The sequence below is a fragment of the Salmo salar genome, chromosome 27, assembly GCF_965601325.2.
Source record: "Salmo salar chromosome 27, fSalSal1, whole genome shotgun sequence".
Taxonomy (NCBI): domain Eukaryota; kingdom Metazoa; phylum Chordata; class Actinopteri; order Salmoniformes; family Salmonidae; genus Salmo; species Salmo salar.
In genome coordinates, this window is record NC_138317.1 from 43,648,598 (window position 1) to 43,720,000 (window position 71,403).

Consider the following 71,403-nt stretch of genomic DNA (forward strand, 5'->3'; position numbering starts at 1 on the left):
ATCATACCACAGCCTGATACTGATCATACCACAGCCTGATCATACCACAGCCTGATACTGATCATACCACAGCCTGATACTGATCATACCACAGCCTGATACTGATCATACCACAGCCTGATACTGATCATACCACAGCCTGATACTGATCATACCACAGCCTGATACTGATCATACCACAGCCTGATACTGATCATACCACAGCCTGATACTGATCATACCACAGCCTGATACTGATCATACCACAGCCTGATACTGATCATACCACAGCCTGATACTGATCATACCACAGCCTGATACTGATCATACCACAACCTGATACTGATCATACCACAGCCTGATACTGATCATACCACAGCCTGATACTGATCATACCACAGCCTGATACTGATCATACCACAGCCTGATACTGGTCATACCACAGCCTGATACTGATCATACCACAGCCTGATACTGATCATACCACAGCCTGATACTGATCATACCACAGCCTGATACTGATCATACCACAGCCTGATACTGATCATACCACAGCCTGATACTGATCATACCACAGCCTGATACTGATCATACCACAGCCTGATACTGATCATACCACAGCCTGATACTGATCATACCACAGCCTGATACTGATCATACCACAGCCTGATACTGATCATACCACAGCCTGATACTGATCATACCACAGCCTGATACTGATCATACCACAGCCTGATACTGATCATACCACAGCCTGATACTGATCATACCACAGCCTGATACTGATCATACCACAGCCTGATACTGATCATACCACAGCCTGATACTGATCATACCACAGCCTGATACTGATCATACCACAGCCCGATACTGATCATACCACAGCCTGATCATACCACAGCCTGATACTGATCATACCACAGCCTGATACTGATCATACCACAGCCTGATACTGATCATACCACAGCCTGATACTGATCATACCACAGCCTGATACTGATCATACCACAGCCTGATACTGATCATACCACAGCCTGATACTGATCATACCACAGCCTGATACTGATCATACCACAGCCTGATACTGATCATACCACAGCCTGATACTGATCATACCACAGCCTGATACTGATCATACCACAGCCTGATACTGATCATACCACAGCCTGATACTGATCATACCACAGCCTGATACTGATCATACCACAGCCTGAACCTGATCATACCACAGCCTGATACTGATCATACCACAGCCTGATACTGATCATACCACAGCCTGATACTGATCATACCACAGCCTGATACTGATCATACCACAGCCTGATACTGATCATACCACAGCCTGATACTGATCATACCACAGCCTGATACTGATCATACCACAGCCTGATACTGATCATACCACAGCCTGATACTGATCATACCACAGCCTGATACTGATCATACCACAGCCTGATACTGATCATACCACAGCCTGATCATACCACAGCCTGATACTGATCATACCACAGCCTGATACTGATCATACCACAGCCTGATACTGATCATACCACAGCCTGATACTGATCATACCACAGCCTGATACTGATCATACCACAGCCTGATCATACCACAGCCTGATACTGATCATACCACAGCCTGATACTGATCATACCACAGCCTGATACTGATCATACCACAGCCTGATACTGATCATACCACAGCCTGATACTGATCATACCACAGCCTGATACTGATCATACCACAGCCTGATACTGATCATACCACAGCCCGATACTGATCATACCACAGCCTGAACTGATCATACCACAGCCTGATACTGATCATACCACAGCCTGATACTGATCATACCACAGCCTGATACTGATCATACCACAGCCTGATACTGATCATACCACAGCCTGATACTGATCATACCACAGCCTGATACTGATCATACCACAGCCTGATACTGATCATACCACAGCCTGATACTGATCATACCACAGCCTGATACTGATCATACCACAGCCTGATACTGATCATACCACAGCCTGATACTGATCATACCACAGCCTGATACTGATCATACCACAGCCTGATACTGATCATACCACAGCCTGATACTGATCATACCACAGCCTGATACTGATCATACCACAGCCTGATACTGATCATACCACAGCCTGATACTGATCATACCACAGCCTGATACTGATCATACCACAGCCTGATACTGATCATACCACAGCCTGATACTGATCATACCACAGCCTGATACTGATCATACCACAGCCTGATACTGATCATACCACAGCCTGATACTGATCATACCACAGCCTGATACTGATCATACCACAGCCCGATACTGATCATACCACAGCCTGATACTGATCATACCACAGCCTGATACTGATCATACCACAGCCTGATACTGATCATACCACAGCCTGATACTGATCATACCACAGCCTGATACTGATCATACCACAGCCTGATACTGATCATACCACAGCCTGATACTGATCATACCACAGCCTGATACTGATCATACCACAGCCTGATACTGATCATACCACAGCCTGATACTGATCATACCACAGCCTGATACTGATCATACCACAGCCTGATACTGATCATACCACAGCCTGATACTGATCATACCACAGCCTGATACTGATCATACCACAGCCTGATACTGATCATACCACAGCCTGATACTGATCATACCACAGCCTGATACTGATCATACCACAGCCTGATACTGATCATACCACAGCCTGATACTGATCATACCACAGCCTGATACTGATCATACCACAGCCTGATACTGATCATACCACAGCCTGATACTGATCATACCACAGCCTGATACTGATCATACCACAGCCTGATACTGATCATACCACAGCCTGATACTGATCATACCACAGCCTGATACTGATCATACCACAGCCTGATACTGATCATACCACAGCCTGATACTGATCATACCACAGCCTGATACTGATCATACCACAGCCTGATACTGATCATACCACAGCCTGATACTGATCATACCACAGCCTGATACTGATCATACCACAGCCTGATACTGATCATACCACAGCCTGATACTGATCATACCACAGCCTGATACTGATCATACCACAGCCTGATACTGATCATACCACAGCCTGATACTGATCATACCACAGCCTGATACTGATCATACCACAGCCTGATACTGATCATACCACAGCCTGATACTGATCATACCACAGCCTGATACTGATCATACCACAGCCTGATACTGATCATACCACAGCCTGATACTGATCATACCACAGCCTGATACTGATCATACCACAGCCTGATACTGATCATACCACAGCCCGATACTGATCATACCACAGCCTGATACTGATCATACCACAGCCTGATACTGATCATACCACAGCCTGATACTGATCATACCACAGCCTGATACTGATCATACCACAGCCTGATACTGATCATACCACAGCCTGATACTGATCATACCACAGCCTGATACTGATCATACCACAGCCTGATCATACCACAGCCTGATACTGATCATACCACAGCCTGATCATACCACAGCCTGATACTGATCATACCACAGCCTGATACTGATCATACCACAGCCTGATACTGATCATACCACAGCCTGATACTGATCATACCACAGCCTGATACTGATCATACCACAGCCTGATACTGATCATACCACAGCCTGATACTGATCATACCACAGCCTGATACTGATCATACCACAGCCTGATACTGATCATACCACAGCCTGATACTGATCATACCACAGCCTGATACTGATCATACCACAGCCTGATACTGATCATACCACAGCCTGATACTGATCATACCACAGCCTGATACTGATCATACCACAGCCTGATACTGATCATACCACAGCCTGATACTGATCATACCACAGCCTGATACTGATCATACCACAGCCTGATACTGATCATACCACAGCCTGATACTGATCATACCACAGCCTGATACTGATCATACCACAGCCTGATACTGATCATACCACAGCCTGATACTGATCATACCACAGCCTGATACTGATCATACCACAGCCTGATACTGATCATACCACAGCCTGATACTGATCATACCACAGCCTGATACTGATCATACCACAGCCTGATACTGATCATACCACAGCCTGATACTGATCATACCACAGCCTGATACTGATCATACCACAACCTGATACTGATCATACCACAGCCTGATCATACCACAGCCTGATACTGATCATACCACAGCCTGATACTGATCATACCACAGCCTGATACTGATCATACCACAGCCTGATACTGATCATACCACAGCCTGAACTGATCATACCACAGCCTGATACTGATCATACCACAGCCTGATACTGATCATACCACAGCCTGATACTGATCATACCACAGCCTGATACTGATCATACCACAGCCTGATACTGATCATACCACAGCCTGATACTGATCATACCACAGCCTGATACTGATCATACCACAGCCTGATACTGATCATACCACAGCCTGATACTGATCATACCACAGCCTGATACTGATCATACCACAGCCTGATACTGATCATACCACAGCCTGATACTGATCATACCACAGCCTGATACTGATCATACCACAGCCTGATACTGATCATACCACAGCCTGATCATACCACAGCCTGATACTGATCATACCACAGCCTGATACTGATCATACCACAGCCTGATACTGATCATACCACAGCCTGATACTGATCATACCACAGCCTGATACTGATCATACCACAGCCTGATACTGATCATACCACAGCCTGATACTGATCATACCACAGCCTGATACTGATCATACCACAGCCTGATACTGATCATACCACAGCCTGATACTGATCATACCACAGCCTGATACTGATCATACCACAGCCTGATACTGATCATACCACAGCCTGATACTGATCATACCACAGCCTGAACCTGATCATACCACAGCCTGATACTGATCATACCACAGCCTGATACTGATCATACCACAGCCTGATACTGGTCATACCACAGCCTGATACTGATCATACCACAGCCTGATACTGATCATACCACAGCCTGATACTGATCATACCACAGCCTGATACTGATCATACCACAGCCTGATACTGATCATACCACAGCCTGATACTGATCATACCACAGCCTGATACTGATCATACCACAGCCTGATACTGATCATACCACAGCCTGATACTGATCATACCACAGCCTGATACTGATCATACCACAGCCTGATACTGATCATACCACAGCCTGATACTGATCATACCACAGCCTGATACTGATCATACCACAGCCTGATACTGATCATACCACAGCCTGATACTGATCATACCACAGCCTGATACTGATCATACCACAGCCTGATACTGATCATACCACAGCCTGATACTGATCATACCACAGCCTGATACTGATCATACCACAGCCTGATACTGATCATACCACAGCCTGATACTGATCATACCACAGCCTGATACTGATCATACCACAGCCTGATACTGATCATACCACAGCCTGATACTGATCATACCACAGCCTGATACTGATCATACCACAGCCTGATACTGATCATACCACAGCCTGATACTGATCATACCACAGCCTGATACTGATCATACCACAGCCTGATACTGATCATACCACAGCCTGATACTGATCATACCACAGCCTGATACTGATCATACCACAGCCTGATACTGATCATACCACAGCCTGATACTGATCATACCACAGCCCGATACTGATCATACCACAGCCTGATACTGATCATACCACAGCCTGATACTGATCATACCACAGCCTGATACTGATCATACCACAGCCTGATACTGATCATACCACAGCCTGATACTGATCATACCACAGCCTGATACTGATCATACCACAGCCTGATACTGATCATACCACAACCTGATACTGATCATACCACAGCCTGATACTGATCATACCACAGCCTGATACTGATCATACCACAGCCTGATACTGATCATACCACAGCCCGATACTGATCATACCACAGCCCTATACTGATCATACCACAGCCTGATACTGATCATACCACAGCCTGATACTGATCATACCACAGCCTGATACTGATCATACCACAGCCTGATACTGATCATACCACAGCCTGATACTGATCATACCACAGCCTGATCATACCACAGCCTGATACTGATCATACCACAGCCTGATACTGATCATACCACAGCCTGATACTGATCATACCACAGCCTGATACTGATCATACCACAGCCTGATACTGATCATACCACAGCCTGATACTGATCATACCACAGCCTGATACTGATCATACCACAGCCTGATACTGATCATACCACAGCCTGATACTGATCATACCACAGCCTGATACTGATCATACCACAACCTGATACTGATCATACCACAGCCTGATACTGATCATACCACAACCTGATACTGATCATACCACAGCCTGATACTGGTCATACCACAGCCTGATACTGATCATACCACAGCCTGATACTGATCATACCACAGCCTGATACTGATCATACCACAGCCTGATACTGATCATACCACAGCCTGATACTGATCATACCACAGCCTGATACTGATCATACCACAGCCTGATACTGATCATACCACAGCCTGATACTGATCATACCACAGCCTGATACTGATCATACCACAGCCTGATACTGATCATACCACAGCCTGATACTGATCATACCACAGCCTGATACTGATCATACCACAGCCTGATACTGATCATACCACAGCCTGATACTGATCATACCACAGCCTGATACTGATCATACCACAGCCTGATACTGATCATACCACAGCCCGATACTGATCATACCACAGCCTGATACTGATCATACCACAGCCTGATACTGATCATACCACAGCCTGATACTGATCATACCACAGCCTGATACTGATCATACCACAGCCTGATACTGATCATACCACAGCCTGATACTGATCATACCACAGCCTGATACTGATCATACCACAGCCTGATACTGATCATACCACAGCCTGATACTGATCATACCACAGCCTGATACTGATCATACCACAGCCTGATACTGATCATACCACAGCCTGATACTGATCATACCACAGCCTGATACTGATCATACCACAGCCTGATACTGATCATACCACAGCCTGATACTGATCATACCACAGCCTGATACTGATCATACCACAGCCTGATACTGATCATACCACAGCCTGATACTGATCATACCACAGCCTGATACTGATCATACCACAGCCTGATACTGATCATACCACAGCCTGATACTGATCATACCACAGCCTGATCATACCACAGCCTGATACTGATCATACCACAGCCTGATACTGATCATACCACAGCCTGATACTGATCATACCACAGCCTGATACTGATCATACCACAGCCTGATACTGATCATACCACAGCCTGATACTGATCATACCACAGCCTGATACTGATCATACCACAGCCTGATACTGATCATACCACAGCCTGATACTGATCATACCACAGCCTGATACTGATCATACCACAGCCTGATACTGATCATACCACAGCCTGATACTGATCATACCACAGCCTGATACTGATCATACCACAGCCTGATACTGATCATACCACAGCCTGATACTGATCATACCACAGCCTGATACTGATCATACCACAGCCTGATACTGATCATACCACAGCCTGATACTGGTCATACCACAGCCTGATACTGATCATACCACAGCCTGATACTGATCATACCACAGCCTGATACTGATCATACCACAGCCTGATACTGATCATACCACAGCCTGATACTGATCATACCACAGCCTGATACTGATCATACCACAGCCTGATACTGATCATACCACAGCCTGATACTGATCATACCACAGCCTGATACTGATCATACCACAGCCTGATACTGATCATACCACAGCCTGATACTGATCATACCACAGCCTGATACTGATCATACCACAGCCTGATACTGATCATACCACAGCCTGATACTGATCATACCACAGCCTGATACTGATCATACCACAGCCTGATACTGATCATACCACAGCCTGATACTGATCATACCACAGCCTGATACTGATCATACCACAGCCTGATACTGATCATACCACAGCCTGATACTGATCATACCACAGCCTGATACTGATCATACCACAGCCTGATACTGATCATACCACAGCCTGATACTGATCATACCACAGCCTGATACTGATCATACCACAGCCTGATACTGATCATACCACAGCCTGATACTGGTCATACCACAGCCTGATACTGATCATACCACAGCCTGATACTGATCATACCACAGCCTGATACTGATCATACCACAGCCTGATACTGATCATACCACAGCCTGATACTGATCATACCACAGCCTGATACTGATCATACCACAGCCTGATACTGATCATACCACAGCATGATACTGATCATACCACAGCCTGATACTGATCATACCACAGCCTGATACTGATCATACCACAGCATGATACTGATCATACCACAGCCTGATACTGATCATACCACAGCCTGATACTGATCATACCACAGCCTGATACTGATCATACCACAGCCTGATACTGATCATACCACAGCCTGATACTGCTGTTGATTTGTGTGTAAAAAAACAATAACAACAAACACAGGACATGTTTTAATAACAGACCTTCCTGTCTTCACGATAACTGACCATCCAATGTTAAACCAAGGAGCTGAGTTACCTGGTTACCTGGCCAGTCCAATGTTAAACCAAGGAGCTGAGTGGTTACCTGGCCAATCCAATGTTAAACCAAGGAGATGAGTTACCTGGTTACCTGGCCAATCCAATGTTAAACCAAGGAGATGAGTTACCTGGTTACCTGGCCAGTCCAATGTTAAACCAAGGAGATGAGTTACCTGGTTACCTGGCCAGTCCAATGTTAAACCAAGGAGATGAGTTACCTGGTTACCTGGCCAATCCAATGTTAAACCAAGGAGATGAGTTACCTGGTTACCTGGCCAGTCCAATGTTAAACCAAGGAGATGAGTTACCTGGTTACCTGGCCAGTCCAATGTTAAACCAAGGAGATGAGTTACCTGGTTACCTGGCCAGTCCAATGTTAAACCAAGGAGATGAGTTACCTGGTTACCTGGCCAGTCCAATGTTAAACCAAGGAGATGAGTTACCTGGTTACCTGGCCAGTCCAATGTTAAACCAAGGAGCTGAGTTACCTGGTTACCTGGCTGACTGTGTGTGTAGAATCATCGGCATCATTCTAGCTTTGTGTTTTAAGACCAGTGGCAAATCATTTGTAAAGAATAGAGAAGAGTAAAGGCCCAAGGCAACTGCCCCCGAGGGTTACCCCCCCCCCCCCCCCCCCCACTACATATCTGATGTTAGAGAAGCTTCCATAGAAGAATACTCTGAGATCTACTGGATAAGTAACTCTCCAACCAACCATATGATAGCAGGTGATGTTAAACCATATATAGAAATCTTTCTGATTGAGAGGGGATCAAATACTTATTTCCCTCATTAAAATGCAAATCAATTTATACCATTTTTGACATGGGTTTTTCTGGATTTTTTTTGTTGTTATTCTGTCTCTCACTGTTCAAATAAACCTACCATTAAAATTATAGACTGATCCTTTCTTTGTCAGTGGGCAAACGTACAAAATCAGCAGGGGATCAAACACTTTTTTTCTCTGTGAACTCTCTACATACTTCAGTCAGTCTAATGACACCATTGTCAATGACTGCATGACTACTGTGTAGATAAGGCTGACAGAAAGAGGTGTAGGAGGATGTTGGAAGTTAAAAAGGGCTGTATAAATAACATTTGACGGATTGATGGAGGAGCATAACAGATCTTCCTTTTTGCTATTTTTCTACCAGTGGCTATTCTCTTCTATTTAAACTAGTAACTAACTTCTATTTAAACTAGTAACTAACTTCTATTTAAACTAGTAACTAACTTCTATTTAAACTAGTAACTAACTTCTATTTAAACTAGTAACTAACTTCTATTTAAACTAGTAACTAAGTTATTTAAACTAGTAACTAACTATTTAAACTAGTAACTAACTCTATTTAAACTAGTAACTAACTTCTATTTAAACTAGTAACTAACTTCTATTTAAACTAGTAACTAACTTATATATTTAAACTAGTAACTAACTATTTAAACTAGTAACTAACTATTTAAACCAGTAACTAACTCTATTTAAACTAGTAACTAACTTCTATTTAAACTAGTAACTAACTTCTATTTAAACTAGTAACTAATTATATTTAAACTAGTAACTAACTTCTATTTAAACTAGTAACTAACTTCTATTTAAACTAGTAACTAACTTCTATTTAAACTAGTAACTAATTATATTTAAACTAGTAACTAACTTCTATTTAAACTAGTGACTAACTTCTATTTAAACTAGTAACTAACTCTATTTAAACTAGTACCTAACTTATATTTAAACTAGTGACTAACTTCTATTTAAACTAGTAACTAACTTCAATTAAACTAGTAATTAACTTCAGTGTTTGACCGCTGTGCGGGTGATCAATCCTAAACCTGATCCCAGAACATTGGATTCACCTTTAGATCACATGACTACTTGTCTGTCAAACAAACTTCCTGAATATAACTCCCAACTCTCACTATCAGAGGGCACCCTGATTCTCTTAAAGGTATCCTAATCCAACAGTAAACTCCTATCCGTGTGGGTCTGGGGTGAGGGTCAGTCCATCTACGCGGGTGAATAGGAAATGAATTGGTAAGAACAATGGATTAAGATGTATCTAACTGGTTGTATTCATTGTGATTAAAGTAGACACAACCTAACCTGTTGGGTTTCTAGTCCTCGTGCTTTCTATTTTTCTTTCTTTCTTCTTCTCTCAGATATGTCGGCCCATATTGCACATCATCATCTGCACATCTATCACTCCAGTGTTAATTTGTTAAATTGTAATTACTTTGCCAATATTGGCCTATTTATTGCCTTACCTCCTTACTTCATTTGAAAACACTGTATATAGATTTTTCTATTGTGTTATTGACTGTACGTTTGTTTACTCCATGTGTAACTCTGTGTTGTTGTTTTTGTCGCACTGCTTTGCTTTATCTTGGCCAGGTCGCAATTGTAAATGAGAACTTGTTCTCAACTTGCCTACCTGGTTAAATAAAGTACTTGTTCTCAACTGGCCTACCTGGTTAAATAAAGGAATTGTTCTCAACTAGCCTACCTGGTTAATAAAGGAATTGTTCTCAACTAGCCTACCTGGTTAAATAAAGGAATTGTTCTCAACTAGCCTACCTGGTTAATAAAGGAATTGTTCTCAACTAGCCTACCTGGTTAAATAAAGGAATTGTTCTCAACTAGCCTACCTGGTTAATAAAGGAATTGTTCTCAACTAGCCTACCTGGTTAAATAAAGGAATTGTTCTCAACCAGCCTACCTGGTTAAATAAAGGACTTGTTCTAAGCTGGACTTCCTGGTTAAATAAAGGTGGAATAAAAATAAATAAATCCCGGAGCTACAGTCTGACTCTAGGCTCCGCCCACTGTGACGGGCAGCAAATAACGAAGAAGCTCATGTCCATCCTCAGACTCAAGTGCCACGCCCTCTTCCTGGCCTTTAAAGTGAGTCGACGGCTCTGCTATAGGCTATGACCCCCTGTCAATCAACTGTCTGTCCACTCTCTTCACGCCTACATGAAATGTGTGACCACAAACAGCCGCAGTAAACAAAGGAGAGGGACTTTAACCTCTCTGTCTGGAAGAAACCCAGATAGACACACCAGCAGATTTATGGTTAACTAGCTAACCACTAACATAGTTTACAGATGGTGTAATACCACGTAGCAGCTATGATATAGTAACGGTCGTTTCTCTATGGTTAATGTTTTCCTGGGTTTTATGAATGAATCTTTTGGGATTACATTTTTATCTCTAATGGAATCAATCATTTATTTATTTTTGTTCACCTTTATTCCAAGAGTGGACACATTCCATTTCTCTCATTAACCTTTTTACTTCTAATCACCCATACTTCCTGTGGTTTTGGGTGTTAGGTTCCATGCCTATGCCCAGAGTTTGCCCTTTGGTCAGAATGTGGGCTGAAACCACGTTTATTTCCTCAATCTGATCTGGGACATGTCAGAGCACATCAACCAGCTAGTCAGACTCTGAAACAAAGGCAAGCCTGAGTTTTTGTTACTACATAATATAGGACTCTCCATACTTCTGTCGTTTTAGCTTCCATCTCCCTTTCACCTCCTCCATCTCTTTATCCACTCAACGTCACTGTAGTCTTCATTAGCTAAATGTGCTGATGACTGTGCTGATAATTAAAGTATCATTCTCCCGGGTCCCCCTTGCCCAGGTCTGTCTTTAGGCTATGAAAGGCTCTCCACCGTGATTTCACAGTCTATGCAAACTGATCTACGGAGCTCCGTTTGCGTTGCGTTCCAAAATTTCAGCCGCGCAAATACGGATCCTTTGCGTAGAGCCTAACAGGTGTAGCCTCCAGTATGAGACAGTAGAACTAATGTACTGTTTTAATTAACTTCTCAATGCAATTCAAACACACAGTGGCTCAGTTGGTAGAACATGGTGTTTGCAACGCCAGGGTTGTGGGTTCGATTCCCACGGGGGACCAGTACGGGAATTTTTTTAATGAAATGTATGCATTCACTTACTGTAAGTCGCTCTGGATAAGATCGTCTGCTAAATGACTAAAATGTTTTTAAAAAATGCTTGCAAAAGTATTCATCCCCCTTGGTGTTTTTCCTATTTTGTTGCATTAAAACCTTTAATTTAAATGAATTTTAATTTGGATTTCATGTAATGGACATACACAAAATAGTCCAAATTGGTGAAGTGAAATGAAAAAAATTACTTGTTTCAAAAAATGTAAAATAATTAAAAATAGAAAAGGGGTGTGTGCATATGTATTCACCCCCTTTGCTATGAAGCCCTTAAAACCTTTTACAGCTAGGGGTTCCGCTAGCGCAACGTTTCGACAACATCCGCAAAAACATTTTGTTGTTTTAAATTTGAAATATTTAACTTTCATACATTCACAAGTGCAATACATCAATTTAAAGCTTAACTTCTTGTTAATCTAGCCACCGTGTCAGATTTCAAAAAGGCTTTACAGTGAAAGCAAACCATGCTATTATCTGAGGACAGCACCCTATCAAACAAACACATGACAATCATAATTCAACCTGCCAGGCGCGACACAAAACTCAGAAATAACGATGTAATTCATGCCTTACCTTTGAAGATCTTCTTCTGTTGGCACTCCAATATGTCCCATAAACATCATAAATGGTCCTTTTGTTCGATTAATTCCGTCGTTATATCCCCAAAATGTCCATTTATTTGGCGCGTTTGATTCAGAAAAACACCGGTTCCAACTCTCCCAACATGACTACAAATTATCTAATTGTCACGTTCCTCGTATTCTCCCTCATCGGAAGATATGTCGAAATCACTCGATGACCAATACGCAGCGGGTTGACTGTTCCACATCATATTTATTATAGATGGAAATGACAAAACAAAATAAACACGCAAAGGAGAAAGGTGACAGTTTCACAGGTGAAACAAAACACAGTGCAAAATACAATTACCCACCAACACACAGACAAACACACCCTACTAATATAGGACTCCCAATCAAAGGCAACTCAACACACCTGCCTTCAATTGAGAGTCCAGCACCCAACCTACCCATAGAAAACCTAACCTAGAACCTAAACCAACACTCACAACCCCACTATACCATAACCAAACATAACTCTGCCACATCCTGACCAAATATAATACAAAAATACCTAAGTATATGGTCAGGACGTGACATTACCCCCCCCCCCCCCCCTAAAGGTGCATACACTGAATGCACCAAACCAACAGAAAAAAAACAAAAAAAAAACAACACATAAGTATATGGTCAGGACGTGACACTAATAAGTTACCTGTAAACTTGGTCCAAACATTTCAAACAACTTTCCTAATAAAACTTTAGGTATTTTTTAACGTAAATAATCAATAAAATTTAAGACCGGATAAACTGTGTTCAATACCGGACGAAAACAAAGTGGAGCGAGCTTTCAGGTTGCGCGCCCCAACCACAACAGTACACTAGACTCGACCCTCGTTCTGAACAGCCGTACTTCTTCATTACTCAAAAGAAAAACATCAACCAATTTCTAAAGACTGTTGACATCCAGTGGAAGCGATAGGAACTGCAAGCAATTTCCTTAGAAATCTATATCCACATAGAAAACCCATTGAAAACACTGTCACCTCAACAACAAAATAATTCCTGGATGGTTTGTCCTCGGGGTTTCGCCTGCCAAATAAGTTCTGTTATACTCACAGACATTATTTTAACAGTTTTAGAAACTTTAGAGTGTTTTCTATCCAAACATCCAATTATACAGTGAGGGAAAAAAGTATTTGATCCCCTGCTGATTTTGCCCACTGACAAAGAAAGGATCAGTCTATAATTTTAATGGTAGGTTTATTTGAACAGTGAGAGACAGAATAACAACAACAAAAATCCAGAAAAACGCATGTCAAAAATGTTATAAATTGATTTGCATTTTAATGAGGGAAATAAGTATTTATTTCAAATATATTTTTCCCTCACTGTATGCATATCCTAGCTTCTGGGCCTGAGTAGCAGGCAGTTTACTTTGGGCACGCTTTTCATCCAAAATTCCGAATTGCTGCCCCCTATCCTAAAAAAGTTAAATAAGATCTGGTGCAACCAATTACCTTCAGAAGTCACATAATTAGTTAAATAAAGTCCACCTGTGTGCAATGTAAGTGTCACATGATCTGTCACCTGTTCTGAAAGGCCCCAGAGTCTGCAACACCGATAAGCATGGAGCACCACCAAGCAAGCGGCATCATGAAGACCTGCAAACCGGTCAGGGACAAAGTTGTGGAGAAGTACAGATCAGGGACGGGTTATTAAAAAATATCTGAAATTTTGAACATCCCACGGAGCAACATTAAATCAATTATTAAAAACTGGACAGAATTGAAGGAATGATGGATGGTGTTAAATACAGGGAAATTCTTGAGGGAAAAACTGTTTCAGTCTTCCAGAGATATGAGAGAGATATGAGACTGGGACAGAGGTTCACCTTCCAGCAGGACAATGACCCTAGGCATACTGCTAAAGCAACACTCGAGTGGTTTAGGGGAAACATTTAAATGTCTTGGAAAGGTCTAGTCAAAGCCCAGACCTCAATCCAATTGAGAATCTGTGGTGTGACTTAAAGATTACTGTACACCAGCAGAACCCAACCAACTTGAAGGAGCTGGAGCAGTTTAGCCTTGAAGAATGGGCAAAAATCCCAGTGGTTAGACGTGCCAAGCTAATAGAGACATACCTCAAGAGACTTGCAGCTGTAATTGCTGCAAAAGGTGGCTCTACAAAGTATTGACTTTGGGGGGGTGAACAGTTATGCAAGCTCAAGTTTTCAGTTTTTTTGTCTTATTTTTTGTTTGTTTGAAGATTTTGCATCTTCAAAATGGTAGGCATGTTGGGTAAATCAAATGATACAAACCCCCCAAAACATCAATTTTAATTCCAGGTTGTACGGCAACAAAATAGGAAAAATGCCAAGGGGGTGAGTACTTTCGCAAGCCACTGTATGTTTACATTGCCAAAGCAAGTAAAATGCAGTGCATTTGGAAAGTATTCAGACCCCTTGACTTTGTCCACATTTTGTTAAGTTACAGCCTTATTCTAAAATTAAATTGTTAATTTTCCTCATCAATCTAAACAGTTTTTTGTATGTGCAAATGTATATATAAAAAAACGAACATATCACATTTACATAAGTATTCAGACCGTTTAGTCAGTACTTTGTTGAAGCACATTTGGCAGCAATTAAAGCCTCAAGCCTTGTTGAGTATGCCGCTACAAGCTATTTGAAGAGTTTCTCCCATTCATCTCTGCGATCATCTCAAGCTCTGTCAGGTTGGATGGGGAGCATAGCTGCACAGTTATTCTCAGGTCGCTCCAGAGATGTTCGATCCGCTCTGGCTGGGCCACTCAAGGACATTCAGAGACTTGTCCCGAAGCCACTTCTGCGTTGTCTTGGCTGTGTGCTTAGGGTCATTGTCCTGTTGGAAGGTGAACCTTCACCCCAGTCTGAGGTCCTGAGCACCAGGTTTTCATCAAGGATCTCTCTTGTACTTTGCTCCGTTAATCTTTCCCTCGATCCTGACTAGTCTCCCAGTCCCTGCCGCTGACCCCACAGTATGATTCTGCCATCACCATGCTTCACTGTAGGGATTGTGCCAGGTTTCCTCCAGACATGATGCTTGGGACTCAGGCAAAAGGGTTCAATCTTGGTTTCATCAGACCAGAGAATCTTGTTTCTCATGATCTGAGAGTCTTTTAGGTGCCTTTTGGCAAACTTAGGAGTGGCTTCCGTCTGGCCACTCTTACCATAAAGGCCTGCATGGTGGAGTGCTGCAGAGATGGTTGTCCTTCTAGAAGGTTTTCCCATCTCCACAGAGGAACTCTGGAGCTCTGTCAGAGTGACCATCAGGTTCTTGGTCTCCTCCCTGACCAAGGCCCTTCTCCCCTGGTTGCTTAGTTTGGCCGGGCGACCAGCTCTAAGAAGAGTCTCGGTGGTTCTAAACTTCTTTCCTAGATGAGGTGTTACCTCACTGAGAAGAATCTAGTAGAAATCTATCATAGATCAGGTGTTACCTCACTGAGAAGAATCCTGTGCTGCTTTTATCTCCCACATATTGCTTTGTAGGAGCAAGGCAAAACCCTGTGATCTGGTTGATCATAGTCTATATTGTACTATGTTAATACTGTATTATTATCTACTGTACTGGAGAAGGAGATGAGACTTCCAAAGGAGTAGAACACTTGGGCTCTGGCATTGAAAAACTGAATGATTGCAAGAGATGGGCCAAAAGGAGTGGCTAATAAGTCTGGCTGTACATCTGACTGGCTGACTTACTGCAAATTGAGAAATGATGTGAATAAACTCAGCAGAAAGAAGGAGAAACTAACTGTATTATGAAGCCAAGGTCAATGATATAAAACTTTGGAGTACTTTAAATAAAATTATGGGCAGAAAGACAAATTCATCTCCATCAAAATCAAAATCAAATTTTGTCACATGCGCCGAATTAACAGGTGTAGAGCATACAGTGAAATGCTGAATTACGAGCCCTTAACCAACAAACCAGTTTTGAGAAAATACCTAAAAAAAAGTAAGAGATAAGAATAACAAATAATTAAAGAGCAGCAGTAAATAACAATAGCGGGGCTTTATACAGGGTGTTACGGTACAGAGTCAATGTGGAGGCTATATACAGGGTGTTACGGTACAGAGTCAATGTGGAGGCTATATACAAGGGGGTACCGGTACAGAGTCAATGTGGAGGCTATATACAAGGGGGTACCGGTACAGAGTCAATGTGGAGGCTATATACAGGGTGTTAGGGTACAGAGTCAATGTGGAGGCTATATACAGGGGGGTACCGGTACAGAGTCAATGTGGAGGCTATATACAGGGGGTACCGGTACAGAGTCAATGTGGAGGCTATATACAGGGTGTTACGGTACAGAGTCAATGTGGAGACTATATACAGGGGGTACCGGTACAGAGTCAATGGCGGGGGCACCGGTGTTGATGTAATTGAGGTAATTATGTACATGTAGGTAGAGTAAATAAAACGACTGTGCATAGATAATAACAGAAAGTAGCAGCAGTGTAGAAGGGGGAGGGGGGGGGCAATGCAAATAGTCTGGGTAGCCCTTTGAGTAGATGTTCAGGAGTCTTATGGTTTGGGGGTAGTAGCTGTTTAGAAGCCTCTTGGACCTAGACTTGGCGCTCTGGTACCGCATGCCATGCGGTCTATGACTAGGTTGGCTGGAGTCTTTGACAATTTTTAAGGCCTTCTCTGACACCGCCTGGTATAGAGGTGCTGGATGGCAGGACGCTTGGCCCCGGTGATACCCTCTGTAGAGCCTTGCGGTCGGAGGCTGAACAGTTGCCATACCAGGCAGTGATGCAACCCATCAGGATGCTCTCGATGGTGCAGCTGTAAAACCTTTTGAGGATCTGAGGACCCATGCCAAGTCTTTTCTGTCTCCTGAGGGGAGAATAGGTTTTGTCATGCCCTCTTCACAACTGTCTTGGTGTGCTTGGACCATGTTTGTTTGTTGGTGATGTGGACGCCAAGGAACTTGAAGCTCTCAACCTGTTCCACTACAGCCCCGTCCAATGAGAATGGGGGTGTGCTCGGTCCTCCTTTTCCTGTAGTCCACAATCATCTCCTTTGTTTTCATCACGTTGAGGGAGAGGTTGTTTTCCTTGTCTCTGACCTCTTCCCTATAGCCCTAATGGTGTTGATGTGAGTCATGACCAGCCTTTCAAAGCATTTCATGGCTACAGACGTGAGTGCTACGGTTCGGTAGTCATTTCGGCAGGTTACATTATTGTTCTTGGGCACAGGGACTATGGTGGTCTGCTTGAAACATGTTGGAAGGGAAAGTTTGAAAATGTCAGTGAAGACACTTGCCAGAGTACACGTCCTGGTAATCCGTCAAGCCCTGCGAACTTGTGAATGTTGACCTGTTTAACTTTTTAAGGTATAGGGGGCAGTATTTTCATTTTCGGATGAAAAGCGTGCCCAGAGCAAACTGCCTAATATTACTCCAGTGCTAGCCTCCCTACACTGGCTTCCTGTTAAGGCAAGGGCTGATTTCAAGGTTTTACTGCTAACCTACAAAGCATTACATGGGCTTGCTCCTACCTATTTTTCCGATTTGGTCCTGCCGTACATACCTACACGTACGCTACGGTCACAAGACGCGGGCCTCCTAATTGTTCCTAGAATTTCTAAGCAAACAGCTGGAGGCAGGGCTTTCTCCTATAGAGCTCCATTTTTATGGAATAGTCTGCCTACCCATGTGATAGACGCAGACTCAGTCTCAACCTTTAAGTCTTTACTGAAGACATATCTCTTCAGTAGGTCCTATGATTAAGTGTAGTCTGGCCCAGGGGTGTGAAGGTGAACGGAAAGGCTGGAGCAACGAACCGCTGTCTCTGCCTGGCCGGTTTCCCCTCTTTCCACTGGGATTCTCTGCCTCTACCCCTATTACGGGGGCTGAGTCACTGGCTTACTGGTGTTCTTCCATGCCGTCCCTGGGAGGGGTGCGTCACTTGAGTGGGTTGAGTCACTGACGTGGTCTTCCTGTCTGGGTTGGCGCCCCCCCTTGGGCTGTGCCGTGGCGGAGATCTTTGTGGGCTATACTCGGCCTTGTCCCGGGATGGTATGTTGGTGGTTGGAGATATCCCTCCAGTGGTGTGAAGGCTGTGCTTTGGCAAAGTGGGTGGGGTTATATCCTACTTGTTTGGCCCTGTCCGGGGGTTTCATCGGATGGGGCCACAGTGTCTCCTGACCCCTCCTGTCTCAGCCACCAGTATTTATGTTGCAGTAGTTCATGTGTCGGGGGGCTAGGGTCAGCCTGTCACATCTGGAGTATTTCTCTTGTCTTTTCCTGTGTCCTGTGTGAATTTAAATATGCTCTCTCTAATTCTCTCTTTCTCTTTCTTTCTTTCTCTCTCTCGGAGGACCTGAGCCCTAGGACCATGCCTCAGGACTACCTGGCTTGATGACTCCTTGCTGTCCCCAGTTCACCTGGCCGTGCTGCTGCTCCAGTTCCAACTGTTCTGCCTGCAGCTATGGAACCCTGACCTGTTCACCGGACGTGCTACCTGTCCCAGACCTGTTGTCCCAGACCTGCTGGAACCCTGACCTATTCACCGGACGTGCTACCTGTCCCAGACCTGCTGTTTTCAACTCTCTAGAGACAGCAGGAGCGGTAGAGACACTCTCAAAGATCGGCTATGAAAAAGCCAACTGACACTTACTCTTGTGTTACTGACTTGTTGCACCCTCGACAACTACTATGATTATTATTATTTGACAATCCTGGTCATTTATGAACATTTGTTTGGGTGTAGGGCCTGATCAGAGCCTGAAGGTATGGAGGTGCCGTTCCCTTCACAGCTCCGTAGGCAATCACCATGGTCTTGTAGCGGATGCGAGCTTCAACTGGAAGCCAGTGGAGAGAGCGGAGGAGCGGGGTGACGTGAGAGAACTTGGGAAGGTTGAACACCAGACGGGCTGCGGCGTTCTGGATGAGTTGTAGGGGTTTAATGGCACAGGCAGGGAGCCCAGCCAACAGCGAGTTGCAGTAATCCAGACGGGAGTTGACAAGTGCCTGGATTAGGACCTGCGCCGCTTCCTGTGTGAGGCAGGGTCGTACTCTGCGAATGTTGTGGAGCATGAACCTACAGGATCGGGTCACCGCCTTGATGTTAGTGGAGAACGACAGGGTGTTGTCCAGGATCACGCCAAGGTTCTTAGCACTCTGGGAGGAGGACACAAGGGAGTTGTCAACCGTGATGGCGAGATCATGGAACGGGCAGTCCTTCCCCGGGAGGAAGAGCAGCTCCGTCTTGCCGAGGTTCAGCTTGAGCTGGTGATCCGTCATCCACACTGATATGTCTGACAGACATGCAGAGATGCGATTCGCCGCCTGGTTATCAGAAGGGGGAAAGGAGAAGATTAATTGTGTGTCGTCTGCATAGCAATGATAGGAGAGACCATGTGAGGATATGACAGAGCCAAGTGACTTGGTGTATAGCGAGAATAGGAGAGGGCCTAGAACAGAGCCCTGGGGGACACCAGTGGTGAGAGCGCATGGTGCGGAGACAGATTCTCGCCACGCCACCTGGTAGGAGCGACCTGTCAGGTAGGACGCAATCCAAGCGTGGGCCGCGCCGGAGATGCCCAACTCGGAGAGGGTGGAGAGGAGGATCTGATGGTTCACAGTATCAAAAGCAGCAGATAGGTCTAGAAGTATGAGAGCAGAGGAGAGAGAGTTAGCTTTAGCAGTGCGGAGAGCCTCCGTGACACAGAGAAGAGCAGTCTCAGTTGAATGCCCAGTCTTGAAATCTGACTGATTAGGATCAAGAAGGTCATTCTGAGAGAGATAGCAGGAGAGCTGGCCAAGGACGGCACGTTCAAGAGTTTTGGAGAGAAAAGAAAGAAGGGATACTGGTCTGTAGTTGTTGACATCGGAGGGATCGAGTGTAGGTTTTTTCAGAAGGGGTGCAACTCTCGCTCTCTTGAAGACGGAAGGGACGTAGCCAGCGGTCAAGGATGAGTTGATGAGCGAGGTGAGGAAGGGGAGAAGGTCTCCGGAAATGGTCTGGAGAAGAGAGGAGGGGATAGGGTCAAGTGGGCAGGTTGTTGGGCGGCCGGCCGTCACAAGACGCGAGATTTCATCTGGAGAGAGAGGGGAGAAAGAGGTCAAAGCACAGGGTAGGGCAGTGTGAGCAGGACCAGCGGTGTCGTTTGACTTAGCAAACGAGGATCGGATATCGTCAACCTTCTTTTCAAAATGGTTGACGAAGTCATCCGCAGAGAGGGAGGAGGGGGGGGGGAGGGGAAGGAGGATTCAGGAGGGAGGAGAAGGTAGCAAAGAGCTTCCTAGGGTTAGAGGCAGATGCTTGGAATTTAGAGTGGTAGAAAGTGGCTTTAGCAGCAGAGACAGAAGAGGAGAATGTAGAGAGGAGTGAGTGAAAGGATGCCAGGTCCGCAGGGAGGCGAGTTTTCCTCCATTTCCGCTCGGCTGCCCGGAGCCCTGTTCTGTTATAATCTCCACCTGGCACAGCCAGAAGAGGACTGGCCACCCCTCATAGCCTGGTTCCTCTCTAGGTTTTTTCCTAGGTTTTGGCCTTTCTAGGGAGTTTTTCCTAGCCACCATGCTTCTACACCTGCATTACTTGCTCTTTGGGGTTTTAGGCTGGGTTTCTGTACAGCACTTTGAGATATCAGCTGATGTAAGAAGGGCTATATAAATACATTTGATTTGATTTGATTTGATTAATACTCAGCCCCAGAGTCAAATATTTGCATATTATTAGTAGATTTGGATGGAAAACACTCTGAAGTTTCTAAAACTGTTTGCATGATGTCTGTGAGTATAACAGAACTCATATGGCAGGCAAAAACCTGAGAAAAATCCAACCAGGAAGTGGGAAATCTGAGCATTGTAGTTCTTCTTTTGAATCTCTATCGAAACTACAGTGTCTGTGGGGTCACGTTGCACTTCCTAAGGCTTCCATTGGCTGTCAACAGCCTTTAGAAACATGTTTCATCCTTCTCCTGTTACTGGGCAGAAAATAGGAGATCAGTCAATGAGTGGACTGCCTGGGACCAGTGAGTTGTTTACAGCGCGGGCACGTTTGGCGCGCCGCTCCTTCTTTTTCCTCTGTAATGAATATGCTATTGTCCGGTTGGAATATTATCGACGTTTTATGTTAAAAAGACCCTAAGGATTGATTGTAAACAACGTTTGACATGTTTCTACGAACGGTAATGGAACTATTTCACTTTTCGTGTCTGGATTTACGCTCGCGCGTTATGCCTTTGGATAGTGATCTGAACGCATGAACAAAACTGAGGTATTTGGACATAAATATGGAGTATTTCAAACAAAAATAACATTTCTTATGGAAGTAGTAGTCCTGGGAGTGCATTCTGACGAAGATCAGCAAAGGTAAGAGAATATTTATAATACTAATTCAGAGTTTAGTTGACCCCAGAACTTGGCGGGTATCTGTATAGCTTGCTTTGATGGCTGAGCTATGTACTCAGAATATTGAAAAATGTGCTTTCTCTGTAAAGCTATTTTAAAATCTGACACAGCGGTTGCATTAAGGAGAAGTATATCTATAATTCTTTCAATAACTGTTGTAAATTTGATCAACGTTTATGATGAGTATTTTTGTAAATTGATGTGCTCATTCACCGGGAGTTTTGGTGGGAATACATTTTCTGAACATCACGCACCAATATAATATTTTTTTTTTTTATATAAATATGAACTTTATCGAGCAAAACATACATGTAGTGTGTAACATGAAGTCCTATGAGTGCCATCTGATGAAGATCATCAAAGGTTAGTGAATATTTTAGCTGTATTTTTGATTTTTGTGATGCATGTCCTTGCTTGGAAAATGGCTGTGTGGTTTTTCTTGTGAAGTTTATGTCCTAACATAATCAAATTTTATGCTTTCGCCGTAAAGGCTTTTTGAAATCGGACAATGTGGTTAGATTAACGAGAAGTTTATCTTTAAAATGGTGTAAAATAGTTGATTGTTTGAGAAAACGAAATTATGAGATTTTTGCTGTTTTGTATTTCGCGCCATGCTATTTCACCGGCTGTTGAATAGTGTGTCCCGCAGGTGGGACGCTAGCATCCCACGTAGCCCATAGAAGTTATTAAAGGTCTTACTCACATCGGCTGCGGAGAGCGTGATCATGCAGTCGTCCAGAACAGCTGATGCTCTCATGCATGTTTCAGTGTTACTTGCCTCAAAGCGATCATAGAAGATGGCTTATTCATCACAAAACCATTTGCCAATTATTTTAATGATTCACTTCATTGGTAAAGTGGGCAAACGAACAATGAGCCATCGTACTCATGCATAAAAAAACTAATAATGAAAGAAAAGTATTGCAAGTAAACATTTTGTAAAGTTAGTGTGGGAGATGTGGGAAAATGATTGTTTTCAATCAAAAATGCCAAACCTCCTTGCATTAAGAAAGCTACTGAGGATGGTAGCTGACTCTAAAGTCATTCCTATCTGTCAAATATTTTATCTGAGCCAAGAAGAAAGTCTTGGTCCTCAGGCCTGGAGGGAAGCGAAAATCATTCCAATACCCAAGAGTGGTGAAGTTTGCCTTTACTTGTACAGCTTGCTACCAGCTCTAAGCAAACTATTGGAAAAACATTTTATTGACCAAATGCAATGCTATTTTTCTGTGAACAAATGAACAACAGACTTTCAGCATGCTTATAGAGAAGGGCACTCAGCATGTCCTTCACTGACACAAATGACTGATGATTGGTTGAAAGAAATTGATAAAAATACGATTGTGTGAGCGAACTGATTTCTGTGCAACCTTTGATATTATTGACCATAACCTGTTGTTGAGAAAACATGTATTATGGTTTTTCAACCTCTGCCATATTGTGGATTCAGAGCTATCTATCTAATAAAACTTATTGGGTTTTCTTTAATGGAAGCTTCTCTAATGTCAAACATTTAAAGTGTGGTGTACCGCAGGGCAGCTCTCTAGGCCCTCTACTCTTTTCTATTTTTACCAATGACCTGCCACTGGCATTAAATAAAGCATGCGTGTCTATATATGCTGATGATTCAACTATATACGCATCTACATCTTATTAAGTCATTGAAACACTAAACAAAGAAGTGCTGTCTGTTTTTGTAATGGGTGGCCAGTAATAAACAAATACCTTTCTTGACCTTGCGCTGTTCTGTGAAGGGAGTAGTACATAGCATTGTACAAGATCTTCAGTTTCTTGGCAATTTCTCGCATGGAATAGCCTTCATTTCTCAGAACGAGAATAGACTGATGAGTTTCAGAAGAAAGGTCTTTGTTTCTCGCTCTTTTGACCCTTTAATCGAACCCACAAATGCTGACGCTGCAGATACTCACCTAGTCTAAAGAAGCCAGTTTTTTTTCTTCTTTAATCAGAACAACAGTATACAGCTGTTCTAACATAATTGCAAAAGGGTTTTCTAATGACCAATTAGCCTTTTAAAATGATAAACTTGGATTAGCTAACACAACGTGCCATTGGAACACAGAATGATTGTTGCTGATAATGGGCCTCTGTAGGGTCTATGTAGATATTCCATAAAAAATCAGTCGTTTCCAGCTACAATAGTCATTTACGACATTAACAATGTCTACACTGTATTTCTGATGAATTTGATGTTATTTTAATGGAGAAAAAAATCGAATTTCTTTCAAAAACAAGGACATTTCTAAATGACCCCAAACTTTTGAATGGTAATGTACATTATTACACAGAGCCATGACTGCATGGAACTCCCTTCCATCCTATATGGCGCAGATGAACAGCAAACCTGGTTTACAAAACACAAATAAAGCAACACCTCATGGCACAACACCTCCCCCTACTTGTTGTGTTTATGTACTGACATGTATATGTAACTGATGCCGTGGCGTTTGCTGTCATTACATGTTAAGACTGTTAGATTATCAAATCAATTCTCTATATGTAATTATTCCATGATTAAACTAATCACAGAACAGTAATTAACTAGGAAGTCGGGGCACCACGGGAAAATGTTGTTTATAGAGTTGCAATTTCCCGAATACATCTCTTCAGATATTTTATTATCTTATCGATTACAGTGTTCAATTAATGTGATATTACCTCATCGGTCTCATTCCTGAATGTCGCAAACCCTTGGATATCTGTACAAACTCTAGCATCATAAATCATGAATCAGTGATATGTGACCCGATTCAGGAAACTAGGCATATGACACAAGTCACGACTTCACAGGAGAGCTGTTTGTGAACCTAAACATTTTTTTAAATCAAAATGCGTGTTATGGCCTTCTCGAACATGTGAACTTTCATGTGCCTTGAGATCAAACTTGTATGCCATCAGTAAAAGCGAATAAATTGTTAAATTACGAGCCTGGTTGGTTTAGCCACAGAAAAAGTGAGCAACCTTCCCGCTAGCCATGATTGGCTGAGATAAATGAGTGGGCTGGACATGCCGCGAGATGAGTTTGGATATAGCATGCGTCTGTCTATTGGAGCTGGTCGGTATGTCTAGGTAATCGTGTCAAATGCAGATTTAAAAAAAATTGTATCGCGTAGTAAAACTGCATAAACCTAATGTCAAGTTAAAGTGTACTGTTAGCTAGCTAAAGTTATGTGTATGCTTTCCATTTTCTGGAGGACAGAGTTTTGAAGTTAGTGGAATTCGAGTATGATAGCTAAGGAGATGGAGAAAATACCCACCTGGATTACATCGTCAAACTCAGGGCAACAATGCATGGCATCAGACAGGAGACACGTCCAATCATGATGTATACTGGTAAGATAGCCTACATTTAAGATATTACACGGATATTTGACAGAAAGTAGTTTCATTTCAAGTGTACTGTTAACTAGCTGGGTCGCTAGCTAACGTTATGTGTATGATCTTTTTCTTCGTATCTCAGACACACTTGCTTGACTAGTTATAGCCGTAGAACCTGGTTGGTTAGCTACCTGCAGATTCATGCAGGGGAATAACGTTATGAGTGGTGATTATTGTACATTGTTTAGCTAGCTACCTAGCTAGCTACTGTCTTAACAAAAGACTCCACTCACAATTTTGACAAAGTATTTTCATTTCAAGTTAGTGTACTGTTAGCTAGATAGCTAACGTTAGCTGGCTGGTTCGCTAACTAACGTTACATCATGCGTTGGGGATTCATTGTTTACCAAGCTAGCTATCTAGCTACATTTCTTAACAAAAGACTCTCGTCTTAGTGTGCCAGAGCGCAGAATAACTGATTAATTTTTGATCTCTCAACACCCATTGAATATGTCCGGTGTCAGTAAACGTCGGCAACAAAGCGTAATTCAATTGTTGCCAGCAGCACAGTTACAGTCACCAATCCTCTGGATAACATGAAAACAGCCTAACCAGCTCTGCTAGGGAGAGTAAAATGGTCAGAGTGAGGTGTTCTCTCATTATGTGTCTGGAAGTAGCTAGCAAGTTAGTACAGAATGAACGGATCAACCCTTAAAGAGATGGGTGGGACTAAGGCTTAACTGAATGGGTGTAGACAAAGAAAGGCTCTCCAATAGTAGTACCAAAACCGTCTCTACTTTTATCAAATGTAAAAAAATAATAAAAATAATTCTAAGACTGAATCCAGGTGGTGAGTCACATATACAAATTGGCTTAATTATTTATTTACTAACTAACTAATCAATCACAGAATTACATTAAAACACACACAATAGTTATACATTGGTTACTGACATGATACACTGAAAAGTCCCTAGTGGACTAAACCAATATGACGGCTTGGTAGACAAAGAAAAGGAGTGGGGAGAGAGCAGGAAATTCAGAGTTGATCGCTACACTCATGAAAATGCTAATACTTTAAACATGAACAACTGCTCATTGGAAAATGTATTTCAATTTACATATTTACGAGTGTATGCATTTGTTGTCCCTCTCTGCGACCAGTCTTCGGTCCGTCTGCCGGATAGATTGTCGACAGAAAGTCTCTGGTTTGTCCACCAGAGATCCAAGTCTTTCGTAGTTGTAGCTTGTTGTAATGGATACATCAGCGTTACCATTTGGTCGTTCGACCGGTTGCGTTTACCAGACTAAAGTATTTAATAAACAGCTGCAGCCTGAATAATTGTTCTTTACTTTGTAGATTTCTTAGCTATTTCAACGTGGGAATGATCTCCATGTTCTCTGGTCTTGTTCTTTAGTAGAATTGCCAACCATTGATTGTAATATGTAGCGACAATTTCAATGTTTTCTGGTCTAATGTAAATTTTGTCGGAAGTGGGTGTAATGTCTGTGCTCACGGGGGCGTTCCGTGTAATGTCTGTGATCATGGGGGCGTTCCGTGTAATGTCTGTGATCATGGGGGCGTTCCGTGTAATGTCTGTGCTCATGGGGTCGTTCCGTGTAATATCTGTGCTCATGGGGGCGTGGCCACTGACTGATCATAAGTTACTATGAAAATTAATTCTCACTTAGAAGACATAACATCACATTGTTATCTTTCCAAAAGTATTCTTATACTTAATCATTTATTTTATACAACATTCAGATGCAAACCCCATCATTGAGAAGTGTATACAAACAAAGAAACATTAATGTGTTGTCTCCTGTCCTTCATGAGGTCACCAAATGAAACAAACTCGACATGACTGTTCCTTAAGTGTCCACAACAGCTTCAAATACAGAAATACTGTTCAATTATTCAACCTTTTGATGTCTAAGTGTCTCTCTGTTGTTCCACAGTCACATTCCAGTCTCGATACCACTGATCCCAGAAGCAGCGTATTTAACAATCACCATAAAGAGGCTCAGCTCTGTGTGAGAGAGTGTAGAGACGACCTACTGTAACCTGATCCTTCAGATCTTCACAGGAGAGTCGTGACACTGATTGATGTACACGCGCACACACACACGCGCACACACACACACACACACACACGCACACACACACGCACGCACGCACGCACAAACGCACGCACACACACACGTTAATGTTTTTAAACGTATGTAATTTGCAAAGTCTTTTCTCTGTAATGTATTTTTCGTTATGTGTCAGACCCCAGTAAGACTAGCTGTCGACGTTGGTATCCTAGTAAATAAAAAAACCCCGAATAAAATCACCTGACGAGACAGATTCTCAGGTTAGTATACCTACCACTAGTATACCTATACCACTAGTATATATATACCACTAGTATATATATACCACTAGTATATATATACCACTACCTGTGTTAGCTTCCAGTCCTACAATGTGGAGAAGAAAATGGAATATCAATGCAATCAATCTTTTTTTTAGGTTTTTTATTTTGTATACAAACAAGACAGGAAATCAATCAATCAACGAACCAATCAAACTGTAGGGCACTATGTTGTCAACTCTTCCCCTGGGTCCTTAGTGTACAACAGGAAGTAGGGCACTATGTTGTCAACTCTTCCCCTGGGTCCTTAGTGTTCAACAGGAAGTAGGGCACTATGTTGTCAACTCTTCCCTGGATCTTTAGTGCACTACTTTCTGTTGTACACTATGTTTTTCTGTCAATATACCTGGTAAAATAATTGTTATTAAACAACTCCCCCCAAGTTGGGGGGGGCTATATAATCAGAAACCTCCCCCCAAAAAATTTTGTTTTATATTTTCCCAAATTATGTTCTCAGTTTATTTTTCCCTCTTATAAATAGTTTATTAGAGAAACAATGAAAATGGATGTTCTGAGTCTATGTCAATGCCTAAAGAAAAGCAAATTTAGGTCTGAACGATGTTCTTTTGTTGTTGTGTGTGTGTGTAATTCCCCTTTAATTGAGCATCTGGCCCTTTAATTGCATCTCTAGCAAGTGAGGAATGTGCCATCACTAGTTAATTACTCCGGTCTAGTGATGGTTCTGTACTGCTGCTGCTCATTGCATGGCAAAGTTAGCAAATAACAAAGATACATTGATATACTTCCTCATTATATACTTCTACCAGGTAAGCCTACTTCACAGTTAACATTTAATTGAGAAGGTTTTGGGGAAATTATTTCTGTCAGCACACAAGACGGTTTTGATAGACAAAGGCTTGTAGCACACAGACAGACAGGGGCAATATCTGCTGGAAATTAATTGGCAGATATTGTGTTAGGCGTGGCTTTTTTTTTTTTAAAGCCAATAGTGGCTAACCCGGGGGGCGGGATAAAGTTAATGTGGCTTTGATTGGATAGTCGCTGGGAGCTTGCGGTGTCTGATACTTATGAGATTTGTTTATGGCAGTTTGCGGTGGAACACGTGAAAATTGCATGTACTTTCAGAATAGTCTGGTGAACTGTGTGCTACTGGTAGGTGGCGATCGACCTGTTGGAGACAGACTCCTGTTCTATGCTTTCCACCTTAATTTGCGTAATGTATTGGGCATCTTCAATTGTTCCAGATGACAAAAAGAAAAATGTTTAAAAAAAAAAACTAACAAAAAAATAAAAAAAATTTCATTGAAATCCTGAACTGAAGGTGAACCTGTTACTTTAGTCCATCGTTTTTTTCTATCATCTGTATTTTAGCGGAGACAGAGTTGATCGTGTCTTCTCTGAAGCCGTCGTCTTTCTGGCAGCAGCGGTTGTAGATGAATTTGAATATGGCGACTCCAGGGACAGCCAGACTGGGAATGCCAGCCAAAATAAAGATGATAAAGTAGATCCAGTCAGGATACTGACGGTCTGCCAGAGTAGGGAACTCTTCCTAGAACCAGAGAGATGAAGGAAATCAGGAAACAACAAAATAACTTATTTTATTGAATTAACTTGGTTTATCCTCAATAGTGTTTGCATTTGTTGATAATTGATTCATCTTGGATAATCCAGAATGAAAGTTTTACGTAATTAGTTTAGATTCTGGATTAAGTTCCTGGGTTAAGAGAACCGGAACGAACTCTTGAATACGGGCCGTTCTACTGCCATTGTTTGTCTATGGAGATTGCATGGCGACGGCCTCGATTTAATACACCTGTCAGCAATGGGTGTGGCTGAAATAGCCGAATCCACTAATTTGATTGGGTGTCCACATACTGCTGTATATACTGTATAATGTATCAAATTAAAAAACTCTTGACAACTTTAGAAACATTTCCAATCTAGATACTAAAGAGTTGTTGTGGGCATAAAACAAATGGTTTAAACTTCAACAAGTCAAAGTCTTTACTTAGAATAAGGGAGAAAATGCATACAAGGCAATGTCTGCATCCTCGACGGGCCCAAGTAGTGCACTACTACCCTATAGACCCTGGTCTAAAGTAGTGCACTACTACCCTATAGACCCTGGTCTAAAGTAGTGCACTACTACCCTATAGACCCTGGTCTAAAGTAGTGCACTACTACCCTATAGACCCTGGTCTAAAGTAGTGCACTACTACCCTATAGACCCTGGTCTAAAGTAGTGCACTACTACCCTATAGACCCTGGTCTAAAGTAGTGCACTACTACCCTATAGACCCTGGTCTAAAGTAGTGCACTACTACCCTATAGACCCTGGTCTAAAGTAGTGCACTACTACCCTATAGATCCTGGTCTAAAGTAGTGCACTACACAGGGAATGGGGTGCCATTTGGGATGCACTCAGTGATATCAACAACATTCATGACCTATTTCCTGTCAACAAGGCTTACCGCGTCTTGGTCCCATACGAGGTAGGTCAGCTCCCCGCTGACCTGGGTGACGAAGTAGAAGATGAAAATCACCAGCATGATGACTGGACTGACGAACCTCCAGGTCACCTGCCAGAACAGGTTGGGCTTGTGTCCAATCATGAACTCGATGTCTGCGTTAAACCTGTCGGAGTGAGCGGAAGTGAATTAACTGGGATTTCGATGTTCCAATGGCTGTTTATCAGACTGAACGTTCCCCATGATATCCAATGAAGAGGATTGTTATGACTGTGATACTGTCACGTCCTGACCAGTAAAGGGGCTGATTGTTATTGTAGTTTGGTCAGGGCGTGGCAGGAAGTGTTTGTTTAGGGTGTTTCGGGGTTGTTTGGGTTATGTTCTATGTTAGTGTATTTCTATGTTATTTCTAGTTGGTCTATTTCTATGTAGTGTTTATTAGGTTGACCTTCAATTGGAGGCAGCTGCTTCTCGTTGCCTCTGATTGAAGGTCCTATTTATAGGGGTTTGTGGGTAGTTATTTCCTGGTTTAGTGTTTGTTGCACCTGACGGGACTGTTTGGAGTCATTTGTTTTGTATACGTGTTCATTTAGTTTTTCCTTCTTCAATAAAAGAAGATGAGTATACATTTTCCCGCTGCGTTTTGGTCCACTCCTTACGACAATCGTGACAGATACATGTTCCCAAGTCTGATTTAACCCAACAGGTCTAATGAAGACCTAAGGTGTATTCAGGCGCACAACATTCACTAGGGACATGACCCCCCCCCCCCCCCACACACATCCTGAAATTGCATTTTTGTTCCCCCCCCAGTTTTACAATTGGAATGTAATAAAAGTCGAGGCAACGGTGTGCTTTAGGACCATGCCGACGCCTCCGAGAGGTCAGGAAGACTGTTTATCCGACTGGATGAAAATAAATAATAATGATTATGTCCCTCCTACTTCTAAAGTCTACTGAGGCCTTCGACCTTACAGGTGTCTAGTATGGAACACATTATCTCGTATGGAACACACGTCTAGTATGGAACACATGTCTAGTATGGAACACACGTCTAGTATGGAACACACGTCTAGTATGGAACACATTATCTAGTATGGAACACATTATCTAGTATGGAACACATTATCTAGTATGGAACACATTATCTAGTATGGAACACACGTCTAGTATGGAACACATTATCTAGTATGGAACACATTATCTAGTATGGAACACATTATCTAGTATGGAACACACGTCTAGTATGGAACACATTATCTAGTATGGAACACATTATCTAGTATGGAACACACGTCTAGTATGGAACACATTATCTAGTATGGAACACATTATCTAGTATGGAACACATTATCTAGTATGGAACACACGTCTAGTATGGAACACATTATCTAGTATGGAACACATTATCTAGTATGGAACACATTATCTAGTATGGAACACATTATCTAGTATGGAACACACGTCTAGTATGGAACACATTATCTAGTATGGAACACACGTCTAGTATGGAACACATTATCTAGTATGGAACACATTATCTAGTATGGAACACATTATCTAGTATGGAACACACGTCTAGTATGGAACACATTATCTAGTATGGAACACACGTCTAGTATGGAACACATTATCTAGTATGGAACACATTATCTAGTATGGAACACACGTCTAGTATGGAACACACGTCTAGTATGGAACACACGTCTAGTATGGAACACATAGAGTGTGCAAAACTGTCATCAAGGCAAAGGGTGGCTCCTTTCAAGAATCTAAAGTATATTTTGATTTGTTCGATACTTTTTTGGTTACTACATGATTCCATATGTGTTATTTCATAGTTTTGATGTCTTCACTATTATTCTACAATGTAGAAAATAGTAAAAAATTAAGAAAAACCCTTGAATGAGTAGGTGTGTCCAAACGTTTGACATCTACTGTACATCTCCCACATAGCTTTGACAATTAGGTATTTTCTATTCTATTCAGTTCTATATTATTTAATGGCGTTTCAGGGTTTGGACTCACCTGTCTATCCCATAGATGTAAACAACAGACACCATTTCACAGAAGGCGATGACTAGGAGGGGGATGGAGCCGGCAAAGCCGTCGAACAGAGCCAGCCAGTAGTTACCAGACCGCTGGGTGAATATGAGAGCGACGGTGAAGCAAACGATACAAGTGACACCTAAAAGAAGACAAAACAAAGACAGTTGTTAAAACGCTGACAACCAAGGTTCTTCCATGTTCAGAGGGCTACCCCCCCCCCCCCCCCCCCCCCACCCTTTAAAGGTCAACAACAAGCTTCTCAATCCCTGAACATCTAGGATGATGAAGACAATGCCTTGGTTTGAAGTCATTTTGATTTTGTCCTTCTTCTTCTAAACTGCACTATCTCAGCTTCTGTATGTCACTAACCTGTCAAGACTTCTTTGGGCCACTTGGGGAAGATGTTGAGATCCTGAAGGGGCACCACGACCCCCTCTATGTTCCCAAACATGGTGGACAGTCCAAGACAGAAGAGCATGATGAAGAACAGGATAGACCAGAGAGGAGAGACAGGCATCTTGGTGATGGCTTCTGTGAACACGATGAAGGCCAGACCAGTTCCCTCCACACCCTACAGGAAACACAGTACGTACTTAAGAAGTTCCGGTGTCCCTTAATGTGAATTATGTATCTTGGATTGGACATCGTGTAATTTCAATACCTGACTGAGAAACTGCTGTAGATCACAGGTCTTCAGGTTTAATCCCTGGATGATGTCTGGTGACGTGCTGTTGAAACCTTGGAGAACTTCCTCATAGTTGTTCACAGTGATGAAGTTCTCAGGGAGATCAAATACATTCACAAGGGTCATGATGTTACTAGGAAGAGAACACATTCACAAGGGTCATGATGTTACTATGAAGAGAACACATTCACAAGGGTCATGATGTTACTATGAAGAGAACACATTCACAAGGGTCATGATGTTACTAGGAAGAGAACACATTCACAAGGGTCATGATGTTACTAGGAAGAGAACACATTCACAAGGGTCATGATGTTACTAGGAAGAGAACACATTCACAAGGGTCATGATGTTACTAGGAAGAGAACACATTCACAAGGGTCATGATGTTACTAGGAAGAGAACACATTCACAAGGGTCATGATGTTACTATGAAGAGAACACATTCACAAGGGTCATGATGTTACTATGAAGAGAACACATTCACAAGGGTCATGATGTTACTAGGAAGAGAACACATTCACAAGGGTCATGATGTTACTAGGAAGAGAACACATTCACAAGGGTCATGATGTTACTATGAAGAGAACACATTCACAAGGGTCATGATGTTACTATGAAGAGAACACATTCACAAGGGTCATGATGTTACTAGGAAGAGAACACATTCACAAGGGTCATGATGTTACTAGGAAGAGAACACATTCACAAGGGTCATGATGTTACTATGAAGAGAACACATTCACAAGGGTCATGATGTTACTAGGAAGAGAACACATTCACAAGGGTCATGATGTTACTAGGAAGAGAACACATTCACAAGGGTCATGATGTTACTATGAAGAGAACACATTCACAAGGGTCATGATGTTACTAGGAAGAGAACACATTCACAAGGGTCATGATGTTACTAGGAAGAGAACACATTCACAAGGGTCATGATGTTACTATGAAGAGAACACATTCACAAGGGTCATGATGTTACTAGGAAGAGAACACATTCACAAGGGTCATGATGTTACTAGGAAGAGAACACATTCACAAGGGTCATGATGTTACTATGAAGAGAACACATTCGCAAGGGTCATGATGTTACTAGGAAGAGAACACATTCACAAGGGTCATGATGTTACTAGGAAGAGAACACATTCACAAGGGTCATGATGTTACTATGAAGAGAACACATTCACAAGGGTCATGATGTTACTAGGAAGAGAACACATTCACAAGGGTCATGATGTTACTAGGAAGAGAACACATTCAAGAGAACACATTCACAAGGGTCATGATGTTACTAGGAAGAGAACACATTCACAAGGGTCATGATGTTACTAGGAAGAGAACACATTCACAAGGGTCATGATGTTACTAGGAAGAGAACACATTCACAAGGGTCATGATGTTACTAGGAAGAGAACACATTCACAAGGGTCATGATGTTACTATGAAGAGAACACATTCACAAGGGTCATGATGTTACTATGAAGAGAACACATTCACAAGGGTCATGATGTTACTATGAAGAGAACACATTCACAAGGGTCATGATGTTACTATGAAGAGAACACATTCACAAGGGTCATGATGTTACTATGAAGAGAACACAATCACAAGGGTCATGATGTTACTAGGAAGAGAACACATTCACAAGGGTCATGATGTTACTATGAAGAGAACACATTCACAAGGGTCATGATGTTACTATGAAGAGAACACATTCACAAGGGTCATGATGTTACTATGAAGAGAACACAATCACAAGGGTCATGATGTTACTAGGAAGAGAACACATTCACAAGGGTCATGATGTTACTAGGAAGAGAACACATTCACAAGGGTCATGATGTTACTATGAAGAGAACACATTCACAAGGGTCATGATGTTACTAGGAAGAGAACACATTCACAAGGGTCATGATGTTACTATGAAGAGAACACATTCACAAGGGTCATGATGTTACTATGAAGAGAACACATTCACAAGGGTCATGATGTTACTAGGAAGAGAACACATTCACAAGGGCCATGATGTTACTATGAAGAGAACACATTGACAAGGGTCATGATGTTACTATGAAGAGAACACATTCACAAGGGTCATGATGTTACTATGAAGAGAACACATTCACAAGGGTCATGATGACCCCGGGGGTATTATCGGATGGGGCCACAGTGTCTTCTGATCCCTCCTGTCTCAGCCTCCAGTATTTATGCTGCAGTAGTTTATGTGTCGGGGGGCTAGGGTCAGTCTGTTACATCTGTAGTATTTCTCTTGTCTTATCCGGTGTCCTGTGTGTATTTAAATATGCTCTCTCTAATTCTCTCTTTCTCTCTTTCTGTCTTTCTCTCGGAGGACCTGAGCCCTAGGACCATGCCTCAGGACTACCTGGTATGATGACTCCTTGCTGTCCCCAGTCCACCTGGCCGTGCTGCTGCTCCAGTTTCAACTGTTCTGCCTGCGGCTATGGAACCCTGACCTGTTCACCGGACGTGCTTGTTGCACCCTCGACAACTACTATGATTATTATTATTTGACCATGCTGGTCATTTATGAACATTTTAACATTTTAACATTTTGACCATGTTCTGTTATAATATCCACCCTGCACAGCCAGAAGAGGACTGGCCACCCCTCATAGCCTGGTTCCTCTCTAGGTTTCTTCCTAGGTTTTTGGCCTTTCTAGGGAGTTTTTCCTAGGGAGTTTTTCCTAGCCACCGTGCTTCTTTCACATGCTTTGCTTGCTGTTTGGGGTTTTAGGCTGGGTTTCTGTACAGCACTTTGAGAATATCAGCTGATGTACGAAGGGCTATATAAAAATAAATTTGATTTGATTTGATTTGAAGAGAACACATTCACAAGGGTCATGATGTTACTAGGAAGAGAACACATTCACAAGGGTCATGATGTTACTATGAAGAGAACACATTCAAGAGAACACATTCACAAGGGTCATGATGTTACTATGAAGAGAACACATTCACAAGGGTCATGATGTTACTATGAAGAGAACACAATCACAAGGGTCATGATGTTACTATGAAGAGAACACATTCACAAGGGCCATGATGTTACTATGAAGAGAACACATTCACAAGGGTCATGATGTTACTAGGAAGAGAACACATTCACAAGGGTCATGATGTTACTAGGAAGAGAACACATTCACAAGGGTCATGATGTCACTAGGAAGAGAACACATTCACAAGGGTCATGATGTTACTATGAAGAGAACACATTCACAAGGGTCATGATGTTACTATGAAGAGAACACATTCACAAGGGTCATGATGTTACTAGGAAGAGAACACATTCACAAGGGTCATGATGTTACTATGAAGAGAACACATTCACAAGGGTCATGATGTTACTATGAAGAGAACACATTCACAAGGGTCATGATGTTACTATGAAGAGAACACATTCACAAGGGTCATGATGTTACTAGGAAGAGAACACATTCACAAGGGTCATGATGTTACTAGGAAGAGAACACATTCACAAGGGTCATGATGTTACTAGGAAGAGAACACATTCACAAGGGTCATGATGTCACTATGAAGAGAACACATTCACAAGGGTCATGATGTTACTATGAAGAGAACACATTCACAAGGGTCATGATGTTACTATGAAGAGAACACAATCACAAGGGTCATGATGTTACTATGAAGAGAACACATTCACAAGGGTCATGATGTTACTATGAAGAGAACACATTCACAAGGGTCATGATGTTACTATGAAGAGAACACATTCACAAGGGTCATGATGTTACTATGAAGAGAACACATTCACAAGGGTCATGATGTCACTAGGAAGAGAACACATTCAAGAGAACACATTCACAAGGGTCATGATGTTACTATGAAGAGAACACATTCACAAGGGTCATGATGTCACTATGAAGAGAACACATTCACAAGGGTCATGATGTTACTAGGAAGAGAACACATTCACAAGGGTCATGATGTTACTATGAAGAGAACACATTCACAAGGGTCATGATGTTACTATGAAGAGAACACATTCACAAGGGTCATGATGTTACTATGAAGAGAACACATTCACAAGGGTCATGATGTTACTATGAAGAGAACACATTCACAAGGGTCATGATGTTACTATGAAGAGAACACATTCACAAGGGTCATGATGTTACTAGGAAGAGAACACATTCACAAGGGTCATGATGTTACTATGAAGAGAACACAGAAAGTAAAATATCAAACTCTAATTAGAGTATCTTCCTGTAATCCCTATTTATTTATTATTTAATAAATCCAACGTTGACATATACTTGACAGTGTTGTCAACAAATATCACTTTAATCTACATAGGAATTTTATTGAAAGTCTGGATTCAACCAAGCAGGAAGTAGGAATGTACCCATCCGAGCAGTCGTCAAACTTCTCCGTTGCCCTGAAGCCTATGATGGAGTAGATGACGGTAGCAGAGTAGACGGAGGTGGCTCCATTGATGACGGAGATAATGACTGCATCCTGTTCACAGTTGTTGCTGGAGAAACAGACAATGGAAAGAAAAATGACTGAAATTAACCCGAAAGAGATGAAAAGACAAGATCCGTTTGGTATAACGTCTATGAGCATCTGTGATTTTACTCTCTGCACCGATGAGCATACGTTTTAACCTGTTGGGTCTAGGGGGCAGCATTTGCACGTCTGGATAAAAAAAATGTACCCGATTTAATCTGGTTACTAATCCTACCCAGTAACTAGAATATGCATATACTTATTATATATGGATAGAAAACACTCTAAAGTTTCCAAAACTGTTTGAATGGTGTCTGTGAGTATAACAGAACTCATTTGGCAGGCAAAACCCTGAGACATTTTCTGACAGGAAGTGGATACCTGATGTGTTGTATTGACTTTAAACCTATCCCATTGAAAAACACAGGGGTTTAGGAATATTTTGGCACTTCCTATTGCTTCCACTAGATGTCACCAGCCTTTACAAAGTGTTTTGAGTCTTCTGGAGGGAGATCTGACCGAACAAGAGCCATGGAACGGTGATGTCCCATTAGACACCTGGCGCGCTAGTTCATGTTGGGTACCCTCGTTCCAATACGTTATAAAAGAGTATGCATTCGTCCACCTTGAATATTATTCATGTTCTGGTTAAAAAAGGCCCTAATGATTTATGCTATACAACGTTTGACATGTTTGAACGAACGGAAATATATTTTTTCCCCTCGTTCATGACGAGAAGTCCGGCTGGCTTACATCATGTGCTAACGAGACGGAGATTTTTGGACATAAATGATGAGCTTTTTTGAACAAAACTACATTCGTTATGGACCTGTGATACCTGGAAGTGACATCTGATGAAGAGAATCAAAGGTAATGGATTATTTACATAGTATTTTCGATTTTAGATCTCCCCAACATGACGTCTAGTCTGTATCGCAACGCGTATTTTTCTGGGCGCAGTGCTCAGATTATTGCAAAGTGTGATTTCCCAGTAAGGTTATTTTTAAATCTGGCAAGTTGATTGCGTTCAAGAGATGTAAATCTATAATTCTTTAAATGACAATATAATATTTTACCAATGTTTTCTAATTTTAATTATTTAATTTCTGACGCTGACTTGACTGCCGGTTATTGGAGGGAAACGATTTCCTCAACATCAATGCCATAGTAAAACGCTGTTTTTGGATATAAATATGAACTTGATAGAACTAAAAATGCATGCATTGTCTAACATAATGTCCTAGGAGTGTCATCTGATGGAGATTGTAAAAGGTTAGTGCATCATTTTAGCTGGTTTTATGGTTTTGGTGACCCTGTCTTTGAATTGACAAAACATTACACACAACTCTTGTAAATGTACTGTCCTAACATACTCTAAATTTATGCTTTCGCCGTAAAACCTTTTTGAAATCGTAAAACGTGGTTAGATTAAGGAGATGTTTATCTTTCAAATGGTGTAACATAGTTGTATTTTTGAAAAATTTGAATTTTGACATTTATTTGGATTCAAATTTGCCGCTCTTGAAATGCACCTGCTGTTGATGGAGTGCACCACGGGTGGCACGCTAGCGTCCCACCTAGCCCCAAGAGGTTTTAATAAGGAGTTGCTTATGCTTACTGCACAGAGTTGTAGCTGGAGAAGGAGATGAGACCTCCGAAGGCCAAGGAGAAAGAGTAGAACACCTGCGCACCTGCATCCAGCCAGGTAGACGGGTTCATCAACTCATTTACCTGGAGAAATAGAAAACAGTCAGACACAAAGAAATCAGCCATTTTGTGTTGATTTTAGTGTCACGACAACGTTAGCACATACGGTTAATTGCTTACGTCTGGTGTGAAGAGGAACTTGATTCCATCCAGAGAACCTTTCAGAGTCAGTCCTCTGATCAGGAAGATGGTGAGGACCAAGTAGGGCAGAGTGGATGTTATGTACACAGCCTGACGAGAAAGAGAGAGATTCTGAAACTGTTACATAAACTGAATCCAGAACCACTTATGAATGGAGAGAGAGAGCGACAGAGAGACAGAGACATGGAGGGAGAGAGAGAGAGAGAGAGACCGAGACAGAGAGAGACAGAAAGAGGGAGAGAGAGACAGAGAGAGAGAGAGAGAGAGACAGAGAGTGAGACAAAGACAAAGACAGAGACAGAGACAGAGACAGAGACAGAGAGACAGAGACATGGAGGGAGAGAGAGAGAGAGAGAGACCGAGACAGAGAGAGACAGAAAGAGGGAGAGAGAGAGAGAGAGAGAGAGAGAGAGAGACAGAGAGAGAGAGAGAGACAGAGAGAGAGACAGAGAGAGAGAGACAGAGACATCAGCAATAAGACAACTGGCACCATTCCCAAGACAGGCCATTATTTTTACTGAAATTTGACCTCCCTCATAAACGGGGAGAGAGTGAATCTGAGCTGGTACCTTGCCAGTAGTCTCAATCCCCCTGATACAGCAGACATAGAGTAAAGTCCAGGCAGACACCAGGGCTAGCACCATCCACCACTGAAGGCCTCCAGATAAATCTATGGCCGTAGAGGTGTTCAGTGTCTCTCTGTACCAGAAGTAATCCACTGAGGAGCTCCGTGCGCATTCTGACACCAGACCTGCAGGGGCCGATATTCAAACTGTTTAAAGGCCGATCTGGATCTAAAATGATAACAGCTAAGATGAAAATGAGATAGAAGTTGGGTCGGTCTGAATTCTCAATGTTTGACTAGCTAGCGATCAACTGCCAATGTATTCAGCATGATTCAGCATGATTCAGCATGATTCAGCGTGATACAGAATGACACACTGTGATTCAGAATGGAAAAAGCATGATTCAGCATGATTCAACATGATTCAACATGATTCAACATAGACGAGACGAGTCAAAAACACCTCAAAAGTTATAGCTATATATATCATATATATATATATATATATATATATATATATATATATATATATATATATATATATTCATATAGTTATATGCTAGTTGCTAGCTATCTGACCATCTTAAATAATTACACACAGACTTCTGCTGATCCTGCTTGCTATCATGCTGGTATTAGGCTAGCTAGCTAAGTTTAGATATACATTTTTGGGGGTCCAGGTTTTGATGGTACTGTAGTGAATTCACAGGGGGGGTTTCCCTGACCGGGACTCGAACCCGGATCAAGCGACTTTACGCCAAGAGGTCTGAACATATTGGCGAGGTAGCTAGGTAACCGAGGTAGCTAGGTAACTGAGGTAGCTCAGTAACCGTGGTAGCTCGGTAACCGAGGTAGATAGGTAACCGAGGTAGATAGGTAACCGAGGTAGCTAGGTAACCGAGGTAGATAGGTAACCGAGGTAGATAGGTAACCGTGGTAGCTAGGTAACCGGGGTAGCTCGGTAACCGAGGTAGATAGGTAACCGGGGTAGATAGGTAACCGGGGTAGCTCGGTAACCGGGGTAGCTCGGTAACCGAGGTAGCTACGTTTTGAGTTAAGGTCGAATACCAATACCAACTGTTACTCATGAAGGAAATACTGTACCTGTCTTGTTTGCATTGAGGGGACACTGACTCCAAGGCAAGGGGTCCTGGAAGGAGTTGAAGAGGTACCACATGATCCAGGCCATGATGGTGTTGTAGTACATCCCAACCAGGAATGATACCAACATGGAGGCAATACCTGTTTCAGAACAAATTCCATTTACATTTCCCTGTACATTCCAGTGAATTATAAGCATATTCAAGTTTCTTCAAATATGCTATGTCCAAGTATATACAGTATGTAGAGTACCAGTCAAAAGTTTGGACACATACTCATTCAAGGTATTTTTTATTTAATTTAATTTTTTACTGTTTTCTACATTGTAGAATAGAATACATCAAAACTACGGAATAACACATATGGAATCATGTAGTAACCAAAGAAGTGCTAAACAAATCAAAATATATTTTATATTTGAGATTCTTCAAAGTAGCCACCCTTTGCCTTGATGACAGCTTTGCACACTCTTGGCATTCTCTCAACCAGCTTCATGGGGAATGCTTTTCCACATATGCACATATGCTGAGCACTTGATGGCTGCTTTTCCTTCACTCTGCGGTCCAACTCATCCCAAACCATCTCAATTGGGTGGAGGTCAGGTGATTGTGGAGGCCAGATCATCTGATGCAGCACTCCATCACTAATAATGGGCTGTCGTTTCTCTTTGCTTATTTGAGCTGTTCTTGCCATAATATGGACTTGGTCTTTTACCATATAGGGCTATCTTCTGTATACCACACCTACCTTTTCACCACACAACTGATTGGCTCAAAGCATTAAGAAGGAAAGAAATTCTACAAATGAAATTCTACAACTTTGCACAGCTGTTAATTTAAATGCATTCCAGGTGACTACCTCATTCAGTTGGTTGAGAGAATGCCAAGAGAGTGCAAAGTTGTCAAAAGGCAAAGGGTGGCTACTTTGAAAAATCTCAAATATAAAATATATTTTAATTTGTTTAACACTTCTTTGGTTACTACATGATTCCATACGTGTTATTTCATAGTTTGGATGTCTTCACTATTATTCTACAATATAGAAAATAGTAAAAATATAGCAAAAACTCTTGAATGAGTAGCTGTTTCCAAACTTTTGACTGGTACTGCATGTTTAAGTGTGCTATACACAATACATAATATTGCAAAACATAAAAACGTATAGCTACTTATAACCATATTCCTGAAGCCACAAGGGTTTTGTCAGACATGATCACATGATCACAGGAATTCCACACAGATACCGTAATCAGGAATGGACTGTCACCCACCAATGCCAGTGAGGTAAGGGTTGACAGAGCCCCACACTCCCACACTGCCGCTCCTGAGGCGCTGTCCGATAGCAAACTCCAGGTGCAGCAGTGGAATCCCCTCCAGAACCAGCAAGATCAGGAATGGGATCATAAACGCTCCTGGGAACACAAGATTGGAATTGGAATCTCTGTTGGTTGTTTTGATCAGTTGACATATCGACAATACTCCACTGAACACATCTCCAGTATTGCAACAGTAGCAGTTGTATTATTGTGTTATTAAAACATTTACAATTACATTTAAAAGTGTTAGTGTTGCAGATTTTCAGATAATACAATTTTAAATTAACTCTCTAGTGAAAAATCCCTCTTTTAAAAGCTCATATTCTGTTATCTCTTATATATTATTACCCAAATAATGTGGTTGACTCGTCCTACATTTGACATTTTAGTTATTTAGTAGACGCTCTAATCCAGAGCAACTAGGGTTAAGTGCCTTGTCCAAGGGCACATGAACAGATGTTTAACCTTGTTGGCCCGGGGAGTCAAACCAGCAACCCTTTCAGTTACCGACCCACCGCTAGGCTACCTGCCACCCTATACTCATATTTGTGGCAAAGCTCAAAAACCCCACCTCAAACTTTCTATTTCCTAATATGATGTCATACTCCTGAGGAGGATGAGCTGGCCAATCAGAAGTCTAGAGGAGGATAAGCTGGCCAATCAGAAGTCTAGAGGAGGATAAACTGGCCAATCGGCGGTCTATTTTTTTTTTAGGACCGGTGTACGCCCACACCATTCCAACACAGAAAACCTTATTTTTAACGTACTTAATTACCATGTTTTTGTAACTATTTAACTACTATTGTAAGTAATTATAGGTCATATTTAATAGAAATCTGGAATCATTGGACAGTTACTTTAAAGTGTTATTAACATGTTGAAGGGGTTTCTCTGTGTTAAAATACCCATTAGACAGTTTGAAAACGTTTTTAACAAGTTGAGAACGATTACAACATTTGTTTTGTTTACTTGTTAAGATTTCATACCACGACTAGCAATCCTCTCAAATACTGTACATTTATTGGGTTTTGAGGAATCCAAAATGAAATTTACGACCGTCCCCTATCAGTCGTAATCATCTAAAGTAAACTTTACTTTCACCCATACCACAAAACAAATGGCCAGTCACTCGTTATTCCATCAGACAACTAATAACATAATCAATATAGTACTCTGCTATCTCTGTATGTGCAGATAAATTATCCTACTAATTGTATACAGTGTATTCCACCTTCCTAATGTTGATATTTTTTTTTTTGCCCTCAAAACAGACTCAAGTCGTCTGGTCATGGACTCTATAAGGTGTCGAAAGCGTTCCACAGGGATGATGGCCCATGTCCTTTTGGGTGGTGGACCATTCTTGATACACACGGGAAAATGTTGAGCGTGAAAAACCCAGCAGCGTTGCAGTTCTTGACACACTAAAAACTGGTGCGCCTGGCACCTGAAACCATACTCCGTTCAAAGGCACTTAAATGTGTTGCCTTGCCCATTCACCCTCTGAATGGCACACGTCCACAATCCATGTCTCAATTGTCTCAAGGCTTAAAAATCCTTCTTTATCATGTCTTCTCCCCTTCATCTACACTGATTGAAGTGGATTTAACAAGTGACATCAATAAGGGATCATTGCTTTCATCTGGATTCACCTGGTCAGGGCATGTCATTGAAAGAGCAGGTGTTCCTAATGTTTTGTAATCTCACTGTAGTTTGTAGTTTTCCCTGTTTAATTTCTACTGTGGAAAAAATGCGTAAATCAAAATCCTTTTCATTAATTTTTACATACAATCAAACCTCCTCCCCTCTTTCTCCCCTACCTCCTCCATGGCTCTGACACAGGTAAGGGAACCTCCACACGTTCCCCAGCCCCACACAGAAGCCCACACAGGTCAGCATGTACTGGGTCTTGTTGTCCCATTTGGGCCTGTCCCCAGCCTCCTCCTTCTCCATCCTCTCCAGCTCCTTATGAGACGGGATCCGGTCATCCAAACCCGGGTTGGGCAGCTTGGGGAACCTCATGGCAACCGGCTGGATAGTGAAGTCTTCCTCCACCCAATAAAGGTACAGTTCTCCGTCTCTCTCTCTCTCTCTCTCTCTCTCTCTCTCTCTCTCTCTCTCTCTAGTTTTCTCTCTCTTTCTCTTTCAGCTGCTGGCTTTATTGTTCACCCAGAAAGGGTCTCAGGATGGTTGTAGACAACAAAAGGAACTGAATGTCCTCTCTATTGTCAGCTGGTTGACTGTTGCGTGTGCCCTGCCTACTTCGTGTGGCCTTTACCCTCTAAATGTCTTCTTTCAAGGGGGGACTGTCACAGCACTTCTGCTGAACTTTGGTTTCACAGTGGCTTCAGTTATCTGAGGATTCTTCTGAGCCAGTGAGATATTATATATCTAGTCAGCAGGTTGTTGCAGCTAAAAGGTCAGCCATCTTTATAATGGTTAAAAACATCATGTGAAGAGTAGTCTCGTAATTGGCAATTTTTTTTCTCCCAGAAGGTATTGAGGGTCTACATCCAAAATGGCAGCCTATTCCTTATTAGAACGCGCTAGAACAATAGAATGCGCTAGAACAATAGAACGCGCTAGAACAATAGAACGCGCTAGAACAATAGAACGCGCTAGAACAATAGGAACGCGCTAGAACAATAGAACGCGCTAGAACAATAGAACGCAATAGAACGCGCTAGAACAATAGAACGCGCTAGAACAATAGAACGCGCTAGAACAATAGGAACGCGCTAGAACAATAGAACGCGCTAGAACAATAGAACGCGCTAGAACAATAGGAACGCGCTAGAACAATAGAACGCGCTAGAACAATAGAACGCGCTAGAACAATAGAACGCGCTAGAACAATAGAAAGCGCTAGAACAATAGAACGCGCTAGAACAATAGAAAGCGCTAGAACAATAGGAACGCGCTAGAACAATAGAACGCGCTAGAACAATAGAACGCGCTAGAACAATAGGAACGCGCTAGAACAATAGAACGCGCTAGAACAATAGAACGCGCTAGAACAATAGAAAGCGCTAGAACAATAGGAACGCAGAAAGGAATGTTGTCTAGTTCACTCGTGACTGAAAGGTCACTGATGCAGTATTGTTTTCCTCCTCTCATTTACCAACATGTTGACACATCCTTCCCATCAACACTTATCTTTTCATGTACATAGTAAAGATACAGTAACGGAGTGGCAAATGTGGACTAATTAAACATGTTCTATTTACACGATCTGTACAGTCTACTTCTAGTTTAAAGGTCCCCTGACTGTCATTTTGTTTCCCATGTAAAATAGCCTTTTGAGTAACTAAAATATCACCTATAATATTTTTTTGGAGGGGTGGGTGGGGTCGATAGAAATGCTGAACATTTTTGAAAAAGTAAATTTTCTCTCAGGACTAACTACCAGGAAGTTTGAAAAGACAGGCTGAGTGGGCGGGGAGTTTATATTCATGAGCTCGTCTTGACTGACAGCTCTTTGAAAACGTCTATGTCAAGAAACTTGGATGCAGTGAGCAGTTTTGCAGTGAAATCATCTCAACCTAATTTGGTGAAACACAAATCAACTCAAACAACATTGAAATTGCATCAATGATGTCAATTTTTTTAATATATTTTTTATATACGTCTCCCAACTGCCATGTCTCTTGTGATGCGGTTCACAGCAGCACTGACAGATGTGTTTACATGACAACTGTGTCAGAGTTTTGCCCCCCCCCCCCCCTTTTGTTTCATGCTGGCTGAAGACCTAGCTAGCCAGTAACTAGCTAACACCAAGACATAAAGACCTAGCTAGCCAGTAACTAGCTAACACCAGACGGATGAAGACCTAGCTAGCCAGTAACTAGCTAACACCAGACAGATGAAGACCTAGCTAGCCAGTAACTAGCTAACACCAAGACATAAAGACCTAGTTAGCCAGTAACTAGCTAATACCAGACAGATGAAGACCTAGCTAGCCAGTAACTAGCTAATACCAGACATAAAGACCTAGCTAGCCAGTAACTAGCTAACACGAGACATAAAGACTTAGCTAGCCAGTAACTAGCTAACACCAGACATAAAGACCTAGCTAGCCAGTAACTAGCTAACACCAGACATAAAGACCTAGCTAGCCAGTAACTAGCTAACACCAGACAGATGAAGACCTAGCTAGCCAGTAACTGGCTAACACCAGACATAAAGACCTAGCTAGCCAGTAACTAGCTAACACCATACAGATGAAGACCTAGCTAGCCAGTAACTAGCTAACACCAGACGGATGAAGAGCTAGCTAGCCAGCTAACACCAGACGGATGAAGACCTAGCTAGCCAGTAACTAGCTAACACCAGACATAAAGACCTAGCTAGCCAGTAACTAGCTAACACCAGACCGATGAAGACCTAGCTAGCCAGCTAACACCAGATAGATGAAGACCTAGCTAGCCAGTAACTAGCTAACACCAGACAGATGAAGACCTAGCTAGCCAGTAACTAGCTAACACCAGACGGATGAAGACCTAGCTAGCCAGCTAACACCAGACGGATGAAGACCTAGCTAGCCAGCTAACACCAGACGGATGAAGACCTAGCTAGCCTGCTAACACCAGACAGATGAAGACCTAGCTAGCCAGTAACTAGCAAACACCAGACAGATGAAGACCTAGCTAGCCAGTAACTAGCTAACACCAGACATAAAGACCTAGCTAGCCAGTAACTAGCTAACACCAGAAATAAAGACCTAGCTAGCCAGTAACTAGCTAACACCAGACAGATGAAGACCTAGCTAGCCAGTAACTAGCTAACACCTGACAGATGAAAGGGGAAAGATATATAAGTAGCTTTGCTATAGATTAATAGTGTAAACGTTTTATTATCTTTGCTGACACCCTACAGTAAAATGTTGGCACCAGTAGAGTAGCTATCTAGCAATATAAACCACACCCTTCTAGAAACACGCCATGAAAAACATAATTTTGAGTGTTCATGACCTTTAACATAAATTAATCTGTACAGTCTAGTTGTGCTCGTGACTGAAAGCCCACTGATGCCATATGTTCCATACTCTATATGACTTAATATAGTCCATTATATGAATGTATAGATCGTATGAAAAAGGCTGTTATTAGAAGGAGAGAAGGAAACCAATAGAAAAGTAGTTTGGTGAAAACTCCCATACGACTTGAGTTGGACAATAAAAGGTTGAGTTTGGAAGGTTGTTACACCTGAGATATATTTGCTCAATTCACTAAAACCAATAAATGTAAATCAATAACCTCTTGATAAAGTTTAATCCTTCTGCCTATTGTTTATTGAAGAATATAGAGTTTATCCAAAATCAATTAATCAAGTGAGAATGTAATCCACTGGACACACTACGTCATTTCAACGTGAAGAATTGGGTAATATTTGGTAGATTCGTTGATCAATGAGATTCCAACTGATTTTCAACCAATCAAAATAAAAGACAGCCAAAAGTTGGTTGAATTCCCAACAAAATTTCAATGAGAAGATCAATGTCAGATTTTTGGATTAGTTGTCACCTAAATGTGTTATCAACTGTGCTTTAAAAAATAGTTAATCTGTCGCAGCCGGCCGCGACCGGGAGGCCCTGTGGGGCGGCGAACAATTGGCCCAGCGTCGTCCGGGTTAGGGGAGGGTTCGGCCGGCAGGGATGTTCTTGTCTCATCGCGCACTAGCGACTCCTGTGGCGGGCCGGGCGCAGTGCAGGCTGACACGGTCGCCAGGTGTACGGTGTTTCCTCCGACACATTGGTGCGGCTGGTTTCCGGGTTAAGCGGGTGTTGTGTCAAGAAGCAGTGCGGCTTGGTTGGGTCTTGTTTTGGAGGACGCCTGGCTCTCGACCTTCACCTCTCCCGAGTCCCTACGGGAGTTGCAGCGATGGGACAAGACTGTAACTACCAATTGGATACAACGAAATTGGAGAGAAAAAAGGGGGTAAAATAAAAATATATAAAAATAAATATAATATAGTTAAAAGCACACTAAAGTTCAAATGGGAATACAATGTCAGCTATTTAGTTCATTTCTACAACAACTTAATGTTTTATCACTGTGCTTCATCTAACAGCACAACTACATCACCTGGATTGCAGTTAGTTGAGATTACATTATAGTACATTACAGTTGAGATTACATTAAAGTACATTACAGTTGAGATTACATTATAGTACATTACAGTTGAGATTACATTAGAGTACATTACAGTTGAGATTACATTAAAGTACATGGTGAAAGTAATTAGTGTCGTTTGAGATTCTAGATTAGTGTAGCAATTGTGTAGATTTCCACAGACCTGTGACCTTGAACGCTTTCTATGATTACATAAGAAGACATTTATAATTACAGTAACCTCTAAATGTGATCATGGATGTGTTACTCATTTTAAGGTTGATTTAAAAACCTGTAATATTAGGTTTGGAAAATAACTTTAACATTAATGTCTTACAAAAGTAATATTTAATTGTTTGTTTGACAACACAACCAAAATATAAACATTTAAACATGTAGACGTCATTGTAAATAAGAATTTGTTCTTAACTGACTTGCCAAGTTAATAAATAAAGGTGAGAGAGAGAAAGAGAGAGAAACAGATGGATTTGGATGGGGGGAGTTTTTCTATTATGCCGACATGGACTCTTAAGGGGTTAACTTATCGAGATGTGAATCAAACATATGTATTATTACCTCTTATATTCCATTTGAAATCAACCAAACCTCGAAACCCCTACGCCTACATATGTATTGTCTATTTTTAGTTGAATCCTGGCTCTGAATTTAATACTTATCTGTTGATGACTTCTGAAATGCTTTATAGGCCTAAATAGCATCATTGATCATACAGTATATGATTGATAAAGTATAGTTACTTTTCCTTGGCTCTGTTGAACCTTTGGAATGACTTTGATAGCACCAGTAAATCTATTATGCGGAGATTTCGCAACAATCATTCTCACGATAGCACATTGGAAATAGTCAGAGACACATATCAAAGCTAAGCAGGGCTGGGCTTGGTTAATAAAACCCTGGATGGGATACTGGAGGGATAGCTGTTAAAACCCTGGATGGGATACTGGAGGGATAGCTGTTAAAACCCTGGATGGGATACTGGAGGGATAGCTGTTAAAACCCTGGATGGGATACTGGAGGGATAGCTGTTAAAACCCTGGATGGGATACTGGAGGGTTAAAACCCTGGAGGGATACTGGAGGGATAGCTGTTAAAACCCTGGATGGGATACTGGAGGGTTAAAACCCTGGAGGGATACTGGAGGGATAAAACCCTGGATGGGATACTGGAGGGATAAAACCCTGGATGGGATACTGGAGGGATAGCTGTTAAACCCTGGAGGGATAGCTGTTAAACCCCTGGATGGGATACTGGAGGGATAGCTGTTAAAACCCTGGAGGGATAGCTGTTAAAACCCTGGAGGGATAGCTGTTAAACCCTGGAGGGATAGCTGTTAAACCCTGGAGGGATAGCTGTTAAACCCTGGAGGGATAGCTGTTAAACCCTGGAGGGATAGCTGTTAAACCCTGGATGGGATACTGGAGGGATAGCTGTTAAACCCTGGAGGGATAGCTGTTAGAACCAATGGATGGGATACTAGAGGGATAGCTGTAGATAAATCAACTCTCTAGTAGGAGGTGATTCCCAGCCAATTGTATTCTTATAGTTAATATATTATGTTGAAGATCTGACGTTGTTTCAAAGGTACAAATTCAACATGTTTTACACAAGGTTTGTCGGTGTTGAAAATTGGTTACCGTGATTTTGATAATCCTGTGTTTGAAATTTTACCCCCAAAACAACAGTTTATATTGATGACTTTTTCCAAATCCACTTTATTTTCCATGCAGATTCCACATCACAATACGTTAAACAAAATAGATTGAAACAATATTGATTTAACCAGTTTGTACCCAGTGAGAAGCCTTGTCCTGAGAACAGAACCACTCATGGAATCAGTGACCTGGACCAAAACAAATGGTTCAAATCAAATTTTTATTGGCTTTGGGTTTGGTACAAAGTGCTCAAAACCCTCCTCTCATTTACCAACACGGTGACACATCTTTCCCATCAACGCTTATCTTAACTATCAGTGCAAGACGTTACATGAACACGGTGACACATCTTTCCCATCAACGCTTATCTTAACTATCAGTGCAAGACGTTACATGAACACGGTGACACATCTTTCCCATCAACGCTTATCTTAACTATCAGTGCAAGACGTTACATGAACACGGTGACACATCTTTCCCATCAACGCTTATCTTAACTATCAGTGCAAGACGTTACATGAACACGGTGACACATCTTTCCCATCAACGCTTATCTTAACTATCAGTGCAAGACGTTACATGAACATGGTGAAGATACTCTGAGCAGCACATTAATAAAACACTGGCCAAAGGTGAACTAATTCATCAATGTCCCAAATGTCACCCCATGTCCTACATAGTACCGAACTTTTTACCTTGGCCCATAAGGTTCTGTTTGGGATGCAACCGGTTTGAACTGATAGTGTAGAAAATGTTTTCCCTGTTTTGTTATGGAGTATAGGCCTCCCTTTGATTCACTGTACGTCTTATCAGTGTTCTCCTCTGATACAATTATTGACCCAGGCACTGTTGCAAATATACTGTTTTATTGACTTGTAGTTGTAATATCTGGCAATAGCACCCTTTGAAGACAGTTTTATTAATAATGTCATCAAAGCTATTTGATTGTATGTAAAATATTGTACATTTCTATATCCCTGAAATGACATTTTATAGTATTTGAGTAAATCTCTAATCTCTAAATCCTCAAACAGAGAAAGCCAAAGCGACAGTGAAACCTTAGGTTCATTCCTCTAAAGACCCATCATCCTCTGGTTGGTCAGGTTCATTCCTCTAAAGACCCATCATCCTCTGGTTGGTCATTCCTCTAAAGACCCGTCATCCTCTGATTGGTCATTCCTCTAAAGACCCATCATCCTCTGGTTGGTCATTCCTCTAAAGACCCATCATCCTCTGGTTGGTCAGGTTCATTCCTCTAAAGACCCGTCATCCTCTGGTTGGTCATTCCTCTAAAGACCCGTCATCCTCTGGTTGGTCAGGTTCATTCCTCTAAAGACCCGTCATCCTCTGGTTGGTCATTCCTCTAAAGACCCATCATCCTCTGGTTGGTCAGGTTCATTCCTCTAAAGACCCATCATCCTCTGGTTGGTCATTCCTCTAAAGACCCATCATCCTCTGGTTGGTCATTCCTCTAAAGACCCATCATCCTCTGGTTGGTCAGGTTCATTCCTCTAAAGACCCGTCATCCTCTGGTTGGTCAGGTTCATTCCTCTAAAGACCCGTCATCCTCTGGTTGGTCAGGTTCATTCCTCTAAAGACCCGTCATCCTCTGGTTGGTCATTCCTCTAAAGACCCATCATCCTCTGGTTGGTCAGGGTCATTCCTCTAAAGACCCATCATCCTCTGGTTGGTCAGGTTCATTCCTCTAAAGACCCATCATCCTCTGGTTGGTCAGGTTCATTCCTCTAAAGACCTGTCATCCTCTGGTTGGTCATTCCTCTAAAGACCCATCATCCTCTGGTTGGTCATTCCTCTAAAGACCCATCATCCTCTGGTTGGTCAGGTTCATTCCTCTAAAGACCCGTCATCCTCTGGTTGGTCAGGTTCATTCCTCTAAAGACCCGTCATCCTCTGGTTGGTCAGGTTCATTCCTCTAAAGACCTGTCATCCTCTGGTTGGTCAGGTTCATTCCTCTAAAGACCCATCATCCTCTGGTTGGTCAGGTTCATTCCTCTAAAGACCCGTCATCCTCTGGTTGGTCAGGTTCATTCCTCTAAAGACCCATCATCCTCTGGTTGGTCAGGTTCATTCCTCTAAAGACCCGTCATCCTCTGGTTGGTCAGGTTCATTCCTCTAAAGACCCGTCATCCTCTGGTTGGTCATTCCTCTAAAGACCCGTCATCCTCTGGTTGGTCATTCCTCTAAAGACCCCTCATCCTCTGGTTGGTCAGGTTCATTCCTCTAAAGACCCGTCATCCTCTGGTTGGTCAGGTTCATTCCTCTAAAGACCCATCATCCTCTGGTTGGTCATTCCTCTAAAGACCCGTCATCCTCTGGTTGGTCATTCCTCTAAAGACCCGTCATCCTCTGATTGGTCATTCCTCTAAAGACCCATCATCCTCTGGTTGGTCATTCCTCTAAAGACCCGTCATCCTCTGGTTGGTCAGGTTCATTCCTCTAAAGACCCGTCATCCTCTGGTTGGTCAGGTTCATTCCTCTAAAGACCCGTCATCCTCTGGTTGGTCATTCCTCTAAAGACCCGTCATCCTCTGGTTGGTCAGGTTCATTCCTCTAAAGACCCGTCATCCTCTGGTTGGTCAGGTTCATTCCTCTAAAGACCCGTCATCCTCTGGTTGGTCAGGTTCATTCCTCTAAAGACCCATCATCCTCTGGTTGGTCAGGTTCATTCCTCTAAAGACCCGTCATCCTCTGGTTGGTCATTCCTCTAAAGACCCGTCATCCTCTGGTTGGTCATTCCTCTAAAGACCCATCATCCTCTGGTTGGTCAGGTTCATTCCTCTAAAGACCCATCATCCTCTGGTTGGTCATTCCTCTAAAGACCCATCATCCTCTGGTTGGTCAGGTTCATTCCTCTAAAGACCCGTCATCCTCTGATTGGTCAGGTTCATTCCTCTAAAGACCCGTCATCCTCTGGTTGGTCAGGTTCATTCCTCTAAAGACCCATCATCCTCTGGTTGGTCATTCCTCTAAAGACCCATCATCCTCTGGTTGGTCATTCCTCTAAAGACCCATCATCCTCTGGTTGGTCAGGTTCATTCCTCTAAAGACCCATCATCCTCTGGTTGGTCATTCCTCTAAAGACCCATCATCCTCTGGTTGGTCAGGTTCATTCCTCTAAAGACCCATCATCCTCTGGTTGGTCAGGTTCATTCCTCTAAAGACCCGTCATCCTCTGGTTGGTCATTCCTCTAAAGACCCATCATCCTCTGGTTGGTCAGGTTCATTCCTCTAAAGACCCGTCATCCTCTGGTTGGTCAGGTTCATTCCTCTAAAGACCCATCATCCTCTGGTTGGTCATTCCTCTAAAGACCCATCATCCTCTGGTTGGTCAGGTTCATTCCTCTAAAGACCCGTCATCCTCTGGTTGGTCATTCCTCTAAAGACCCGTCATCCTCTGGTTGGTCAGGTTCATTCCTCTAAAGACCCGTCATCCTCTGGTTGGTCAGGTTCATTCCTCTAAAGACCCATCATCCTCTGGTTGGTCATTCCTCTAAAGACCCGTCATCCTCTGATTGGTCAGGTTCATTCCTCTAAAGACCCATCATCCTCTGGTTGGTCAGGTTCATTCCTCTAAAGACCCATCATCCTCTGGTTGGTCAGGTTCATTCCTCTAAAGACCCGTCATCCTCTGGTTGGTCAGGTTCATTCCTCTAAAGACCCATCATCCTCTGGTTGGTCAGGTTCATTCCTCTAAAGACCTGTCATCCTCTGGTTGGTCATTCCTCTAAAGACCCGTCATCCTCTGATTGGTCATTCCTCTAAAGACCCATCATCCTCTGGTTGGTCAGGTTCATTCCTCTAAAGACCCATCATCCTCTGGTTGGTCAGGTTCATTCCTCTAAAGACCCGTCATCCTCTGATTGGTCAGGTTCATTCCTCTAAAGACCCGTCATCCTCTGGTTGGTCAGGTTCATTCCTCTAAAGACCCATCATCCTCTGGTTGGTCATTCCTCTAAAGACCCATCATCCTCTGGTTGGTCAGGTTCATTCCTCTAAAGACCCATCATCCTCTGGTTGGTCAGGTTCATTCCTCTAAAGACCCGTCATCCTCTGGTTGGTCATTCCTCTAAAGACCCGTCATCCTCTGATTGGTCAGGTTCATTCCTCTAAAGACCCGTCATCCTCTGGTTGGTCATTCCTCTAAAGACCCATCATCCTCTGGTTGGTTAGGTTCATTCCTCTAAAGACCCGTCATCCTCTGGTTGGTCATTCCTCTAAAGACCCATCATCCTCTGGTTGGTCAGGTTCATTCCTCTAAAGACCCGTCATCCTCTGGTTGGTCATTCCTCTAAAGACCCATCATCCTCTGGTTGGTCAGGGTCATTCCTCTAAAGACCCATCATCCTCTGGTTGGTCAGGTTCATTCCTCTAAAGACCCGTCATCCTCTGGTTGGTCAGGTTCATTCCTCTAAAGACCCATCATCCTCTGGTTGGTCATTCCTCTAAAGACCCATCATCCTCTGGTTGGTCAGGTTCATTCCTCTAAAGACCCGTCATCCTGTGATTGGTCATTCCTCTAAAGACCCATCATCCTCTGATTGGTCAGGTTCATTCCTCTAAAGACCCGTCATCCTCTGGTTGGTCAGGTTCAAAGTAACCTACAGTTGGCTAGACATTTGTAAAGGTTGTGTCCCAAATGGCACCCAATTTCCTACATCAGGGCTATTCAACTAGCGGCCCGAGGGCCAGATCCAGCCCGTTTTAAATTTATACTGGCCCTTTGATCAATTCTTAACATTAATAAAATATCTGCCACAAAAAAAAATTGGCTACAAAATCAGATTTTCAGTTACAAAATGACTGTTTCTAGAATTTTTTTGCGATATCTAGCACCGATGTGGCATATTGATTATTTTTTCTTTATATGAATTTGGCTTTAGAGTTTGAACAGTGTAAGTTACTAAATATTATGCCCCCATTCATGAAAGCTTTGACTCACTTTGTGTTATTTATAGATTGTAAGGACCGACGACTGGACAGGAGAAGCAGGTACGGGGAATCAAAATATTTATTCAGGAACAGACATAGAACGCGACAGGAACAGCGTCAGCACACAGGTAAACCAGGACATATGACAAACAATCCAGAAGCAGAGAATAGAGCTAGGAAACAGATACACATAGGGAAGGAAATTACACAAGTAATTGAGTCCACGTGAGTCCAATGAGCGCTGATGTGCGTGACAGTGGGGAAGGCAGGTGTGCATACTGAAGGTGGCATGAGTGCGTAATGCTGGGGAGTTTGGCGCCCTCGAGAGCCAGAGGGAGGAAGAGCAGGAGCAGGCGTGACATTGATATCATTTTCAGATGATTTTAAAATCACCTATTTACTTTTGAAGAAGCTTTTAAATAGTTGTTTGAATAAAACAAAGATAATGGTGAGAGAGCGTTGAGCTGATCAGATTTTTTTGGTTGCACCTTGACTCAAGTTGGTTGCCCGCCCTCCACTTCTTTCCTAATTACTTTTAACAACATTACATTTTAAGAAAAGTGATTTATTGGTGGTAGTGCGTTGCTTTTTTACACAGTAAAATTATTATTATTATTCTCGAAGAATAATCACAAGTGAAAATGATATATAATTATGTTTGGGTCAAATCAAGGCTAGTCCTGACGGAACAAAATCTGAACCAAACATCTATGATTGGTTCAAATTTGGTCTGAACTAGAACCAAACAAAAACGTACGTGGACGTGGAAATCAAGGCTGGTCCGGACAGGACCAGAAAAACATGTCCAAAAGGAGTCAGAACCGGTACTTTCTGAGGTATAGCCTACAGCAGGGAGGGGAAACTCCAGTCCTCGGGGGCCGGAGTTGTGTACCAGAGTGGGGAAGTCAGCCTGCAGACACAGAGATGTCCATGAGAAGATGCATGCTACACATTGGTAGTGGATGAGGGGAGGTTTTCCCCCCTTTACAGCGCTGTGACAACTTGAATGGTGCTATATAAATGCTGTCTAAATGCCATCAATTATTCCTACTAATATCTTGGGGGGGGGGGAGTACTGACTATATGAGACAGTCAGTTAGTTCCCTTTGGCTCCTGTTTCAATGCAGGGGTGGCGTAGTCTAGCACCACCTAGTGCTCAGTTACACAATAAAATAAAATAACTGGGCCCATATTCATTAAGTGTCTCAGAGTAGGAGTGCAGATCTAGGATCAGGTCCCCCCGTCTGTCTGTCCGTCCGTCCGTGTTCTCCTGTTCATTGTAATCTAAAAGGTAAAACTGATCATTGATCAGCACTCGTACTCTGAAACGCTTCATCAATATGGCCCCCTGATTTTTAAACGGAGAGGAGGAACATTACCAACCTTGTATTCCAGGCGGTATAGGTGACGTTGGAGCTGACTTTGGTGACGAAGATGAAGACGAAGATTACTAAGATGATTTAAAAGGGCTGACGAACCTCCAGGTCCTGATCCTGATCTCCAATTAGAGGCAGCTGGTCCTCGTTGCCTCTGATTGGAGATCATATTTAAGTAGGGTTTTTTTTCTTCCTGGGTTTTTGTGGGTAGTTGTTTTCCGTTTTGTCTGTAGTAACTGACGGAACTGTTTGGTCGTTTTGTTGTTTTCTGTTTTAAGTGTTTTCATTAAAGGAAATATGAGCACTTCACACGCTGCGCCTTGGTCCCCTTTAGACGACCCTCGTTACACTGAGCGAATATCAGGGCAACAATGAATGACGCCAAACAGACAATACCTGAAACAGAAGACACAAACGATTTATTTTTTCAAGGAACATTTGACCAGTGGTCTTCATCTTTAATCCTGAAGAGCTACAGGAAGGGCAGGCATTTGTTCCGGCCCAGCACTAAGCTCTCCGTGACAGGAGTTGGAGATCTCTGCATTGGAAATGTATATTGCACCATGCGTCCTATGATACTGGTCTCAATTGATTCAAGTCAAGGTATTTACCAGTGATCGCCTCCTTAGGCCACATTTTAGGGAAGATGTTGAGATCCTGAAGGGGCACCACTGTGCTTTTTATGTTCCCAAACATGGTGGACAGTCCCAGACAGAAGAACAGGATGGACCAGAGAGAAGAGACAGGCGTCTTGGTGATGGCTTCTGTGAACACGATGAAGGCCAGACCAGTTCCCTCCACACCCTTTTTCTTAAGACAATGACTCACCATCAGGGGAAACATAACTAAAACCAGATTCATCGGTAAAGAGTTTGGGAAACTATTCTCCATGTTGGCACCAAATGTTCCATGACCAACATGGCGCCAATTGAAATGGGCAAAAGGCTTCTGATGCCTTGTGACCATACATCACTGAGGAAAGTTTGCCATTTCAATAACTTGACTGAGGAAAGTTTGCCATTTCAATAACTTGACTGAGGAAAGTTTGCCATTTCAATAACTTGACTGAGGAAAGTTTGCCATTTCAATAACTTGACTGAGGAAAGTTTGCCATTTCAATAACTTGACTGAGGAAAGTTTGCCATTTCAATAACTTGACTGAGGAAAGTTTGCCATTTCAATAACTTGACTGAGGAAAGTTTGCCATTTCAATAACTTGACTGAGGAAAGTTTGCCATTTCAATAACTTGACTGAGGAAAGTTTGCCATTTCAATAACTTGACTGAGGAAAGTTTGCCATTTCAATAACTTGACTGAGGAAAGTTTGCCATTTCAATAACTTGACTGAGGAAAGTTTGCCATTTCAATAACTTGACTGAGGAAAGTTTGCCATTTCAATAACTTGACTGAGGAAAGTTTGCAAGTCGCAGGTCTTGAAGTTCAGACTCTGAATGATCTATGGGAAGGTGCCATTTTAGATTCTGTGGGGATTCTTCTTCTTCTGTGATTTTGCCTTTTGGGAAGGCTGAAAGGATTCAGCAAGGCCAAGATGTTTCTGTATGGGACAACACACAGAGCCTGTAAGGTTGAGATGGTGGTAGGTCGACTACGAACGGTTTTTCATGTTTAACTATTTACTCAAGAATCTTGAAAATACAAAACAACAGTACCCATAACCACAATGATACCCATAAACCCCAAGGCCGCTACGTGCTAGGATTTGGTAGCAAGGTACAGTGTGGAATATCAAGACAAGCAAAACAGAATAACGACATGATCGTTGTTTTGAGACAGTTCTGTCCATCCATTCAGTGCCGGTTTCCCGGACACAGAAAACCTAGTCCTGGCCTAAAAAGCTTTTAAATGTAACCTTTATTTATCTAGGCAAGTCAGTTAAGAACAAATTCTTATTTACAATGACTTTTTGGTTACTGGCTCAACGCTCTAACCACTAGGCTACCCGCGCTAACCACCAGGCTACATCGTCCAACTAAATGCTTAGCTGCGGGTTCCTTCTCAACAATAAGAAATGATGAAAGAGAAGAATAGGAACATAAAGTAAATGGCTCAGTAGAATAGAATAAACATTTTAGCATCAGTATAATACAGGAAGTCACAATTTATAGTCTAATATTTACATGTGTATTGGGGAAGGGGAGGATGGGAGCAAGTGTATAACGGAGCAGTATAATAGGAGTCTGGTAGCAACAGTTGTGATGTGTGTCTGTAGCGTGTGTTTGTGTGTGTGTGTGTGTGTGGTTGTGTGTGTGTGTGTGTGTGTGTGTGTGTGTGTGTGTGTGTGTGTGTGTGTGTGTGTGTGTGTGTGTTAGTGTTTGAGGAGAGTGCACAATTTTGAACATGAAAAGTTATTAATAAACAAATTAGGCACATTTGGGCAGTCTTGATACAACATTTTGAACAGATATGCAATGGTTCATTGGATCAGTCTAAACCTTTGCACATACACTGCTGCCATCTAGTAACCAAAATTTGAATTGTGCCTGGGCTGGAATAATACATTATGGCCTTTCTCTTGCATTTCAAAGATGATGGTACAAACAAAACATTTTTTCCTTTGTATTGTTTCTTTTACCAGATCAAATGTGTCATATTCTCCTACATTCATTTCACATTTCATTTGTCTTTCCTTTCAAATGGTATCAAGAATATGCATATCCTTGCTTCAGGGCCTGAGCTACAGGAAGTTAGATTTGGGTATGTCATTTTAGGCAGGAAATTTAAGAAAAAAACTTGTGAGATCGTATTATACAAATTGTCATTCCTTTTAAATTTGTGGACATTGACTATTCCAAGCTTAAGTAGGCCTTTAGCGAATCTGTTGTTATCATGTTTTATCACTTAACTTATCTCTATGTCCTCCTCCCATGTACACATTCTTCACAAACCTTACCCTACATTATTCCATCTCTCTTACATTCTCCACGTGCAGTCAACTCACTATTAGTATACATCTTTATACATACGTACTCCGTTGAAGTGCACTGGAGTTCACCAATCCAAATTCCTTGAGATCCATTTCTCTGTGTCTCCTCTGTGTTCAGACCTGGAATGATTTCGCAACATTTATCAGGAGGCTTTTGATCTATTTCCGAATTTATTTTATTTGACCTGTTATTTGTCCGGCTGAAAGAGCTGTCGGACGCTGAGGGGAAGGGGTTATGTTGGTTTGATAGAGATGTCTGATGTTGTCCGCTCTCTCTCATTCTCTCTCAATGAACCTGCCTCCACTTTTCTGTTTTTAGTGTTTTCCCGGGAACAAAGGCATTGTAAAACAATGAATGATTGTGTCTTTATTGGAGGACATGCCATGCTGTAGCTAGAGGAGTATGTTAGAGGGACACTGGGATGAAAGCTAATGTAGCTAAATAATCTGTTTCAAAGTGTCGGTCTGGTTGAGATGTTCCGGTGGTAAATATTTGAAAGTGTTTACTTCCAGTCAGACCATTGAGGACAGCGACAGTGGCTGCGTCCCAAATGGGCACCATATTCCCTATATAGAAGCACTACCGGTGGCTCTATGGCTCCCGAGTGGCGCAGCGGTCTTCATCTCAGTGCTAGAGACGTCACTACAGACCCTGGTTCGATTCCAGGCTGTATCACAACCAGGCCGTGACTGGGAGTCCCATAGGGCGGTGCACAATTGGCCCAGCGTCGTTCGGGTTAGGGTTCGGTCGGGGTAGGTCGTCATTGTGAATAGGAATTTGTTCTTAACTGACTTGCCAAGCTAAATAAAGGTTACATAAAAAATATGGGCCCTATTCAAAAGTAGTGTGATAATGGTTGTTTTCACTTAGTTAGACCACATTACAGTGTGATAATGGTTGTTTTCAAGGTAGTAAGCCTACGCTCTATGTAGAAATACTGTACGTAGACAATGGAATTCAATCAAACCGACCACTCCAATGTTTCAGCCTGGTCTCATAGACTACACGTAACATAGTAAATGCAAATCCGGTACAAGTTTAGCATTTTAGCTAATTAACAACTTTCCAACCATTTACTACTTTTTAGCTACTTTGCAACTTCTTGGCATGTTAGCTAACCTTTCCCCTAAATCTAACGTTAACTATTTAACCTAACTCCAAACCCTAACCTTAACACCTAGCATTGCTAATGTTAGCCACCTAGCTAACATTAGCAACCTAGCTAACATTAGCATTAGCCACCAAGCTAACATTAGCGTTAGCCACCCATCATTCAGGGCAGCTCCTTGGGTGCTGTCAAGGAGTTACATTAGAAGTGCCCATCCAAGAAGGCTCAAGGTTATTGGCCACAGATAAAATGACGTCAAATCACATTATATCTACAGTAGCTTTGATTGGACTGATCATGTCAAAATCTTAGCTAGCAGTCATCATCATGAATCAAGTCGACAATCTACTGGTAAATCATTTTCAATCCTTGTCATATGAAGAGAAATAATTAGGTAAGACACATTTTAGTTTCCCTACATTAAAATCACCGGCGACTCGATGTGCATTTTCTTGTTTACTTATCGCTCCATACAGCTCGTTTTTACGGCAGGCTTAGTGCCAGCATCCATTTGTGGTGATAATTAGACAGCTATGAAAAATATAGATAAAAACTCTCTTGGCAAATAGCATGGTCTGCAGTTTATCATGAGGTATTATAACTCAGGCGAGCAAAACCTAGAGACTTCCTTAACATCAGAGATCTCGCACCAGCTGTTGTTAAACAAATAGACACAAACCTCCTTCCTTATTAACCTTAACCTGAAGGTCTTGACGATGCATGGCAAAACCAGCTAGATGTATATTATTCATGTCGTTGTTCATCCACGACTCAGAGAAACATAGAATATTACAGTTCTTCAGGTCCAGTTGATAGGATAATCTTGAACAGAGCTCATCCAGTTTATTCTCCAGTGATTGTATGTTTGCCAATAGGAGGGTAGAGGCGATTTATTTACTCATCGATGTAGTCTCGTCAGGGATTAGGCCCTGGAAATTGATGCATATAAAATATCTTAAGTGTTTCCCTTCAAAAACGTATTTGGGATCGGTGTCCCGTCCACGGAACGGTTGAGCTAACGTAGGCTAATGCGATTAGCATGAGGTTGTAAGTAACAAGAAAATTTCCCCATGACATAGACATATGGCAGAAATATTGGCAGAAAGCTTAAATTCTTGTTAATTGAACTGCCCTGTCCAATTTACAGTAGCTATTACAGTGAAAGAATACCATGCTAATACCCTCGACATTCTAGCCGAAGTCCAGCGCGCTATCGACTGTGCCGCAAAAGCATGCTCGAGCGGCAGAGTCGATATCCACGCCTATAAACCCAGGGTTGTTGAACTATTGTTTGAGGAGAGTGCATAGTTTTGAACATGAAAAGATTTTGAACAATAAAGAGATCATATTTATTTTGGAAAGTCACAAAATAGAACATCTACATTCAAGACAGGAGAAACAAATTGATTCAGAAGATAATAAAACATGTTATTTTAGTTTTTTTCTCACCTTGTTTCTATTACTTTCTAGCATGTCAAGCTAACTGACAAGAGTAGCTAGCTAGCTAGACAGCTAGCATTTTAGCCATGGATTGTGCACCTTGTATTGTTTAGCTACATAGCTAGCTGATTTTTTCCCTTTGAAACCAGGGCAGAAGAAAGCAACATTCACCTCCACAAATGCTGTTTACATTGATATCCATACTGAATGCTGTTTACATTTATATCAATACTGAATGCTGTTTACATTGACATCCATACTGAATGCTGTTTACATTGATATCCATACTGAATGCTGTTTACATTGATATACACACTGAATGCTGTTTACATTGATATCCATACTGAATGCTGTTTACATTGATATCCATTCTGAATGCTGTTTACATTGATATCCATACTGAATGCTGTTTACATTGATATCCATACTGAATGCTGTTTACATTGATATCCATACGGAATGCTGTTTACATTGATATCCATACTGAATGCTGTTTACATTGATATCCATACTGAATGCTGTTTACATTGATATCCATTCTGAATGCTGTTTACATTGATATCCATACTGAATGCTGTTTACATTGCTATCCATACTGAATGCTGTTTACATTGATATCCATACTGAATGCTGTTTACATTGATATCCATACTGAATGCTGTTTACATTTATATCCATACTGAATGCTGTTTACATTGATATCCATTCTGAATGCTGTTTACATTGATATCCATACTGAATGCTGTTTACATTGATATCCATACTGAATGCTGTTTACATTGATATCCATACTGAATGCTGTTTACATTGATATCCATACTGAATGCTGTTTACATTTATATCCATACTGAATGCTGTTTACATTGATATCCATACTGAATGCTGTTTACATTGATATCCATACTGAATGCTGTTTACATTGATATCCATACTGAATGCTGTTTACATTTATATCCATACTGAATGCTGTTTACATTGATATCCATACTGAATGCTGTTTACATTGATATCCATACTGAATGCTGTTTACATTGATATCCATACTGAATGCTGTTTACATTGATATCCATACTGAATGCTGTTTACATTGATATCCATTCTGAATGCTGTTTACATTGATATCCATTCTGAATGCTGTTTACATTGATATCCATACTGAATGCTGTTTACATTGATATCCATACTGAATGCTGTTTACATTGATATCCATACTGAATGCTGTTTACATTGATATCCATACTGAATGCTGTTTACATTGATATCCATACTGAATGCTGTTTACATTGATATCCATTCTGAATGCTGTTTACATTGATATCCATACTGAATGCTGTTTACATTGATATCCATACTGAATGCTGTTTACATTGATATCCATACTGAATGCTGTTTACATTGATATCCATACTGAATGCTGTTTACATTTATATCCATACTGAATGCTGTTTACATTGATATCCATTCTGAATGCTGTTTACATTGATATCCATACTGAATGCTGTTTACATTGATATCCATACTGAATGCTGTTTACATTGATATCCATACTGAATGCTGTTTACATTGATATCCATTCTGAATGCTGTTTACATTGATATCCATACTGAATGCTGTTTACATTGATATCCATACTGAATGCTGTTTACATTGATATCCATACTGAATGAAGCAGTTAAGGGACGAACATTTTTCATTTAATTTAAGGGGGAAATTTGCCTTAAAATGTTTTTGTGCAACTGTTAAGAAAACTTTAACTTAAGATGTTTTATGTAACCGGGTCTTGGTCTGGGATGAGTAGTACATTTACAGCTGCCGACTCCTTGAAGTAGAAATCTTCAAACAATTCGAGGTTAGTGATCGTTGTTCTGATGTCCAGCAGCTGTTTATGGTCATACGAAATGATGGCGGTAATATTATGTACAACAAAAGTTGAGATTAGTTTAAAAAAAAAACACACACACACACGAAATAGCAGAATTGGTCAGGAACCCGTAAGATGGCAGCTATCCATCTCCGCAGCGCCATCCTGGATACCCCTCAGCCCAGGTTTAATATATTTGCAGTACTTAGTTAACAACATACCTTCTCACACTTCTTGAAAGCTGTAACCATCTTCCTTTTGAAGGGCCTTAGCGTCAACGTAAATAGACTACCTCATTGTCGGTTAGAGCGGATTAGAGCAGTGCACTTCTTCCGTTCTGGTGCATGATTAACAGTTTACCAGAAGAGGTCGCAATTTGCTTTGAAATCAGACGTAGTCCTCACTGTTACGTTAATGCCAGAGGAGAGGAGGGGGGTCGCAGGGGGATGGATTTGCCCTCTCTCTAGACGACACACCGGCTGTCCCATACAGACTAAGCTCTCTCTCTCTCTCTCTCTCTCTCTCAATTCAATTCACTATCCTTCGCTCTCAACTCAATTACAATATAAGGGGCTTTAAATATGTTTTCATTGCCAAAGCAAGTGAAATAGATAATAAACAAAAGTGAAATAAACAATACAAAAATTAACAGTAAACATTACATATTTCACATCTCATATTATGTGTACACTGTTGTAATGATGTGCAAATAGTACAAAATAGAGTACAAAATAGAAAATAAACAAACATATGGATTGAATTTACAATGGTGTTTGTTCTTCACTGGTTGACCTTTTCTCTCTCTCTCTCTCTCTCTCTCTCTCTCTCTCTCTCTCTCTCTAACTCTCTCTCTCTCTCTCTCTCTCTCTCTCTCTCTCTCTCTCTCTCTCTCTCTCTCTCTCTCTCTCCAGCACCTTGCCTGCCTCTCGTGTCATTGGCCACCTGCTGTGAGCCAGCAGCGACTCCGCAGTGACACGGTACCAAGGCAGAGTAACAGGACAAATCGGTTCTCCCTATAGGCGCACTAACCAACCAGCGAACCGAAACAGTTTCTCATACCGGTCCAATCAGACTTCACGAGAAGTCACCCACACGAAGTCTGTTTATAGTAGCCCACCCAACCAGAGAGCTGATCGAACTTGGCAACCTGCTGTTGTTGTTGTTGTTGTGTTGTTACAAGGCAAGCAGGAGAGACAGTGCTCCTTGCTAGGCGACGGGTCTTATCGTTAACCTCGGTTAGTTACCCCACCCTCATCGGAGGAGCCTCTTGGATGGATACATCATGGCTACGTTTGTCTGCAGGGTCCAGTTCTTAGACGATACCGATCCATTCAACAGCACCAATTTCCCGGAGCCGACCAGACCGCCACACTACACGTTCCGAGAGGATATCCCGCTTATCAATCAGATAGCAGGAGTCCACCGGCTACTTAGAGCCCCGCATAAGGTTTGTCATGTTTTCATTTTGCCACACCTATTTTATTCTGGATTAATGCATTTCAATGTTGTTTTTTTGTTTATTCATATATATATAAACTTGGCAATGTCGTAGTCAGTCACAAACTTTATCTGGTGGGCTATTTTTTTTAAAAGATCAACCGCGAACGCAGTTTGATTTTGCAGACAGGCGAGTATATTTGGTAGGCTACAACACATTTAAACACCGATGTCAAAGACACTCAAAAGTATTTGTTTGTCTTTATTTGTCTCTCTCTCTCTCTCTCTCTCTCTCTCTCTCTCTCTCTCTCTCTCTCTCGGTTTAGTTCTCTCCACGTATCTCACCACTGCAGCATATTTAGCTGCAGACAGTGGTTAATCGTATTCCTGCATGACTAGTTGCCCGGTGGGTTTTCTATTCGTGTGTCTCAGCGACAGGTGGGCGCGAGGCTTTAGTTTCGTTCAGCCAGCCCGATATATCCGGATGAACGCGCGCTCAGACCCCATTCATTAATAAAAATTACTGAATAACGTTGACGGTCACTGGTGTGGAGTCGGTGTCTAAAACACTCATATAGGTGTTTGAGATTATGCAAGCCCTTGCTTCTCTCTCACACACACACACACACACACACACACACACACACACACACACACACACACACACACACACACACACACACACACACACACACACACACACACACACACAGGGAGAGAGAGGGACATGTCACACCACACATGTCCAATACATCAGAGTGGTTTTCCAGAAGTAATTCCACAGTGAGGCCATCTTTAAAAGCCACAAAACAAACGTCATATGTCCCTGAGAGAACACACTGACATCCTGATTACCTACTGTAGTCTGCACACGGACACATGGAGTATGCATTGACTTGTTGTTTGTATTTGTAGCGTTTTTTTTATTTTTAATTGAGTTATTAAGAAATCAGGCTTCCAGTCGTGGGAATCCATTTTGAATAGTAAGTCATACGCTCTTAGAAGTGCTGTCTAGAACCTGAAGGTGTTCTTTATGTAACAGTGTAGCTTCCGTCCCTCTCCTCGCCCCAACCTGGGCTCGAACCAGGGACCCTCTGCACACATCGACAACAGCCACCCCACCGAAGCATCGTTACCCATCCCGCCACAAAAGCCGCGGCCCTTTGCAGAGCAAAGGGGAACAACTACTTCAAGGTCTCAGAGCGAGTGACGTCACCTGACTTGAAACGCTATTAGCGCGCACCACCGCTAACTAGCTAAGCCATTTCACATCGGTTACACTCAGCTGTTTGCATAGGAGAACCCCTTTTTGAATAACTATTTTGAGTTCCAGGTAGAACCCTTTTCAGTTCCATGTAGAACCATTTCCACAGAGGGTCTATCAGGAACCAAAAAGGTTCTCCTAGGGGACAGCTGAAGAACCCTTTTTGGAACCCTTTCTCTGAGAATGTAGAGTTCCATAGGGCTCTGGTCTAAAGTAGTGCACTACTACCCTATAGACCCTGGTCTAAAGTAGTGCACTACTACCCTATAGACCCTGGTCTAAAGTAGTGCACTACTACCCTATAGACCCTGGTCTAAAGTAGTGCACTACTACCCTATAGACCCTGGTCTAAAGTAGTGCACTACTACCCTATAGACCCTGGTCTAAAGTAGTGCACTACTACCCTATAGATCCTGGTCTAAAGTAGTGCACTACTACCCTATAGACCCTGGTCTAAAGTAGTGTACTACTACCCTATAGACCCTGGTCTAAAGTAGTGCACTACTACCCTATAGGTCCTGGTCTAAAGAAGTGCACTAGTACCCTATAGACCCTGGTCTAAAGTAGTGCACTACTACCCTATAACCCTGGTCTAATGTAGTGCACTACTACCCTATAGACCCTGGTCTAAAGTAGTGCACTACTACCCTATAGACCCTGGTCTAAAGTAGTGCACTACTACCCTATAGACCATGGTCTAAAGTAGTGCACTACTACCCTATAGACCCTGGTCTAAAGTAGTGCACTACTACCCTATAGACCCTGGTCTAAAGTAGTGCACTACTACCCTATAGACCCTGGTCTAAAGTAGTGCACTACTACCCTATAGACCCTGGTCTAAAGTAGTGCACTACTACCCTATAGACCCTGGTCTAAAGTAGTGCACTATGGAATAGGGTGCCATTTAGGATGAAGACATAGTAGGCTAAATGATACATCACAATGTGATTATAATAATATAGTCAGTCTGGTTAGGGACCATCACATCAGGTTATAAACTGTCTGGTTAGGGACCATCACATCAGGTTATAAACTGTCTGGTTAGGGACCATCACATCAGGTTATAAACTGTCTGGTTAGGGACCATCACATCAGGTTATAAACTGTCTGGTTAGGGACCATCACATCGGGTTATAAACTGTGGTTAGGGCCCATCACAGCAGGTTATAAACTGTCTGGTTAGGGACCATCACATCAGGTTATAAACTGTCTGGTTAGGGACCATCACATCAGGTTATAAACTGTCTGGTTAGGGACCATCACATCAGGTTATAAACTGTCTGGTTAGGGACCATCACATCAGGTTATAAACTGTCTGGTTAGGGACCATCACATCAGGTTATAAACTGTCTGGTTAGGGACCAACACATCAGGTTATAAACTGTCTGGTTAGGGACCAACACATCAGGTTATAAACTGTCTGGTTAGGGACCATCACATCAGGTTATAAACTGTCTGGTTAGGGACCATCACATCAGGTTATAAACTGTCTGGTTAGGGACCATCACATAAGGTTATAAACTGTCTGGTTAGGGACCATCACATCAGGTTATAAACTGTCTGGTTAGGGACCATCACATCAGGTTATAAACTGTCTGGTTAGGGACCATCACACGAGGTTATAAACTGTCTGGTTAGGGACCATCACATCAGGTTATAAACTGTCTGGTTAGGGACCATCACATCAGGTTATAAACTGTCTGGTTAGGGACCATCACACCAGGTTATAAACTGTCTGGTTAGGGACCATCACATCAGGTTATAAACTGTCTGGTTAGGGACCATCACATCAGGTTATAAACTGTCTGGTTAGGGACCATCACACCAGGTTATAAACTGTCTGGTTAGGGACCATCACACCAGGTTATAAACTGTCTGGTTAGGGACCATCACATCAGGTTATAAACTGTCTGGTTAGGGACCATCACATCAGGTTATAAACTGTCTGGTTAGGGACCATCACACCAGGTTATAAACTGTCTGGTTAGGGCCCATCACATCGGGTTATAAACTGTGGTTAGGGCCCATCACATCGGGTTATAAACTGTGGTTAGGGCCCATCACAGCAGGTTATAAACTGTCATATAACTGTTATATTGGTGTCATAGCAACATCTGTCTGGTTTTGTAGGGATCCCATGGATCTCTCTCTCTGTTTTGTCCTCCTTCTAACATGTCATTATGAGACTGATGGCCGTGCGTTCTGATTGGCTGTTGCTCTGAGATCCCGTAACATGTAAAATATAGCCTAGTGTCCCAGAATGCCTGTGGGTTAGGCCTGGAGCCACACAGGACTTTGTTCTCCTTGCTTTGGCTCTCTGTGGTTTGACTTCCTGATGATCACTTCTTCCTCCGTCTCCCCGGGTCTATTGGAGTCTCAGACGGAACTCTACCCAATAGCATCTACCGTGACAGAATAAACTCAAATCTAACCCGCAGAATGGTCTGAAAGTGTGTGTGTGTGTGTGTGTGTGTGTGTGTGTGTGTGTGTGTGTGTGTGTGTGTGTGTGTGTGTGTGTGTGTGTGCATTCCACGTTCGTTTGTGTCTTGCTCTGTCTTTTTTTGGTGTGCTTTTAGGTCTGTGTCCACTGTTCACGTGTTTGCATTTGTGTAAGTGTTTGGAGCAGGTAAGTCTGGAATCGGACCAAAGACAACATTATATGTACAACTAAACTAACCCTGAAATGCAAATCTAATCCCTGGCCAATCCCTTTGTCCTCCAGACAGACAGGCAGGGAGACACACAGACAGGCAGGCAGGCAGGCAGACAGGCAGGCAGACAGGCAGGCAGGCACACAGACAGACAGACAGACAGACAGACAGACAGACAGACAGACAGACAGACAGACAGACAGACAGACAGACAGACAGACAGACAGACAGACAGACAGACAGACAGACAGACAGACAGACAGGGCAGCAGGGCAGCCGAGAGGGATATGAGTAGCTTGAAGACTACTTGTCCTCTCCTGTGTGTAGAAGCATTTGGAAGGTTTCCCTTCTGGACTACACTTTTACATTATGAGTCTGTTCATTTAACTAAGCAGACAAAGTTACTAAACAGACACAAGCTACAGTAGATTTGTTCCGACTTCTGCCGACGTCGATGCCCCTCCTTGTTCGGGGCGGTGCACGTCTCCGGTCTTCTAGCCATCATCGATCAGGGCTTTGAAGGCTCTGTTTTCCTCAGTTCCTGTGTTGGCTCATCCGGATCTGTCTTTGCAATTCATAGTGGAGGTGGACGCGTCCGAGGCTGGGATAGGAGCTGTACTCTCTCAGCGCTCGGGTACGCCACCGAAGCTCCGCCCCTGTGCCTTCTTCTCGAGGAAGCTCAGCCCGGCAGCGCTAACTATGACATGGGGGACCAGGAGTTGTTGGCTGTCGTCAAGGCTTTGAAGGCGTGGAGACATTGGTTTGAGGGGGCTAAACACCCTTTTCTCATCTGGACTGACCACCGCAATCTGGAGTACATCCGGGAAGCGAGGAGACTGAATCTTCGCCAGGCAAGGTGGGCCATGTTTTTCACCCGTTTTGTGTTTACCCTCTCTTACAGACCAGGTTCCCAGAACGTTAAGGCAGACGCATTGTCCCGGCGTACTCCGTTCTATCCATCCTGGATTCGAGACGTCGGGCGAGGGGTCTTCAGTACCTCATGGACTGTTAGGGGTACAGTCCGGGGGTACGGTCCGGGGGTATGGTCCGGAGGAGAGATGCTGGGGTTCCGGTGGAGGATGTGTTAGATCCTTCCCTGCTTCGAGAGTTCCATCATCTCCATCCGGATCGCCCTGCACCTCGTCCTCCGGGTCGTCCCCGAGGCCGGTGACGAAGCGCGGCTGGAGCCGCGCGTCGGGGGGGGGGGGGGGTACTGTCACGACTTCTGTCGATGCCCCTCCTTGTTCGGGTGGTGTTCGGCGGTCGGCGTCACCGGTCTTCTAGCCATCATCGATCAGTTTTTCATTTTCCATTGGTTTTGTCTTGTTTTCCTACACACCTGGTTCCAATCCCAGTAATTACATGTTGTGTATTTAACCCTCTGTTTCCCCTCATGTCCTTGTCGGTGATTGTTTGTGATGTGATGTTACGTGGGTTGTGTTATTTTTATTTTTTTATTTAAATACTCCATATTAACCAACTTGGTTTCTCCTGCGCCTGATTTTCCTGCCACCTACACACACGAACATGACAAGATTTGCATATTATAGTGACCAATAGGTCAACTGTGAAGTAGCTACGGTAGATTTGCATATTATAGTGACCAATAGGACAGCTGTGAAGTAGCTACAGCAG

General features: G+C 42.4%; 2 protein-coding genes across 2 annotated transcripts in view; one reads left to right on the forward strand and one right to left on the reverse strand.

The window, feature by feature from the left end:
* Nucleotides 1-28,559: 28,559 nt before the first annotated feature.
* Nucleotides 28,560-45,257, reverse strand: LOC106589096 (sodium-dependent neutral amino acid transporter B(0)AT1). The gene is made up of 12 exons (XM_045709549.2): nucleotides 44,774-45,257; nucleotides 42,912-43,052; nucleotides 41,645-41,782; nucleotides 40,545-40,726; nucleotides 39,955-40,065; nucleotides 39,746-39,858; nucleotides 38,024-38,152; nucleotides 33,613-33,769; nucleotides 33,321-33,522; nucleotides 32,931-33,090; nucleotides 30,906-31,068; nucleotides 28,560-29,983 (listed from the first exon to the last, which is right to left on the reverse strand). The coding sequence occupies exons 1-12, from the start codon at nucleotides 44,973-44,975 to the stop codon at nucleotides 29,765-29,767; spliced, it is 1,917 nt and encodes a 638-aa protein (XP_045565505.1). The 5' UTR covers nucleotides 44,976-45,257; the 3' UTR covers nucleotides 28,560-29,764.
* A 20,087-nt stretch (nucleotides 45,258-65,344) lies between these two features.
* Nucleotides 65,345-71,403, forward strand: part of LOC106570731 (FH1/FH2 domain-containing protein 3) — a 189,568-nt gene continuing 183,509 nt past the window's right edge. The window contains exon 1 of the mRNA XM_082970279.1: nucleotides 65,345-65,863. Coding sequence (XP_082826405.1) covers nucleotides 65,699-65,863 — 165 coding nt within the window. The 5' untranslated portion in view covers nucleotides 65,345-65,698. The remainder of the gene's footprint in view (nucleotides 65,864-71,403) is intronic.

What these genes read in the sequence shown, in the direction of transcription:
- LOC106589096 (XM_045709549.2), bottom strand. Translation starts at nt 44,975, where the DNA reads ATGAGGTTCCCCAAGCTGCCCAACCCGGGTTTGGATGACCGGATCCCG. An exon ending in AGTTCCTCTTCACACCAGAC is followed by an intron (nt 39,859 to 39,954) that starts GTAAGCAATTAA and finishes CTATTTCTCCAG; the next exon opens with GTAAATGAGTTGATGAACCC. An exon ending in TACATCTATGGGATAGACAG is followed by an intron (nt 31,069 to 32,930) that starts GTGAGTCCAAAC and finishes TCACTCCGACAG; the next exon opens with GTTTAACGCAGACATCGAGT.